Source organism: Amblyomma maculatum, chromosome 1 (assembly GCF_055883805.1).
Source record: "Amblyomma maculatum isolate TAMU_Amacu chromosome 1, ASM5588380v1, whole genome shotgun sequence".
NCBI lineage: Eukaryota > Metazoa > Arthropoda > Arachnida > Ixodida > Ixodidae > Amblyomma > Amblyomma maculatum.
In genome coordinates this window covers 378041330-378113418 of record NC_139344.1, presented here as the reverse complement: position 1 = coordinate 378113418, position 72089 = coordinate 378041330, and positions in this window count along the sequence as shown.

Below are 72089 nucleotides of genomic sequence, written 5' to 3'. Positions count from 1 at the left end.
TTACACTGCTTTTCGCGATCTTCTTCGATAGTCCGTAAATACATGTGAATCGTATTGAACCAAACAGAAAAAAGTAACATAATATTTAAGAAATCATAGCACGAATTTAATAACTGCTCACTTCAGAAGAAAAACCCTAAACCTGTCTCCAGAAGCAGTTAATTAAGGAGCATATTTGAACACTGCTTGTCATTCAATGCTGTCGTACCAGAGATTAGTAATTATTCTTAGAGAGAAAGTAATTATTCTCCGGCTTGCTTTATTGGTCGCAAGAGAAGGAGGCGCAAGGCATCACAAAGGAAGAAATTGAAGCACTACGTGAGCTTTGAACCGAAGAGAATGTTCAAGAATTAACTAAAGCGCGCATCGCAGCAGGAATATCGCCGTGGTGGCTGCCCCTAACAATACGAATGCGCCAAAAAAATGTCAAAATTACGAAACATTTACGCGCCGGAATTGCCCATTTTTCTAAACCTAAGCACTGGCACCAGGGCTTTCTTCATTTGCTCTGCCAAGAAAGTTATTTACAACAGCATTTTAAAGCTAATGAATTGCTCCTTATGAAAGTGCTCTTCACAGATGTAAATATGATTTGCTGTTTTCTTTCATTCTTTTGTATTTTCTGGATTTCATGCTGCATTCTTTTTGGTGGTATTCATTGGCCCTGTTGATATTTCATGTTGTGCAGTTATATTAAGCTTTTCCACAGACTGAATTATGTGGAAAAGGAAGATGTTTGTAACTCTTGTTTAAAACTACAATCTGAATTTTGGATGCACCGATATTGTAATTACTAACCCCTCGCTGTTGCCATGTATTGGGGCCCGAGCGCCGTCAAGTGAATTAACGTTCACTTTTTGTCTCGGGTCCCTCATTTCTTTTTGAAATGAAAATAAACTTCAAACTTCAAACTTCAAACTCTCCTCCTGTAATGTTTTGCAGTTAGGAGAGACTAGCAACCTGTACTGCTAGGCTTCGCGAAATTTTGTCACAATCTGCGACATTGTTAAGGGATGAAATGTGTCAAGCATGTTTTCTTTTTTTAGATTTTTGGATTTTGAGGTAAAAGCCCGCCAAAATATTTCAGAGAGTGAAACACCAGAGGGTGAAGACTGCCTTAATTGGCACGAAGTCCATTATTTTAAATATATTTCATTCAAGGAATTGTTAAAATCTTAATTTTCCCAGTACATCATATGAGTGTGTGTACGTTGGGGTCCCGCCGGTTTTTAGAAGAGGTGAACATCATCGCTGAAAATTGACAAGATATTACATGACACCGAATAAGTATTACAAGAATAGAAAACGCAGTTCAGGACATTATACGTCGCCATTATTGATATTAAGGAAGAAGCGAGGAATCATGAAGAGCGAAGTGGACACCGAAATGCAATCTTATATACAGAAAAACTTTATTTACCGAATAGCTGCCCAAGTTAATCAAGGGGGTGCCATTTGTAGATTGATGTGAATCATGGTAATTGAACAAATCTGATAACGTTACAGACTTTTCAGAATCACCTATGGATGTTTAGTTAACTCTTTGTAAATTTGGAATAAAACGATTCGCATAAAATGCAAGCAGCGATGGTAAAATAATGCTAACAGCGTACTACCACAGACAAATGTTCATTTCTCGACACAATACCGCAGGATGAAAGACAATAGTGAACCTAGTATTTGCCAGCAGCGTTGCAGGTCCCAAAAACAGTTCGAGCTTAGGGCACTATAAGGAAACTCTAACGAGGTGAAACCATTTCAGTCAATGGTTTGTAGGATGTTAAGCAACTTCTGCCTTGGCACATTGCTACAAAACGAATAATCAAAAGTTGTTAATTAGTCTCTACTAATTATTTAACAGTAAGGAACTAAGAGTACGACAGACTAGGTCATAAAACTCTCAGTGTCGTGAACTGAATTCGCCGAGGCGTGCAAACACCACCCATTCCTTTGCCGACTGTGTATCTTGAGCAGAGACATTCGGTGTATATTGCCCAAGAAGGACTAGACCTCGACTTTGCAGGATTGAAGATTCCGAAGTGCGATCACAATCGTCGAGGACAGTATTCTTTTCTATCCGACAGTATTTTTTTCAATCCGAAGATTTGATAAAGCTTCCAGGTTTCAACGCTCATTTTTACACAATGTATGTCCTCCCTAATATCCCCCTTTCTCAAGAAAAAAACTTCGCATAACAAAGGAAATAGGCGAGGAGGGTCGTTTTACTAAAACCGAAAGGCCATAGAAATTATCTGCACTAGATAAGCGAACTAAAACCTGCTTCTTTTTCTCCTAGTATTCGCCTTGTTCCTCTTCCCCTTTATTTTGGTCGGCTTTCCGTCTTTTGGTGTGGCATGATGGTACGTTTCACTCTTTACTCTACAATTTTGTTTCATTCTGGAAGCAATTCACGCCACTTTGACGTCAGGAACTGCTATGCCCATTGAGAAAGCTGACATATAGAGAAAAATATTTCAGTCTGGATGAATATTAGAGTTATGTATGTACTAATTCTATGTACTAATTCATATACTCAATAGTTATTGCAGAATTAGGTTTCCTTTCTTTGTGCGCATGGGTTTGCTCCATGTTGACTATTATAATTTGACGCTATGAATAATAATAAGGTTTCACCGAAAGAGGTTCCCTAATGCTAGATACCTGTTTTATTTCTCGGTGGTTTCAGCTTGTGCAGTCACAGCTTTCAGGACTGTGCAGAACGCTAGTTATCAGAAATGGAAAATTAGATGAACAGAAATACTTCTACTTCTAGTGTGCTTTTCTTAACTTTTTTCCCAAAAATGGCTTACAACATAACACGCTTGAAGCCGTTTAGTTTGGATAAACGACCACCGAGGTGACTGTTGCTCTGGTTTAATAGCTTACGCGGCTTTCTACCTGTGGTGAGATTTCTCTCATCGTATCAAAATGGGCCAACACAATACTCGTAAAAGGATCCAGGCAACAGCCGTTACAACACTGACGTAACGATGGACAATTCTTTCATTTTTTTTGCCTTGAGAGTGCCAAGGCTAATTTTTCTTCATTGCTGAGCTGAATTATAAAAGAAAGAGAAAACTGGATCGCTGACTTGCCATTTAATAAATAAAATAATTGAATTCAAAGTGATCTAAGAACCTTCCAAGAACGTACAAATAGGAAAGGTTTTCCCAATTTGTACGTTCGTGTGTGTGGTTTCCACAAATTCGAGTTCAGCAAATTGATCTGTTGCCATTGCTGCACTATGGCGCTAACGGATGTCGACAGCGACAGACACACTGAACAGTATTCGGGAAAAGACATTCAAACGCTGGCCATGTTTTTGTTTTAATATCACTTCACTAAATAACGCCTGAAAATTATAGATAAACGTTTGAAACAGTATAAGTAAGTAGTTTTTACCAAACTATTTTTGCTTATTAGTGCTCCGATTTATTAGGAGACTGTCATCTTAGTGTGACATCGAATGCAAGTTTCCATATAAAAAATAATGGACCTAATTATTCCTCAAATAACAACCTCTTCAGCATTTTACCAGCTTCACAGAATACAATTTAAAGCAATTAACGCCTCAAAAAGGGCCGGTAAATTATTACGATAACAACGCTTCACGAGAACTAGCATAAGAAATACTGTGAGTATCCTTATCCACAAACACTCCTACATCTGTGCTGTTGGGCATATCTATCGCACTGCAATGAAATCAGTAGGCCTAGTATTTGATAAAGGTATCCATGCTATGAGCCCTTCGCAACATCTCTAGAAGACCCCGTGCCGCAATATCGGCATCATCTGGTGCTTCGTTCGCAGAGCGTGTCTTCTCGCTGGTTGCCTCAATGAAGAATAGGTCAAGGTAGATAGCAACGCGTGGGTCCGGCCGCAAAGGTACCGAGGAGTGGAGACGTGTGCACAGAGGGGATGCAAGCGTAGACTCCGTGGAGTGAGAGATGAGGAGTGACGAGGAAACAAATAGCTGTAACGTGCCGGCTCACGGCCACGGCATCTGCAGCACGTCTACCGCCATTGGAAAGAGAGCCAATAATTCACCCCCCCCCCCCTCTCCAAACTTCCATCTGCCCTTCTGTCTTTCGCACCCCCCCCCCCCCCTAATCTCTACCCGCAGCACGCATTCAGTCTTTAAAGCGTCTTGGTTACCGAAAACTGGCGGAACCGCCTCGAGTCCAGGTGTCTCATCATATGGGGTACAAAATGGAGGTCACAGGCCTCCCAAGGTATCTGGCAGATAATATGGCCCATCAGGACCATCGTACGTTGGCTCCTTCACACCCAAAGCGGAGAAATAATCATTTGTGAGCAGCCCTGTTCTAGGCATCTACTTTGAAGATGAAATTGAATATCTATATTTATTTTTGTCTTATAGGCGCGACTCAAGAGGCTGGAACTATGCGAGGAAGAGGTTTCAAGTCCTCGTGGTCACAAGTGACTGCACTAACAGCACATCGGTGACTTGAAAAGTAAAAATATTTATTATGTAAAAACATAAAAAAATTGCAAAAACAACCTACACACTGCGTATAAAGCTATGCAAACAACGCAGAAATGGTTCAAAACATCGACAAAATTGGAATGCATATTGTAAGAGCGCAAGTAAACCCTTGCAGTACGATTCATAAGCTGTCCTATTTGCTTTTGCCATAAAGACATATCTTTGCAGTGGTAGTATTTGGCTTATTCCGAGCAACTACGTATGTCCTGCTTAACAGCATAAACGTCACACGGGCTGCGGCAATCCCACACTTCCGAAAGCGCCTGTGCCTAGTTGAAAACGTGTCCACTGTGGCCAGGATTCGATTCACAACCCCTAGGTTCAGCGCCTGAATGGTAAAGCTGCTATGACCCTACTGCGAGCTAATTTTAGGTGCGCATTGGCTCTGCCCTGATTTGAATTACTTAATGTTTTCATACTGTGTGACCATGAATTGAAACCGTCATGTAACATTCGCATAGAGGATGCAAACTTCCGTTTTATGTAAGAGTGCATCGTTGATAACCTGAAAAATCCGTGTAATTTATAGTGGACTAGATTATATTCTAGCTGACCATAGTGCAATTTCTTTGATAGCTCCATTCCCAGTTCCTGCCATTCTCTCTATCCACTTTCGCTCCCACCTTCCTCCCTTCTCTTACGGCGCGGTTCAGGAGTCCACAGACTTTTCGTTGACTCATGTATACTATATTCCTTTTTGTTGAATTTCGTTTTAAGCTATTTTCAATAGAATCGTTTGGTATCACGCTTCCTCTTGTACTTGATTTTGTTTTGTTTTACTACTCCCACCCCCTCTGTAATGCGAAAACTGTGAAGGTACAATAAATGAAATGAAATGAAATGAAATGAAGTGTGACAGATAGAGCGCCTTTCCTGTCCTGTGAACCAATTATTATATTGTTATTATTTCCGCACATCATACTGAAAACAAAAACGTTTTTATGTAAAACGACATTATTGTCAGTTGCAAGAAATTTTACAACCTCTCGCAATTTTACGAGGCTAGTTTTTGATACAACCAACTGATATTTTTTAATCTGCTGTAAAAAAGAATACTGTCAAAAATTTTAATTGCAAATTCCGCAGTCTGTTTTGTAATGTTGTAAGTTAAGCGTAAAATTCTCGTCTCACAGACAATCACAAAAAACGAAAAAAAAATGTGAGGGCTTACCTGAAAAAAAAAACAAAAAAAAAAAAGCAATACAGCTTCTGTGCCACCATGTTGTCCATCAATCGATGTTAGCAAACGACGGAAAACGCGGTCCCACCAAGCTCATTTGCATTCCTTCATACCGCGAGCTGCTCCCCGTCAACCGCTCCCGCCTTTGAAGTGATCTACTCTTCCCCTCGTGTTCATCTGACCCATCACACCCTCCTGGAAGGGAGTTATGCGCAGTGCTACAATGTAGCGCAGGCAAGCCTAGCGGCTCATGGAGAAGTTGAAAGGAAAGGAGACCACGATGCTCGCGCTTTGCCACGTAGTCCCGCATGCAGAACAGAGGAAGTTAACGAGAAAGATATCTGTTTTCTTTCGCTTCTTTCCTGCTTTTCATCTTTGTTCGTTTGTTCCCGCTTCACGTGAGCTGCGCTCGCACAGGAAAGCTTTTTTTAAGCTCTTTTGTCTCAAGCACGCATAGCGAAACCATTTTTCGCGCTCGCCGTTCGCTTTTCTGCACGATGCTGCGTCACGGTTTGTCGGGTCCTGATTCACTACCCTCATCTATTTTTGAATGGCGCGCTTTTCGACAAATGACAGATACTGCCGCCCGCCCGACCCTTCACAGGGTGATGTGAGGCGTACGCCATCTTGAAATCGCGTGTTTCGACATTGTTGATAGGCAAGTGCTTATTGCGGTACTTTTTTCATAATTTGTGCTTCCAACAGCTGGCTTTGGCATTGTATTTGCCGCTTTTTGTAAATGCTCTGACTTGTAGCGAGAGTAAAAAATACAGTGTTTTCGTGCATGCTTCGCTGGGCGTGAACTTGTCGAAATAGTGACTTTCTGGAGACCGAGCGCTAATTGCATCGGCTGCGTTGGACTTCTTACTTTTTGCATTCGTTTTTTTTTTTTTTCTTGCCTGTCTGATGCGTGGTGCAGGCGAAAGCACTTCATGTCGAAGCTCTGCGTGATGGTTTGCTTTTCCGCTTTGACGGTTTTAGGCAGAGCTCGCGAGCAGTTTGGAAATTTGTGTCGGCTGTTGCACTTATGCGATTTTGGTTTCCTTTTTTTTTTTTTGATTTTGTTTCTGCGGCCCCATAAGTAGGCGTACATATTTTTTTCTATGCATCGTGATGACACAAAAGGATGATCTAGTAAATGTTTTCTGTTAAATAGGAAAACAAATACCATTCAGTTATACTTCTTTTCTCATATGACAAATTATTAGTTTGTTTTAGTTTTGTGTAAGACGAAAAAACGTTGAACTGAGGAAAATGAGTCTGAGAATAAGAAAGCATGATGCATGTCTTCCGTGGCTACCATACTGCAATGCATAATGTTTTGCCTTTTTCCTCATTCCGAACTAAAGCTATAAGTACCAGACGTGGGCGCTACAGACCAAATCACAAATAAATCTGGTTCCTTTAATACATTTTCGACGTCCAAACTGAAGACATTTAGGGTAACAATCTTGCTTAATTTTATAAACAATTGCACAGGCTAATATTTGAAGTGTACTGCTATTTATTGTAGGGTTAGTAATCGCTATGTGTATAAAGACTGAAAAAATCACTTGAGACTGCAGCTGCAGGATAATTCGACATGAAAACGGCAAAGTGGCAGTTGCGCATTTGCTTCTTAACGCAGATTAAGCGTAGTTGCTTTGAAATTCCTAAACCAAAAAGCGCCTAGCACTGAACAAAACATGGCACATGAGCCTCTGCTTAGGTTTCATGTGACAATTCTATTGAATATGTAATACATAACTAGATTTGTACCTGCACATTATTTAAGCTAATAAGTGCATGAATAAAAGCCAAGAGTAGTAAATTACACTCACCGCTCGATAACTTGAGGCTTCAAAGAAGAATCCACAGGATGCGCTCCTCAGTTCTGCAAGAATTGTTTAAAAGTGCGTCATAGTCCTACCTCCAGTAGATCAGTTCAAAGCAAAAATTGCGATGTGGCATTTTTATTATTGGCCAGATCTGGAAGAGAAAAAAAAAGATGGGACATGCAAAGGAGCACGCAATAGACACATCAGAGAGTTTGTTGTCATGCAGTTTTATAAAAGAATCAAAAAGATTAACTAAACGTCCAATGCGCTTTCGCCTTAAGAACCTTACAAAATTTCAAGCACCCTTCGTGATTCTTTTTTTTTCTGTTTTTTTCTATAGCCTCAAATTCGAAAATATATATCATTAAGTTAGAATTACTGTCTTCTACAGAAAAAGGTTTAGAGGCGCGCACTCACGAGCACGATTTAACTTTTCAGAGCTTAACATCCAGAAGCGCCTCAGGCTATGAGAGACGCCGTAGTGGAGGACTGCGGCAATTTTGACCACCTGAGGTTCTTAATCGTGCACTGATAACGCACAGCGTACGGGTATCTCGCTTTTCGCCTCCGCCGAAAAGCGGCCGCGGCGGCCGGCATCCCATCCAGCATCATTGGGCACAGCATTCAAGCGCACTAAAAATGGACCAACGCGGCGGGCAAAATCTCGCACATGTGCGTGCGTGATAGTAAGAGAGAGTAAAAAAGAGAGAGAGAGAGCGTGCAAGAAGCTCATTCGTCCCGTACACCTCTGGGAACGCAACCGTAAATAGGAATCTCGCACGCACATTCAAACTCTGCACTTTACCCAAACAGTGAGCCAATGCCAAATCCCTATAATTTTTCACATTTCAAAAGAACCATGCACGATGAAGTGAGAAGAAAGAACCGGCATCAGAAAAAGACAGTTTGATTGCTTTTAGTGGTTTCATTTTTACGGATTCCTGTATTTTGAGCAGAAAACGCCTGTCTGGAAGCCCGTACACGGAACACTGACTGCAATTCGCTCGTTATGATTGGCATTGCTACCACCGAAATTTATTTTATTCTTCAGCATACCTCTTGCACTAATTCACAACTGGTAATTTTATGTTTATCGCAAATTGCTGCACTGTCTATTCCTTTAAGTTGCCTGACTCTACACGCTCTGGCCAGAACTAACCTATTTGTTTGTGAGCACCGAACGTGCAGATGGCAGCACGCCTGCAACAGTGGCACACAAGAAAAAAAGTGTGATTCGTAGACGCAGTCATGTCTAAACATTAAGAAGCAAATAGGCTCACTCCACAAAACGAGCCGCGCAGATCTGCTCATCGGCACATGGTGGCATAGACAGCCACTAGGCCAGGGGAGCCGCAGCTACACCACTCCACACCAGAAGGAAAATGCAAATAAGGGGTAGTCAGGCTGAACGAAAACCGGGTTACGTCATGAGCACACAAGCAATCCACTGCTCCTGACTCCCACCACTGCCGCCACAGCATGCCCGAGGAAGGATATCTCAACGAGTATTCAGCTCTCTTCTCTCCCACAGGGAAGTCGGCGTTTGCCATTTTATAGGCGTGCGACTCGCGGTTGCTGTTTCTTTTCGTCACCTTGTTTGGAAGGTTGTTTTTATGCGTCTCTAGCGCACAGTTTTAGGGGTTTTGTCTAATTTCTGCATCCTATTTTTTCTTGTCTCTAAATTGTTTAGGGCAATATGTGAGCTGTTCTGCAAGATCGTAAGTAAAGATTACAAGAGCGTATAATAAACCAGAAAGGAGGCGCATGATGGTTCTTTGTCCGTTCAGGTGTTTACCTTCTACCCAGCGCTTATATTGTTATTGTTATTCTTTCAGTATTGGTTCTTTTTGCAGACGAAAATGCAAAAACGAAATAGAGCCACGCTTGGCTTGCGCGAGTTGTCGGCTGTGCAAAGCACGGTGATGGACTCACACGTTTTATTTTTCCTTCGCAACTATGTTTTTTTTTGTTTTGTTCCTGCCTTTATTGTCTTCAATTTACATCTTTGCCACAGTGCTTACTCACTTCATGGGTAAACAGAGTTGTGATTTGCATTCTTCCGCGCTCAATTGACGCTTATCACTTTGATTCATTTTCGTTGACAGCAGCTTGTTTACCAGCCACAGAAATAAAAAAAAAAACTCAACAGGCTCTTTTACTTGCGCTCCTGTTTTACTTTTTTGTACAAGATGTTTACCTTACCCGAATCCTGTCAGTTGATAAACTGAGCAGCTATGCATACATTGCAGTTTTGGCCTTTGGACACGAGGCTTGCGCTGAAACCCTTTCCGTTGTGCGTGCAAATAACATGTCGAGGAAAATTGATGGAGCTACCCTCAGTATCATTTTATTGCTTGTTTCTTTCTGAGCCGAAAGTCTCTTCATTGGTGCATGCAAATGACATACTGAAAAAGAGTGACGTGTCTGTATTCACTTCTCGAGTTCCTACATTATTTTTTTCTACGCTAGGGGCGCTTCAGCGCTTTATTGATGGCTATTATATCGTACTCTATGCTTCCAACTGCGCGCGAATTCGGTCTAGCCAAATTAATAACTAGTCAACCACCTTACCCTAGCCATCAATTGAGATGGGCTAGAGGACCACAAATTCCCAAGACGAAGAACGACAGCGGTTCGTCTTTTCGCTTTTTTTTTTTTGCTTATCACAACCTTTTTTCAGGAAGATACTTCAATTCTGCGCACTACACCTCGGGGCGGTGTCATTGACATCGCACTTTCCAGGAACATCGAAAGCAATTGATTAAATTGTTTTTGGGCACGTAGCTGGTTTATTGCCGCCCAATTGGAAATAAACGGACAATAACTTTAACTGTGAGGAGACTGAAACCAGGCATATTTGGCGGGAAAAACAGACTCTGAGGTGCAATCAGAAATACGTGACTGCCTTGAACACTGGTTTTAGCTTAGAAGGAAGTGCTTTCCCAATACTCTTCACCCCATTGGCTGCCTATAGGTATGCTGCTGTTGAAAAAATACCAAACGCTTTTCTCTGTAGAGCCACAGCGGTGGTAGGACGTGTTATAATCAAGCGGAGCAGTTTTTTGTAGATGCATGCAAACTCCGAGATTTGTACACAGAGTCGTTTCTACGCAAAAAAATGATTTTGTCCACAAATTTGTGTCGTCTTTAGTTTCTCTCCATTAAGTCAAAAATAAACTGAGTGTAATTAGAAGTCGCTAAAATGTAAGGAAAATGACACGTTAAGGGTCATTTAAGGGAATATAATTTAGCCGCTAGCTCCGCATAAATTCCTGCAAACTCTTCTGATTATTGCGCACAGTTTTGAAGGTGGCGCTCCCTACCTTTGCTCTTTTACTTTTGTCATAACAAAGCAGGGTACATTAGAAGAATGTGGGCCATAAGAGAAAACCAGACACTAATGTCATCACTTTCTGAATCATGCACGCAACCCCTTTACCGCCGTTATCCTATAATGGGCGAAACCCCGCCAAAACCCCGAAGACATCTGAGCAACTCGGTCCGACCTCCTCTATTAGTGTACCCTTCTCACTCTGGCTTGGTTATATATTTTTGAGCCGCTCATTATTATTAGAGCGCCGCAGTGCTCCAAAGCACGCCTGCTGAGAAACCCAGAGAAAAGAAAACCCTGACCGACAATGTTTCCAGCGTGTCTAATCCCTCCTGCTAATCTCCTACCCTTCCCCATGTAGGTCAATCCGTTTTCGTCGAATGCTGTTGCGGGAATAGGGACGCCGAATATAGGCTCCTACTTCTGGCTGGAACACAAAATAGCCAAGCCGAGCGGCGCGCAGATAAACATCTTGCCTGCACTCTGTTGTAAACGGACCCAAGCTAGACATTGTTAACTGTGCGTAACTTTCCCTGACTCTTAGTCCATCTCTAATAATAGGAGTTATCATGTAGATGTATCACAGAACATTCATACAAGACACCTATCTTGCTTATAGGATCAGACACTTCGGCGTCAATGTAAACTAGCCTCTCTTTTCCAGCTTTCTTCATGTCGTAATGGTTTTTGGCATAAAGAGCAATACTCTTGTGCTCTTGTTCAGATGACTCACTGCGAAAAAAAAAAAAAAACATGAGGATAGACTCATTAAAAAATAAACAACGTTATTGAAACTTCCTTGCAATGTTTATAGAGTGCTCTTATTGCGTGCACGTAGTGTTGGATGAATGCACTCGATGGATCCCTAATACAAATAGCAGGCTTCGATTTACAGAGCCAACTTTATTCTGAACTTTTCTTGCGACATGAAGCTCTGCTAGCAGTATTATTTCTTGCTTCTTTTTGAAGAAGTGCGCAGCTGTGCACAGTTGGTAAAAGACAGCTGGGACATCACACTGCCTTTCAACCCTTTATACAAGAAGCGAAGCGTGAAACTTATGAAGTTAAATAAACAGAAATACCCGCCCTTCCCCCTCCCCCCCCCTCCCCCCCCCCCCCCCCCGCCGTTCAAAAAAAAAAAACAAAAAATCAAGAGAACATATTGGAACAAGAAATGAACATTAATTTCTGTTGTGTATAGAATTAAAGACTGCTCTAGAGTCGGTCGTGCTGCCAGGGCGGATTAGCATTCTTCGACTGTTATAGGATTCCAACGCGTATTCTATTGCAATGTCCTCGAGTACGTAGAAATGTTGAGGCATGTCAAATTCGCAGAATTAAGCAGGCCGGCAGTCAAGTGCTTGAGTCACCATAGCAGAAATCTATGGGAGAGATTATCGAGGGCACTGAGTCCCCAAAAACTATTTCCTTTCTTACAAAGCTTAAAAAAGAGCCACTCGAAATTAAAAGGCATAGCCTTTCTGAGGATGTAATGGGTGATGCGTAAAGTGCACCTCTACAATGAGTAAGCAGTTCTGAAGACGATATACCCCTGTTTACCAGCGCAGCCATGACCTACCCATTGGTCTTGCTTATAGGAAGTGTATCTTAGACCGATGCAATCATACTGTACCTCCTCGAAACACCAGCCGTCTAAGGCTTTTTCAGTGGTTAACGGCCTACTCGTTGTTTAGTCGTCTGGAGGTTGACATCGAACTCAACTAAGTATGCGCCTCAGCGGCGGAATAAATATAAAAATTTGTTCTCACTGTACATTTTTTTCTATCACATTTGTCTTTCATGGAACAAGCGAATAACCCGTTATAACACGTAGCATGTATGCGAGAAGTCGTTTCAACTGGTTCTAGTTCCGATTCCACACCGTCGACACCATGAAGGTCACTAGAGTAAGGAGATTTGTCACGGACGAACTTAAGCACGTTCACAGTGTCTCTTAAGGGTGTCTGAGGACATCTCGCCGAAGAATATTTAGTGTTCTTTGCCCTCAAGATAGATCTCAAAGCCACATCGCTCTCTCTGCAGAAAGCTACTGGCTGCCTGCCACATCATTTTCTCTGCCAGGCACTGCAATCGTGTCCGCTCCACCTTAAGAGTGCACTTCACTGTAGTCAATTCGCAGCCACTTGGTCATGCCCGTGGGTGCAGATAAGGTCTGGAGATCCCCCCATAAACTATAAAGAATAAAAAAAGTGCACAGTAGCATTAAGAAGCTGCTATAAAGCGGGCATGGATAGGTGTGATACAGATAAGGACGTAAAAAAGAGCACGTAATGATCTTGAAGTGGGGCTTCAAAACAGTAATTGTACTCATTATACACAATTCCAAGGCATGTATATTTCGCCCTCCACTTACAAGGGGCACATCGTGTTACTGAAAATGAAATGTTCCAATTGTTCGGGAGTAGCACACTTATTACCGTTTAACTATATCTTCGCTCTTCTGGTTGATAATCATCTTATATTTTTGTTAACGCTCTTTTTTGAAGTAGCCAGTTGAAGCACTAGTCGCAGCATTCCTTCCTCTCATGATGGCGCAGAGGCGCACACCGTATATGTATTGCCCTGGGTACCTTCCTCACTCACTGACACTACACAGACTAAAATCACGTTTTTTTTTGTTTTTTTTTGTTTTTTTTTTTTGTGGCCGTTATGCAATACATATTTTTTCAGCAAAGAGGAATTCAAATCACGTACAGTCAGGAATTAATGATTAAAGGATGCGGATTTGTGAAAAAAATTGATATTTCTTCATTGACTCACTAGTTCTTTCTTCGACATTTTTTTTTTTATTAATCAGGCCTACATGCCCCCTTCGGATTAAGTGCATTGCGTTCACCATGTTTGCCGAGTCACACAGAAATAAATATTTTTCCATGAAATCCCGTCCCACAAGCATTTGTCCCTGACGGTGCACTGTTAACAGGAAGCGAAGCTGTGCTTTCACATATGTGAGGTTGAAATTGCTTGCTTTTTATTGAGATAGTTTCATTTCTTTTTCTGCTGCGGCGACTCGCTTTTATTATATTGATGATTTATGTTAAGCGTTGCTCGCCGCTTCGGTGCACAATGATTTCGTGTATTTCCAGCTTTCAGTTTTTATTTATAACAACGAAGAACTATTTACAAATGGTTTCGTTGATATTGTTCCCAGTGCTCTGTACCAAGCACGATCGCGAATGCGGATAAGCATAACGCCACGACAGAGCTCCCTTCGGGGCCAAGAATACGAGATCAGCTTAGGAAAAGAACTGAACGTTTCCTATTTCCGACGTCGGCGAAGAGGCGCTGGGGACGACCTTTCATTTATTCCCTACCTGCCCTTCAAGCACGGCACATGAGCAACGAGTTTTGTGCGTTTCTTGAACCTAGCAGCATATCATGTGAGAAATAAAACAAAAGCAAAGAATTACGTAAGCATGTTCAAAGAACCATTCGGGGATCTGCTGATGATATTCATACGCGTACCTACATGATGTTGTGCATACCTTTGCATTTGATTTGCCAGTGTAATTGTTTGTGTTGCATTTTTTCCTTCATGCACTCACGAATGCTTCAGTGTTCGTCCGAAACTTGCAAGAATAAACGGATCACTCCGCAGTGGCATCCCAGGAAAGCTTGCGTTGTGAAGTCCGATAAATAAATCGAAAGGAAAAAAAAAAGCATCGTCAGGCGATAAACAGACACTTTAGCATATGTAAGCACGCGTGTATTCTTTACGAGTATACAAATATTCATTTCTTTGCTTTTCTTTCACATTCTCCCATCTTTTGCATCCTTCGTGCAATACGCCATTCCTCCTCTTATCCCCTTTACGCGAATGCTTGCACAGGCGTTGAGCATAGGATAGCGCCGGAAAGCAGAGCCCCACATTCTAAGACAGGAGCATCGCTCAATGTCTGGCCTCGACTGCCACAATCTGCAGCAAAATCCGATATGGATGGCATCTTCTTTTCTCTACTTTCTTCGTTGCAACGGAATCTGCAGAGCCCTTCTTCGGTTCCAGGATTTAGTGCCCGAATCGTCGGGGCGTTTCCTAGCGGTGAAAAGTGAGGAATGCATTTCGTGCGCGTGTTGTTTACTGCCTGCAGCTATGCGGAGGCGCTTTTGTGTGTCGCTTTGCTTTTTCTGCCATCTACGATACGTCGCCGGGCTCGCCGGCACTCAGCTTAAAGGGAGAAATGTGTCCAGCACGGTCGCCGCCTGCCGTAACCTACGTTTCTTAGACTGAAACATAGTGCGGTAGACTCGCTGCAGATATAGCTACTCTTAAATCCTAGTTTTTCGTCTACATCTTGCGTAATTCTAGACGCTTCTTTGCAACTCTCGCAGCGGTTGGAGATAAAAAGGAATAGATGCAATGTTTTCTGCTTTCTTACAAGTCTCCGTGTCACCTCTTTCCATAGAAGATCATACACGATGGTCAAGAAAGATTGGCGGGTGGTGTCTTTTATGTCGTTTGTTTCCTAGTGTACTTTATTTTCTTTATTTATCCCTGTCGACATCAGCCCAAAGGGTAATAAAAAAGGGCTAATTTATGTGTTTCAGAGCAATTCGATGAACCCATTTACGTATAGCAAACATATCAAACATTAACATTTTTATGGCACATGTCCTGTGCGCACTGCGTGGGCTACAGATGCTTTCTTGCACAAGATTCTTTATTCAACAGGCTGTGCAGTCAAGCAGACCGTGTCATGTTTTCGTTTTTATTATTTGCTATCTACAACTTTCCTATCTACACTAAATTTTCGTATCGAGAACTACAATTGTTTTTTTTTTTTTTTCATTCTTTGAATAGGCGCACGTTCTGTAGCTACCAGTGTCAGAAACGAGCTCTAGAAGGACCACAGGCTCCAGGACACAGATCGTTCCCGCCTGAATGTTTCTTGGAATGGGCATTACAAATATTAGAAATATTGAAGCTCTGATTAATCAGCTTGATATGAAACTCGAACACCATATTTCGTTCATTTTCTGAGGCGGCACGCATTAGCCCTCAAGAAACATCTTTTATTTCCTGTATTCACCCCCTTTCTCACCATATTTCTCCCAGTTCTAGATTCCGCTGCCAAAGAACTCTACTCGTACTATTGTTTCCCCATTATAGCCTGAGATTCAGCACTGGTGCTGGAAGAAAGCTGTTCTTACAAAGAGGTGACAAGAGATTTCTGCAGCAGGACTTTGTGGCACGTCAAATGCTTTATTCACGGTACCTCTCTCCACAGTAATGTTCCAAAGAGTGTCAGCCATATAACTGTCTGCTGACTTGAGACCACAATAGTGAGACGCTTCCAGCTGGTCCGTTCGCCATAGGAAACACTCGTATTCATGTGTTTAAACAGTAGTTCCTCAGGCTGTCTTTGTCGTCATTACACTACCCACATTGAATGGGCATTAAAGCGTATAATGGGCATTAATGTCTCACGATGGTGAGTGTTCATATAGCTCTGAGCTAAGGGTAGCTCCCCCCATATTTATTGCAGCTGCAAGCTATTTTTAACCGCCGAGTTAATATTAGATAGCTGAAGTATGGTCACAAGGGCAAGCTATCGGTACCTGGTTAGAGAGGAAATGTATGTCGCGGTTTACTTAGGAAAATGGACATTGGAAAATAAACGTTGGCGAGGAGCTATCAAAGCGCCCAAATCATACCGTTTTACAAACTTCCTTAGCATAGATATGTTGATATCTGACACAGTGAACGGCTTAACATTCGGCAGTACACTAACTGAAGCTGGTCACTCAGCGCTGCTAAACCTCACAAGAAAACGTATGAGGGGCGCTTAAGTTCCTAAACGTGTTCATGAAAGTGTTGCAGAGTAACAATAATTATGTGCCTCAATTAGCGACACTGTATAACTACGTTTTGCGGTTATGTAACCATTGCAGTGCGATTCTCGAAGTGCTCTACAAGCTCTCCGTTTAATCTTAGCTCTCGCTGAGCGAATGTGCTTTGGCAGCGTAGGAGTAGCATGTCCGGAAAGGTGGTGGTGGTGAAAACGTTTAAAAAAAAAAAAGATAGAGGTACATAGAGGTTGCTCTGGGGTCAGGCTTAGTTTCCTTCCCCTCACAAACACTAGCGTAACCGGCTCACGAAAGAAAGTTTAGAGGCTCTTTTCCTGACTCTCTGTCACCCATTTATTTTATTTTCAGTGATGTCCCCATCTGTACCGTCATGACGGCGTCATGCCTTGCCTCGATCAGTCATATTTTCATGTCATGCCAACTCAGGTTTATGCGAAAAGCGGAATCTAGCACATAATCTTGCGCGCGCCGTTATCTGGTTGTTGCCACTACTGGTTGACGCGGCAGCGCACGAATGGCAGGGTGGCCTCTACTCACAATATTTAAATTAAATGAGAATATAAGCGACGCCCGGACGTTCTATAAGTTTGCCGACGGGCAAGGTTAAAAAGCTGAAATGCAGGCTACCACTCTGTAACGGAAATATTTCAGTCTTAACTCTGACATGTAAACGAAGTATGCCGAGATCATTCAGGCCTTAATGTTGACCTCCAATGCAAGAGTGCATATACTAAAACAGGCACTGCCTCGTACAATGCACTGGATACACTGGTATGAAATAACTTATAGACGAGAGAGAGAGAGACCCTTTAAAGCAAAAGAGAGAATTTCGCCGACGTTTAGATTTAGCTGGCATGCTACTCAGAGTTGGAAGGGAAATCGGAGAGGGAAATATTGAAAAAAAATTATTAGGAGATGGTGAGTTGGGCTAATTCGCCCAAAACATAGTGGCTCATTGTCATCCTAGTGCTCCTGGCCGACAGAGGGCGAGTCATGTTCATGATGTTGATAGCGTCATGCCTCGTATGCGGGGCTCCTGCATTCCGAAAATAATTTCTCTTGATTGCGCAGGTACACATAATTACATAATCAACTTGTAAGGCCAATATACCGCTTAAATGCTAACGAAAATAATCATAACCCTTCCCATTTGTTTCTTCTTAAAAGATGGATCTGCCATGCTTTCTATAAGTATTTTGCATTATAGAATCGGCTGTCGCCATAGAATCAGAGCCCTTGCAGACTAGGACAAATAAAGAACATTTACAATAGAGCGCTCTGCAAGCCAAAGCAGAAAACTGGGCTAGTTAGTGTGTCATCATAAATAAAAAGGCACAAATAACGCAGACACAGACATAGGAGAAGACACGACAGCGCTCGTCCTATCTTCTCCTATGTCTGTGTCTGTGTTATTTGCGCTAGTCTTTTTATTTACGCTCTGCAAGCGCTGTGACTCTAAGCCTACTAACCCGGCAATATACCGCGCCCAAAAATCGGCTGGCAATTTCTGAACCAGCGGTCATAACAAAGATGGGCGGTGAGATTCTTGTTCTTCATATCACCCGTGAATCGCTATCATCATTGACCGCATATGGGGGTATTCGGGCCACTAAACAATGTTGAGTCCGAAGATGTGACAATTGTTTCGTTAATCGCGATCCAGGTGAAGTAGCATGATGTAGAGTGCTCTAAGATACATTTGCAAAATGTTAGTATATGCCAGCAGAAGTGCAACTTAGCGAGTCTCTCTTTTCGACTGAAAGGAATCGTACAGAGCCAGGAACCTGGTGAAGACTTGGTTCGTAAAGGGCTCCCAAAACAAAACAGCGCTTATTGAAAACGGAAAAAAAAAGCGGTAGGTTTTACACATTGCGATGAACTCCAGGAATGACACAGCTAACTACAGAACTCCATCGCAGAAACGCAACTTCAATGCTGCCATTGAAACTCAAACCTTCGAATATAAAAAACAATATGCATAAAACTAAAAAGCAAAAAGAAAACACTTGAAACGAAATCTGCACATCGTCTAGCCCTTTTTATCGAGCCAGTAATGACCTCATGGAATGGTTCCCGAAATCGATGGCTGCTTTTCTTCCCGAAACAAGCTAAGCTATTCCCTCCTTTTTCTCTTTTTTTCAAGCAGCCAACAAACTCGGAACCCTTATGCTTTCTGCGTCAGCGTGAACGCTTGAATTGGTTTCTCTTGGCCAAAAGTTGGTGTCGTGCTCTCGGTCACTTGGAGTGCTTGTTGCTGCAGCGGTGATATTTGATTTTCTTTTGCTTCTTTTTCCACAGCTTTTTATACCCATTGTCAGTGATCGCTGTTTGTAAGCTCTCATTCGCACTAGAGGCAGCGAAAGCAGCCGTCTCCTTTGATATGTATTTATTTAGGTATTGACTTCTTTATTCAATTATTTATTTTTACTTATTCCCCCCAGATAAAGAAGGGCATGAGATATTAAGGTTCAAAACGGCAGTCAACGTTAACCATCACTAGATGGTGCACTATTTAGTCAGATTTGTGTGCTTCCGTGAAAGCTGGTTTGCACACTTAAAATTTGACGACTGTCGCAGCTCGGATAGGAATGTCATTCCAGTCTTGCGCGGTTATCAAGAAAACAAAGGATGGATTATACTGGTAGGGACACGCTCAGCGCCGAAAGACTTCAGGTAGTTAGTTAGGACAAATGCGATGTGCGAGTGGGATTATAAAGTTTGATGCAGAAATCTTGAGAAAAACTTTCTGGAGTAATAATAAATGTGTTATTTACTAACGAAACAATGGTGTTGGCAATCCTAATAGAAATCTCAGCCGTCAAGTGCTGATACGCTAACAGTAGCCAGATGGGACGAATCTGGTGGCACCATTATCAACTGATTCAATGGCAATAATTAGATTGGCCTGGTGCGGATTCCGTATAGTGTTACCCTGAAGGCTTTTGTTGAAGAGAGGTCATCAAGAATAGCGGAAAATGATTTGGTGCTTTTTACGACGACGGTGAAAACGAATAACTGAAATCTTAAAAATATTAGGAGATGTCGGCCACATGTTACACCACTGTTGCACTTGTAAACGTGTTTTCTTTTCCCAGGCAGTAATATATATTAAATTTGTTATGGGGGCAATATAGGGTCTAACATTAGAGAAATATTCCATGGAAGGTCAGTATGCACACATCAGAAAATGTAGGGAATATAATATAATTCATTAGGAACTCCAGATTTAAAGGTGAAAACTTAGAGTGCCAATCAGCATAACCAAACTGCTGATGATCGGTTAAAGATGCAAGGATCCAACTGCCCATAGTTGCGTGAAGTAACTTATAAAATGGCTCTTGAAAGTCAAGAACAAGAGCTTCACGTGGAATGTCGTGGGCAATGTACATGTGCAAATCGTGCGAAGAAAGGATGGTCTGAGTTTCACATAAGCAACCTTTACAGAAATGATTCATGTTAGGTAGTATCTAAATTTCGCCCTCAAAGAAGTTGTCACATTTCTTATTATATAGAGACGCGCTAGTCCGACTACCAGGAAAGTACTTGCAGTTCATCTGCTGCTTTTGACCTTAACAGGCCATTTCTCCGCTCATTGGGCAAATATTCACGGAACACTTCTCAAAGAGCTCATTCATGGTACTCTTGTATAATTAACGGTCCTCTCTTGTAATATAATAAACGAAGAAAAATAACATAGCACTAACGAAACAAAGAAGCACTTGATGCTGGCCGAAATGGTGCATTTTCAGCAAGACACATGGCACAAAAAAAAAAAAGGTTCATGGACGTGAACAGTTAGAACTCATCCTATACTTTCCTACGCCCACGTTTCATTGTTTACGCCCCTCTGTCTTCCTGATTTTGCTTCGTGACGTTTGCAACAGCTGTATACTATTCTCTATTAACCTTGTGGTCAATCAGAGGCGACTGTTCATAGCTTTTTCCAAACCTGGCACCAATCCTTGTCAACTGAGCGCCACGAATTGTTTTAAAAATGGCTGTATTAACGCTCTGCTCTGCAGGAAACCAGTGGCTGTCGGCTCGACGTCGGTGTGACGTAGCCACAACAAATAACGGGACAGGGGCTGTCAACTGCAATATTTTTTTTTAATGGCAGGTTTAGATGAGAATTGAAGCTTCCACGACTTTGTAGCGAGTAGTAAGACACACTACCTTTTAGCTACGCCGGCACGTCTGTATACGTTTATGATTAACGGTAACTGTTTAGTTATTTATGTTGAGCAATCTTTAACATAACTGGATAGCTTATAGCTTTCTTTCTAATATGACAGAGGGGCAAAGTAAATTGTAATTGTTTATACGAGGGTACCTTGTACTCGAAAGAGAGCCCACAAGGGGAGCAGCGGACATGAGCCATTAATCTGGTCCCGTCATACTCATAAAGGCAGACCTTGAGCATCACTAAAATCTTCCATTACCTTCATACCGCAACATAGAAGCGCTAACAGAGCTCGAGTTCCTATTTGTGGAGTACATATAACACCACCGTTGAATTCGGGCGTCATCTGCCTAACTTTCACGCTAGCTCTATTTTCTGTCTCCTCTGAAACTGTGATTGGCCGTGTAGAATCCGGGACACGCTTTAAACGCCTACAGTGCAAAAACGTGCCCGGAGGTGGCGTTAGGGTGCGAAGTCTAGGGAGGTTGCTGAGTGATATTATTAAATTGAATAAATGAAATGATGGTATAGTTAACCGATCTAAAACAATATTTAAGATATAGGAAAAAACAAATGAGCATGATGGAAACTCTACCACCCCGTTTCAAAGGGGACGCTCCTATATTTCATCCATCCATCCATGGGCCTTCGGGCAACCATCGCCCTCGGAATAAGCATCTTACACCTACCAGGGTCAACCCGCTACCCGCGCACCAGCCACGACTCTTCAAAAGCCTCCCCCACCTCCATTGCATCCTCAAACAGGCTCCACCCAACACCCTCCCCAGACACACCTGGAAGCCTCCAGAACGCTTAGACATCTGGAGAACGCAAGTTCAACGCCACAAACGGGTCGGCTGGTTGTCGAAGTGCTATGCAGGATACCAAGTTCGGACGCATACGTGGCAAGCATAAATCGCAGCGATAAAATTTAACTGCTTCTTTTTTTTTTTTTTTTTTTTTTACAGACATCAAACGTTTACCGCACGCGCAAGTCATATACGAGGCGTAGCAAATATTCGAGTGGTCCCGCAGTTCAATTTTCAATGAGTGGAAAAATGTTTACGTACTTACGTGATATATATGTATAATCAAACTGCAAGACAATACCAAACATTTACGCTTTCTTATATAAACGGAGAAGTTTAGCGCATTTGTATGGCGCTTTAAAGCAACGATGTGAGAGACGGTTTGGTTTGTGGGGCTGAACGTCCCAATGCGACTCAGGCTATGAGAGACGTCTTGTTAAAGACGGTTTAAACATAACTCCGCTGTGAAGGAACATGTCGCCACTTTTACAGTGAATAACCTAGTTATGTACTTACATCACAGATAATTCTGTTGCGTAAAAAATTATATATGATGTCACACAACCCAAGGGAAACGAGCCGCAGAAAGGAGGGAGCAGGTCAGGACAGAGGGATCCTGTCCAATAGCTCTTATCTGCCTATACACCTACCATGGTTGTCGTAAAGTTGCCTCGGTTTAGGCTTACTACTGTTGCAGACAAACTTATTGGCAAAGCAGTTAAGCTGAAAACCGGCGGCCATTGTTGCGCAGTATGTGGTGGATTCTCTTGCTCTTTCTTCAGAGAAGCTGGACGATCAGTTGTCGACCAACGTTTTTTTTTTTTATTTATTCCGCCTCTTTGTGCTGGAACGGCGGTTCCATTGCAACGTCGCTAAAAATACCTCCACAATAGTTTTCGTAACGTCGCGTTCGCAGAGAGAATAAAATTGGGAGGTAAGTCAGAAGCGGCGGTATGATTTCCAAACACAATAAACCATCCCACCATTGCCTCTACCGAGAGACAAACGACCATATCTGTTTGACGTCGATCATCTTTGCTGCCGGTGGGTTTCTTTTTCCTTTTATTTTGCTCTGCTCTGTCATGACGCACGCTTAGTGCTCTAGATAAAACGCCTCCACATCTCTGGAGCCAGAAAGCTTTGGTTGCGAAAGCGCTACTAGGGCAGAAATCGGGATGCTTTTACGATAATTAGGGCGGGGGTTGCAATATATGGCATTCGATGGACCGCTGTGGGTTGTAATCTGTGACAGACGATATCGCGGTGTCGAAAGCTAATAAATAAAATCAGGTGTTCTTTGGCTCGCGTAGTTATTAGTCCATATAAAACGTCGGCAAGTAATAACAAGCCCGTTCTTCTTAATTGCGTACGCGCTTTCGGAATGAAAGGAAGCAATAAATATATACCAGTGACGCATTTATTTCGTAGCTGTTTTACTTATTGCGCCATTCGTTGGAATAAAGAAACAAGGCGACTTGTGACATCTGCGTACATCGCCAGACCTATTAGGCGGGCTATCGTAATGGCTTTGGTACTTGGCTAATGATTTCATACTTGCGGGGTGAATCCCAACTGGAGCTGCAGCACCGATTAGTGTAGAGTCAAACCACAAATACATTCGTGTAGTCAGCCACTAAAGGAAATTTAGTTTCCTAGGTGGTTAGAACTACCAAGGCGTCTCGCGAGGACACGTATCGTTGATTTCAAATACCACACGCCGTACAATTTGGCCCACTAAAATTAATCATAACAATAAAAACTGTGCAAATAAAGCAGTAGCATGCGAAAGTGAAAAGTAACTATATTATTACATTTTTATTGTTTTATCTTGAAACAAAGTATGGAACAAATAGTATGGTTTGATAGCGAGGCGACAGCTTTTAAGTGGTCGCAAAGCGATCCTCTTAATCCGTAGAACATCTCAACCAAGCCTTCCTTGTTGTATAATGACAGAATAAAAAAGTACCTTTTTAATTTGATTAACCAGTTTCTGAGACATGTCTTTGCCTATAGTGAAAGAAAGGGTTTCCTTTTCGAAAAGCAGTGTCCTGCACGAATCTTCGTTGTGGTGTGTGACATAGAATCTGTTTTGTAAAAGAGGAAGTAACCTCCAGTGTTCGAAGCAACAGCACGCGGACGGCGAGGCCGTAGATGGCTACTGCTCGATATCGACTCAGCTACCACTGCGCGCCGAGGCTTTGCTTTGATTAACAAGAAACTCACGGAAAGCTTCAATGCTTTGACCTAAAAAAACCGCGCCGCTTTCAGGAAGTTCTTGCTGATGTTAACCAATCATAAGTTAGGCTATTTATGAATGATGTGTCTTCAGGTAACGGCAGAGCGCCTAGCATCAATACAGCTCGAATCTGTTTCCATAAGTTTGGAAGATTAAGAGTTCGGTGAAATTGTTTTAACGCCTTGCCTCACTGCGTGTTTGAGTGAACTAAAACTACCAGTCACGACTCTTTTTATTGAGCAGCACTAGCTCCCGGAGTCATAAAGTTCGTATTGTCATGTTTTCATTATTTATTATCTTATAATACTGTGCTGCGCTTAGTTTTTCCAGCAAGCACGGTTCTTAAGCTGCAAAAAATAATTCATGCGAGAAACATAATACCGTTTGCTAAATATTTAGAATGGCGTACAGTAAGCACCAACAGCTTTCTGCGGTGACCGGTAGTCAGGTTGCTAATTTAATGTTGGGTGAGAAAACAAAAGGGGGACATTTGATTAAAATGCCGGGGAGGCAGAAAAGAACAATGGACGCATAGAAAAAACGCCCATTTCTAAGCTAAATTTACCATCATTTCCATTAAGAGTTGAGTATCTAACTCCTTGGTGGGGCTATGTAGTCGCCATTCCGAAGAACCGCTTCTCCAGATGACCGTCGCCAGCACCGCCCGGAATAATTAAGTTCTGTAGCCTAGAAGAAGGCGCTCGCGCTGTTTCCATGCGCCCGGGGAAGAAAGAGAGAATATAGGGAAACGTTTGAGTGATTGCAGAGGGCGTTTCCTACGAAACGTCGAGCTGAGGTTGGAGAATTTAACCGCCACTGGTGAAGCCACCTGTGCTGTTGACAACTCGTTGTGAAGCCGCTAGGGTAGTGCTGAAAAATGTCCGAACAACAAATGGTTGAAACAATCAACATCATAAAAAAACGATTAGACAAGCCCAGCACCTTGCTGACTTTTCTGCTTGATACTTTGGCAATTTTCTACTTGCCCTTACCCAGCAATGATGGTCAGGCTGCAAGCTAGGGTGCAGTTCTCTAATAAAGCCGGACGACAAAGACAAATTGCATCCCTGTGGAACGCTTTTATCTGTATCCTGAGTTGTTGAGTGTTTTTGCGTGTGTATCGCGAGGACGCTGTCCCTCGTCATACGACGATGGACCTGGATACTTCTGGGCATCCGACCAGACTGATGTCTGCATCCTCGAGTTCTTCGACGAGGCGTTGGAGCCTTACGAATGACTGACAGCGACGATATCATGTTGTACTGCAATGAGGATAGTAGTGAAGGCGAATTTGAGACATACCTCAGCCGGAGGACCAAAAGACGATTTTTAAGAGCCTCTTGGTCATCAGGTGAGTCATAGTGAAGACAAATGATCAAGAACAGAAGCACACGATTATCAGCCTGCCTGTGCATCGATTTTACAACATGAGGCGGCTTAACAAGCATGCTGACTCCGGGCAACTTGAGGCCCTCGTGCCTGCCGAAATTAAAGATGTTTGGGAGAACTCGCGCAAGAATGTCGTTACAGCTGACGTCCATCACGCATCTGTGCTCGAGTCACTGCGGTCCATCACTAAAATCGGCGGCATACCAGTACATACAGTTATCTCTGCTGAGGAAGGAGTCTTCTTTCGTCGTCCTCTATGACGTCGTGAAGGCTATCATGAAAGATGATCTGCCCATACTCGTGAAGCCAGAAAAAGAAGGCACCGTGATTATTCGAGTGTCACGTCTTGGAACTCTCGCTGTGTGAAGATCGTCTTCAAAGGCAACAGCCTGCAGTCACATGTGAAGGTAGGTCACTCTCATCATGCTGTATGGCCATCCATACAAAAGCCTCTAAATTGTCGAAATGTATGAAATTGGGCCATGTTAGCAGAGTCTGCAGCAACGCGAGGGTGGGCTGCCGTTGCGCCGAGCGACTTGACGTTGCGTCATGTACCGCACAGGTTTTGAGGTGTTCAAGCTGCCTCAGTCCCCATCCTGCCCCATTTCGAGATTGTCCGAGGATAAACACGAGCGTGTTGTCCTAAAGCAAGCGGTTCGAGACAATTCAACGCAGTGCGAAGCCACTAATTATTCGCAAAAGGCGTGCCCGAAGCAAGAGAAATTCCAGAAAGGTTGATCCCGACAACAGCCTCGCAAACGCGCAGCTGGCGCCTCCTCTTCACCCTCCTCCTGTTCCACCTCTTCCCAGTGTGACTCGTCCGCGCACTAGGGACAATGAAGACCAGGTAGCCAGGTGGCGTCAGGGTCGAGTTATTGGCCAGCACTTCCACCATTAAATCCTCTTGAGGTTATGAAATGGTCTTGATTTCCGCGTCAGTCGGTGAGACTGCTCGCATGCGGCTGCGTGGGTCGGGTCGTCGGCAGCTAGGCTATAATACCGCTCGGTCTGTTTGCTCAGGCCTCGAGATGCGTAGGCCCCCCCCCCCCCCCCCCCCGTAGTCGTCAGTGTGCACGTATTGACTCTCGCTTTGGCTGCCATCGCTATCGCGCCGAAGACATTCACCAGTCCAGACTTATGCTTACACCCCCCCCCCCCCTTTCTCCCCTTCCGTACACCCTGCGAAGTGTCTCGCCAAGAATTGCTGAGGTAGCCTTGGCATATTCTGCCGCCGCGTATATAGATCGCACAGAGCCTCGCTCAAACAACGATAGGGTAGACGGGCTTCAGGACAAGACTTTTCCTTCTGCTTCCGAGCAGCCGCAACGAAGACAGAAAACGCCCGAGGGAGGCAAGTTTCTTTGGGCAGCTGGGTTTAGAATGGAAAGATGAGGGAAGCGGGTGAGGACGTACAGGCTCCTGCTTGCGCACGCGAAAAACTGTCGTGCCTCTTGAGGAGTACAAGTCCGTGCTGCCTCTCTCTCGAACCTTGCCCTCATTCCTTTCGGGCAGTCTGTAAGAATAACGGGAAGCCGGAAAAGTTCTCGTTGCCATTTAGTTTATACGCGCGTCGTTTTCTTTTTCGAGGAAAGACATCGATCAAGATAGCTCGCCTTTCTTCGCCGAGAGCGGCGATGACTTTAGAGTATAAACCAGTTTCTTCACATATATGGAGGCAAATAAGATAGTTGATGTGGAGGAGCTTTTCTTGACACCCAAGTGCTGGGTCAATACACGTCGCCTTAGGCGAGACAAATATTACCCGTTGCTAAGTCGAGCGGTCGTGTCGTCAGTCCTTTAGCGCGCTCAATAGGATGTGCCATCCCTCTCTATAAAGCGATGGGTGTCTCAAAAAGTGCCCTGCCTGAGGCTATCATTCTGGAGTTGATTCAACGGAGCTTTTCGACCGCACAGGCGACCAGGTATTTTTAATTCCAAATTACGACAGTTCGTTCTCCCTTGACTTGAAATTGGCCGTTTTCCTGGAGGTAATAAGGTACGGTAGCTAGCATTTGAAAAAATGTGTATATATTCATTCTACTTTCTCTAAGCATGGAAGACAGTTTTTGTTCACCTACAGGCCAACTACTAGTCTAGTTGAGCAGAACGTTTTGCATTTTCGCATCTTTTATACGAAATTAAAAGCAGGAATCGAAACATAATATTTCTCTTAAGCTATATTCCAGAAAAGGACGCAGAAAAGCAAATATCGAACATTTACTTAACAGTTGATGGGGTGCACGGGGCAACGGCACTCAGTTTTTACATTACTTTTCGGCAGGTTAGCCTTTATGGCTTTAAAGAAAAAGAAGAACAAACCAACGCGAAAAGGACCAACATGAGGAATAAAAGGTAGCTTAATTAACTTTAGGTTGCGCTATTGAGTATTTTAAGCCGATAAGGGTAGCTGTTTAATAAGACCGCCAACAAATGCCTGGAAAGACGAATGATTCTATGAACTTCTGTTCACATTCGCAACGAGCATCTATACTTACAGCGAGCGCCAAATTATGCTAATTATGTAAGTATTTACATTTCTCGCATTTGCAAAGCTGACAGGGAATCTGATCGCAAAAAAAGCATGTGTCAGTTCTACCGTCTTTATTTTTTTATTCTCTGGATGAAGAACCTCGCGGCTCAAAGATGGAGTTGCAAAGTGTTCGTAATGAAGCATTTGTAGAACAAAAAAGAAAAGAAATGTTTCTTTTTTTCTTAGAAAAGGCAGTGGAGGTGAGGGGAGAGGAGTGGTACATCAATTTATTCTGAATAAGCGTTTTGTTTTTAATAGCGGCAAAAAACTAAACAGTGCAGTATATTCTAGTTCAAAAGCGAAAGCCGTTACTATTCCAATCTACAGGCGATATTAGATACTAAGCTTTGTGGCATTAGAAGAAAATAATGATAAAGGAAAAATAGCAAAAACAATAAACAGTGCATAAGGAGCGCCAGCGACAATGCACTGCAAAATATCTTCAAGTCATGAGAACCCGCAAACACACGCACTCGAGCCATCTTTACGAATTATTGTGACAGTGTGCTTTTGAGAAACCACGATGTATTTACGGGAGCCGATTGTTCACCTGCTGTTTCTGGCAGGGTGCATTCGTAGGGAAGCAAAGATGCCAGCAGGCATAGTCCCAATTTTTTCGCGCTTTAGAGTGAATGAGGAAACAAAAATAAAACGTAAAGACGGCCGTCAAGAGTAAGGATGAAACTTGTTCGGAGGCCAGACAGGCCGCATCTGTCACCCAAGGTTTACAAACGGAAGCGATTCGCCGCTCCGTGAATGCATGCGCATAAGAAAAATAAAACGCGCGTATGAAGTGCGTCATATTTTGTGTGGCAAAAGGAAAGCATTGGGAGGCAAATTGAGACTTTTTAATCGAATGCTTTATCTTTGCAGAAAGCGGGTACTTTCATTAGGCGGCACTCTGGGGAGATTTGTAATGCGCCGGACCAGGAACGATTGCAATATTGAGACGGAAGTCAAGAAGTAGTGGGTTCGCTGAATGGTTTTTTGAGTTACCTCAGCACTGAGACAGAGGAGGGGGGGGGGGGGAGGGAGGTATTTGGGTTTGAAACCATTTGAAATTGCCGACTAAAGGCTCCGTAATTGCTGTAAACTATCACGATGGCGATCTTAGCTGAGTGTCTGCATGTACCTTATATGCAGAGCGTCATGAATAGCTTGAGCTGTTAGAGAGGCACCATGAGGTTTTCGTGGCAATACTCGGGGCTCCACGTAATCACATATATCCTCTCTTTTCTATCGCCCTCTCTCACCATTACTGACATCACTGGACCCTATACTTTTTATAGCAGGGTTACGGCGTAAGGATGGTTAGGATACTACCTGATTAGAAGTAATATATTTGGCCACTGAACACAGGCAGCCAGAGGGAGGAGGTGGACAGAGAGGACAGCAATAAGCATGTCTATAAAATGGTCTTGAATGGTGCTCCATCAATTGGCAAAAAGCTGTTGGACTCTTGGGATGGGACGGCTTCTTGTGTAACAGTAGGCATTGCAAAATGAACTTCTTGCACACACACGCTCACTCGTTCTTCTTTCTTCTTTAGTGAGACTGTGTACACATCAAACATAGCCAACTATCATAGAGGTCAAGACTTCTGTTCACGTAAATTAATAACACAGTGTTAAAAAACTACAAAGTGTAGATACAAAGAAAGACATCAAAACACATGCGCAGACGACATACAACAGGTGAGCCAATTGCAGAACAAGCATCGGTGCATCCGACGGTTAAGACGGCAAGCTGCAATCCCAGCGCTGTTACGAATGCGGGGAGAAAAATTCAGTGCTTCGGGATTAGTCTCCCTAACATCAAATACTGTCTCAGTACAGTTGAGCCCACTTTTATCTGCGGCTCTAATAATGAGCACTCGCCTACTACGAATAAGTGTCGACAACCTTCAAATATCTATTAAGACTATGGCACTACCTCTCTGGTAAAATGAATACTGGATACCGCACCACTCTGTTATAGCGAACGACAAGACATCTTAAACTCGACCCCTCAGTCGAAAGACGCCTGCTTTCGGTTCGCGTGGAGGCACCTAAGAGCCTACCAGCTCCGGTGAGCCTCCGCTCCAGAAATCGTGTTCCCTTTTCACTCTCTCAAAAAAGAAAACATGAAAATTGAGGGCTTTAAAAAACCAATTACAAGCCGACCAGGCGCGCACTTACAAGCTATACAAGATCAGTCACCATGTGCAAGTATGCATCGCCAGGTAAATCTGTTCTGCATCTTTTGTGTTGCTGGCGCGTGCAGACAGCGTACAGACACCCTTCGGTAGTTTAGCAGAGTGCGCACCGCACCACTAAACGAAGGGTAAGCACAAGCAGTAGTCGAATGTTTTCAGGTAAAGTATGCTAATTCGAAACCGGTTTGTACTGGTATTGAACAGCTATCACTTCCATGCAAGAACATAGAAGCTGTGGCACAATGTCGCTTTTATTTATTAGATATCATTGCTCTGCTGGAGCACTTTATAAGAAAGCGACTCATAAGTTCTGCGCGAGTCTACGCGTCTATTTGATCCCCGCTGCATCTTTACAGCCGACCACCCACTAGCTGACGTGAACACCTCAATCGCTATTCGTATTATGGTGCTTTTAAAGCGACTAAACCTCAGAAAGAATATCGGCCGGAGAAACGCGCGCACGCTGGAGATTTTAGAAAGCTTATTGAGAAGGTCTCTTAAAGAAACAGGCGAGCACAACTTTTCTAAAGACTAAGGATATTTCCGCTCTAATTTCTTTATCTTAAGGTAATGGGATAAATTGCAACAATCTTTGATTGCAATAAATAAAATCAGGTTCATTGTAACTGGGCCCAACATACAGGAAACTAATGCCTTCAAGAGTTTGCTAAAGAACACTTCATATGCAACGGCGATGTCTGGGAGATGAAGTTTTGTATCTGGCTTGACTAGTGTTGAGTTTGAAACTTGGATTCTGTCTCGAGCTCGGTAGCACAGCCGCGATGGTCTCCCTTGTGCGCAGCAGTGGTTGTTGCAGTAGTGTTTTTTTTTTTTTTTTTTTGTTGTTCAACGCATTTAGCCCAATCTCAAGACGGGTATAGGACATTTCATCAGCTTTATTGAGGTTTGCCTCCACACTTCTCCGGTTATTGCTGAATCCACATATTGTGTCCACTAACAGTCACACCAAACAAGAAACATGACATTACCGACGTTCCCATCCTGTCCACATAAAAAAAAAAAAAAGAACAGTTACGGCAGATGTTTCTCTTGGAAACAATAAGAAACGCTCTTCCTATCCCCAGGATCCGTCTCTATATGCCACTTTCTCCGAAGTATCGGTTTCATATTAAGTCAAGCCACACGATAAGGTGTGGAACTTTGTTTCATACGTATTGCTTCCGTGAGCCCAATCTAACACGCCGCTGCCTTCCAAGAAGTGCACAGTGATAACCACAGATGTACTATTTTCCGACCATACTGCATACTATCTCCGAATGACGCTCGTACTTTCTGAAATGTCCGCACATGGCTGCTCTAACCTCAGCAGGGTAATGTGGGCGCCAGAACTCCTTAGCTGCCACTGCCGGAATCGTGGTCATTGTGCACGCTCGCAATTTATCAACGCCGCGTAAAGCACGCCCGCTCTCAACATAGCCGCTTTGTATTCCAAGAATAAATAAGCACTAGCAAAATTTTAACCCTGAAAATCGCGCTCACGAAACATTCTCGACCCAGGGTTGGTTCAGAGCTATCGGAGAATGCAGTGCATGCTTTTCCTCTTTGGTAAGGACAGGAGTGCGGGTAGTAAGCGTAACGCGTTATTAACTCAGTTTGTGCTAGTTAAATGACGCAGTTCTGTGAGGGCTATAACTCATGCGCAGCTATCACTTTACCTTACTGCGTCTCCTTTGCAGGGGACAAGCTCTTAGCTATTAAGCATCTCTGACTATGGCTAGCAACATTAAAATGAATGCGCCTCCTTCTGATACAAAAAAGGATTATTTCAGCCAGAATAAGTAGCAATCACTCTAAAAAGCTAGCAACAGTCATTTAAAATACAGTTACGTGTTTCCATTACAAAGAAATACTATGGACCTGTATACGTGCGAAAATATTAAACCATAGTAAATGGAGATAACCATGGCCTTCCATCCCCATATTAACATTACAGCCTTTATATATTTGCAGTTTGGAGGGACGTTAGCTTCCTGCGTGCTGTATGTGAAAACTTTAAATTGCACTTTCACGCATCGCCACCATGATTGAGCACTTGAGCAGCTTATTTGCTGTTAACTACCTACATTGCCCGTTTATCACGCTCCACCAGACTTCAAAACAAAAAAAAAAGAGGGTGCCAAGCGTCTTGCTCTCGCGTGCGGTGTAGGCCGCATTAGCTGATAAGCCGCCTTAATCACACGTACTTGATTGAAACTGTCTCATCAAGCCGGTTTATGCGCTTAAGCTATCCGTGCGAGTGATTATCTGCATGCTTTGGAAAGCCGAGCAGTAGCCCTAACCATATTATTCCAATAGTAGACAACAAATGCTTCCATTGTTTCTAGTCTACTACTTTTCTGTTCAAGAATACAACTGTCATTTACTGCAATGAGCGTTTTGATTCTGGTCCACCTGTATCTGTCGTCAAGAAAAAGGGGCTTCCGTCTACAAGTATTCATCCTTACGACCCCATTTAAAAGGCGAAAACTTATTTCAAACAAGCTGCTTGTGGTTGTAGCGGCTGCTAAACATTACAAAGAAAAGCAGAACTTTCTTTTCAGGCTGCCCAAGGGCAAAATGATTCAAACGTCTTTATTCATTATCTTTCATACATGTTTATAACATATCTGCAGCGATGGATGGTTAACTGAAGAGAGAGGCATCGAATGAATTTATTTGAGTGAGTATACTTCATTTCACGTCATTCGTGCACATCCGGTACTAACTGCGAATCCACATAAATAGAAAAAATTAAAAAGTAGCTGAGTTACAATGTTGCATGTATATGGTTATGTGTCAAAGTTTTGTTTGCTCATAATATTTCAGGACGTGCTCCTATGGCATCATGCATGCGCATATATTTAGCGTTTCCGGCTCCAAGAAACATATTTAAAAAGTGCTTCGGTTCTTTTGCTGTGTACAATTTTAGAAATTCACGTTATGCAAAACCTCAACGCTATGCTGTATTTTATGCTTTGCCTTTACTGCATTGTCATCGCAATTTGTGTAATTTAAGCTTTAAGAAACTAAAATGTCTGAAAGTGTGCTCAAATCAGCTTTTAGAAGTATGACTGAGCATGTGTCTTTGGAGCTAAGATTGTTCAAGGAAATTACCTACAATTAATATTGGTCGAACTATTCAGAGAAGTAAAATAAAAGCCAAAATTGCAACATAGAAAACGATCATGGTCTACCTCATCGTCCAGAGTTGGTGTTAGCTAGCAATGCATTGAAGGAAAGGCGTAATGCATCTCGTAGATTAGGACAGCCAACGTACGGTAGTTGCAGTCAAGGTCTTGGATTGCTGAACACGCCACTGTCTTCAGCCACTTCTGTACTGCGAGCAACGCAGCGCTCACGATACCGCTGATATAACGTCCATGACAGGCTTGGTCACGTGACAGGTCACTGCGCAAACTAACGACCACGAGCGCACTCCAGGCGCCCGCTATTACTCCATCTTCTTGGTGGATCGCAGCAAAATGTCCTCAGGGCAGAGCGTGCAGCTCCTTCCTTACGGCAAAATGAAGGCCGTCAGACCAAGCGTATCCTAGACATCATAAAGCTAGCGTTAGGCGGCAAAGCATAGTGGCCTCGCGGTTGAAGCAAACATCGTCGCAAGATGAGCGCAGCGCACCTATATGCGAGGTTATTCAAAAGGTGATAAAGCACTACGAGGCCTTCAAGCCACATCTTCATGTGCGGAATTTGAAAGCAGACGATGCTTGCTAAACTGCAGCTTGGCCCGAATGAACCCATTTTGCCTGCAAAATCTCTCCGCCTGTAAAATGCGGGCAGCTGTCTAGAAAATCTAGCACCATCACAGACACAAGTAGCTGGCACGATAAACGGTTGTGATAGTGCAAGATCGGTGTTGTGGCCGCATGCGTGTGGTAGGCAAAAAAAAAAAAAAAACGCCTCATTGCGGGCCAGCTTTAGGCGAACAGCGTAATCCCGAATTCAAAGAACAGCGGTGCGCCACGGAGGGAACAGTTTGATTGCGATAGCAATACTGCGCCAGGTTTTGATCCGTAGCGTGGTCCCGGTGGAGGCTACTCTTGACCTTGAACAGCCGAGGAGGAAGAGCAGAAGAAGACTGGTAACTTACTCTCTCGCGTCATAATCTTAAAGGATTAGCTTAAGTGTCCCCAATTATATAGCGCCCTACACTGATAGGGCGTGATAGAGCAATAATGTAGCAGGCAAAGGATGCTTCTGCCGTTGCTATCGCAAGTCAACTAGGGTGAACCAGAGTTAGGTCACAACAATTTTTTTTTTTTTTGCCGGATAGCTTGCCGAGTAATTGTAGCGTTTCTAATGCTGGTTATGGCTTTAACAAAAAATTTTGAAACCTTGAAATATGTTCAGCTTGCAACTGCATGCAATACACAATTGTATTTGGTTTGGCTTTGGGGTTTAACATCCCAAAGCCAACTCAGCTATGCGAAACCTGATATTTAACCATCCGGAGTTGTTTGACGTGAACTGGCATCGCACAGCACACGGCTGCCTTGCTTTTCGCTTCCATTGAAAAGCGCCTTCCGTGGCCGGGATTTGATCCCGCATCCGCGTGTACAGCTTTCACCACCTAGATCTTGACAAGGCCTGCACATCCCAGCAGCCTACTTTCTGACAATCGGGTGGGCGATAAACTGCCAGCAAATGAAGGTGCGAGTGCGGCTTTGAGTTGAGTCACAGGGTGTTTTCTTACCACTTAGCCGGTATGCGCAGATTCATTAGATGATCCCCTATCGCTCATCCGCTCGTCGTGACGTTCGCTCATGGGAGAGAAGGTCATTCAACGGCCTTTTTAAAATCTCGGTGGTGATGGTACAGCAGTCCAATGCCCTAACCACTACACCGCAGTGGCGAGGATATCAATTTCGTTCTATATATAATCTGGACATAAATAGGTGCTCCACGTCGCACGGCTGCAAAAAGAAAGTGCCCGCCGTGTATCTCGTATCGCCTCAGCGCCGAACTGGTTTGCCTGGAGCCCTCTTAACCCTAGACATTGCACCTCATGCTTGGAAAAGCTCATGCTTTACTTGAGCTAGACGACAATCGCACTGGAATTCATACAGTGATTTTCCTTCCAGTACGATGATTCTTTAACGGCAATCAATTTTTTCCTGCCTTTGTATGTTGGTTCCTCCTCTGGATTGTTTTGAGATCTGCCTCAAATAACAGTGAATGCGAGTGATTTTGCGGGTCATAAGCCTTGTGAAATCAATGCAGAAACGAAACACTATTAGAAAGTCCATTTTACGCGCCAGATTTTCATGCCACTTATAAATAAAAAAAAATAAAAAAGAGAGTCAAACAGAAACATTTTGCTGTTCTGTGCAAACACAAACTTTGTCAAGACGCCAAATAAGAGATGTTTCTCAGGTCAGAGGAGTAATGTCTGCAACGAAACCTTAAGAAAACGCGTTTTCTGCGTTGCACTCAGCCTATTTACCTTAATCGATGTTTCCCTTGTAAAATTTACAAAGGTGATACGAAGAATAAACAATGCGCAGAAATAATAATTTCAAAATGGAAGAAACAGAATGTTCTATGCCACGACGCAAAGCATGCCTCACTCGTCTGCTTTCTTTTCGGCCACTAATCTCGTTCTGGTGCTCTCAGCGCGCTCCGGCAGATATAATATGGAGAACAAAAAAAAAAAACGATAAAAAAAAGAAGACTGCAAGCCAAGCAGGGCACTAGGGCTACTGCAACCTTGCACTCCTAGTGGCCTTTTATCTGTATCGCCACTCCTCACAGTCGCCAAAAGAACGAGGTAGAAAGTAGCCTCCTCGGTATTTTGGTACACTCGTTTCGTTCGCCCCGGAAAGGAGCCGTAGCTTTTGTGCAGGTTGCTCTTGGAGTGCCGTGGTAGAGTTAGTGTTTGTATCTCGCTGTCTGCGGACGCACTGCTGGTGAAAGTATTCCCATTGGGTTAGCACGTACATGCATGAATAATGTTCGATGTTTTATATATCCATGGTTTCGCACGACCTTTCTTGGTAAAAGGCCTGTAACGTCGGTTTTGCTGGATTGTTTGTTTATATAGAAAACATCAGCTAAGGCAGACGCCTTTTGCCGACACAGTGCCGTTCATTCCTTCGTCTAATTTTTCGGGTGAAAGACTGGACGAATTGTAGACATACAGGCGTTTTTATACTCTCATACATTTACGTGACATTGCACTCACTAGTCCAATCAATTATTTCATTGAGTTTATGCACTGAATATGCAGAGTGCTATAAAAGCTCTCGTATGCTAAACTGGCATCATGAAGACTACAAGCGAGAAATAAGATATCTCTGTACCTTTCTTGTTTCTGATAAGTTATAGCCACCTTAAACATAAGCACAGTGCTAATATTCACCGAGGCGAATGCAGTATGGCTCCCAGCACTTCATCAGAACCATTTGGTAAGTCTTCAGTTTGGGGACATGTGTATTACCATAGTTTAATATGTTGTGTGTTTCGGTTAACACGTTTTGCAAAACTTTGTTTTTTTTTTCTTCAAAATCCCGAGAAACGTTTATTTATTCTTGCACCACTTCTGACGGAGTTTCATGCTAAACTTCTCACGTTAGCTTTAAAACAAGCAGTCGGGAGTGGCTCAAAGGAGCACCAAGCCAATTATGGCAGCTCTCTATGGTCGTAAATAATTCGACGTAACTTTAAGTCTACAACAAAACGAATGTGAAGTCGAAGAAAGTGACGCTGCCTGAGATCCAGCGGAAAGGTGGCCTCCTGGAATACTTAACGAGAGCTTTGAATATGGCGCCCTTGACGTCACAGGTAGCGTAAAATGATTATCGCATAGCTTTCGCCTTTTTTACGTTAGACTACGGTACGTGATACTCGCGATATCACTGGACGTTCCGCTCTGCTGCAGAGTGGCGATACTGAAGACGCCCAAAGATAAGTAATACGCAGCTTTAACACCAATGAAATAGGAAGATTAAACAGCTGTCATCGTATCTCAGTTGTAGAGCACTGAGTCGAAATTCTGAGGCCGTGAGTTTGGATCCCACTGGGCGGCATGTGGTTGTGTTTCATCTGAAAACTGTACACAGTTGTCTCCTCGATTGATTACCTTTCATATCCATCAACGCACACAAAACAGTGTCTATGCTTTCCATTCTGTCAGTGGCATTTGGCTACTTTCCTGTACAGGTGCGGACAGAAGTAAACGGAGCGCCTAGTCCAAGAAAAAACTCAGCGCCGCCTAGATAGGCCAGCAGAAAGCAGAAAATCGTCACTCCCATCTGACCGCCCCCTGCTGGCGCGAGCCTCCACTTGCTCCGTATGCCTTGTCACTGTCGCTGCGTCACTGTCAGATTAATGGTGATCATGGCTGGATGGTCGCGCTCTTCAAGGCGAGCGGGCAATTAAGGTGCGCGGTCTGCTGCCTTGAGACATAATAGTCTGCGGGAAGGTGCTAATTCAGCCAAATCGTTTAGAAAGCAGTATATAGGCCTGTGTGCTTTGAACACTCGCCGCCACTGAATTCTATCTCGCTGCCGACCTGCTCGAAATAAGTGAGGTGCCGCCGCAAATTGGGTTCGCTCAATTTGGGGGACCATTGGTTCATATTTGCGGGTAGCACTCTTAAATGTCGTGGGCACCACTGATCTGGCCATTGTCAATTCAGATTGGATATCAAATCTGAAGTTCGGGCCATGACAAATTTTGAGGCCCCAGTTTGCCACATTTTCGGAGTGGTCACATTAATTTCGTACTCTTCACCGAGGTTACCATAGCTAAGAATTAATATACAGATTAGTAGCTGTTGATTTACTCCCTATCGATGTTATATTTATGCGGACAACTCCTGAGGAAATATTATTTATACGTGTACTTTCCGCCCCATGGTCGTATTAATGTTTAAGCATTAACTACAGCTGTAATGAACAAAACCTGAATCTGCGTCGGCATGTCGAGGTCGGGCACATTTCGTCAGCAGCGAAATAAAAATGAATCCCGACAGCAATAAAATTTCAAAACACAAATCACGGTGGTATATGCGGGCGTAAATGTCTTTACTACAGTCTGAATGAAGCAGCTTGAATGTAGCGCCGTCCACTCAGGCTCCGCTATGAAGGCAGTGAGTGGTCCGCGCACCATAAATTCCCACTCGCCTCGAAGAGCGCGACCATCCCATCATGATTACCATTATCGCGACAGTGACAAGGCATGCGGAGCATGGGGAGGGTCGCACCGGCGAGGGTTTGAATATGTGCGCCACGATTTCTTGTTTTCGGCAGGCTCGGCTAGGCGGCGCTGACCCTCAGTTTCTTCTTGGGCTGGGCGCTCCGTTTACTTCTGTCCACACCTGTGCAAACGTCAAAATGGCGACTTTGTGATACATATTGAAAAGCAAAGAGCGCAAACGTCGAAGACAGGAGCAGACAAACCGCTGTCCTGTGGTTATTCTGCTCCTTTCTTAGACTTTTGCGCTGTTTTCCTTTGAATTCTCATTTATCCACTCTAAGGGATGTTATTTATTTCTTCCTAACGTTGCTATACAGCCATACTAGAAGAGCTTAAACAAGACAGGTACAAGGCAACAACATTTCGGCACATATATTAACCATTAGGCGGAGTGTTGTCAGGTTGGCCGTGGTAAGGCGGGAATGCTTATTTTTGAGTGCCTGCAGGAAAAGGTACAAATACATATAGCATATCAATAATAAAACCTCTCTGGAAAGCAATGCTGGTCGTGTTTGGTAGTGTTGTTTCATTCTCCTTTTCGTTTTCTTTTCGCACGGTGTCATAATAAACAAAACAAAACGTTTTCAGTGCGCAGCCCGGAAATTCGCGCACATCTGCAATAATACGCGCTTGAACATGCGCATAGTAACACACGAAGCTGCAAGGCTGTATTTGTGAGGGAAGCAATTATTGCGCTGTCCGGAGTTTTTATGTTCGGTGCAAAGTTGTAAGTTACAGCTTCCCATTTCGCCAGTTGTAACAAACATTTTTCAAGAAACACAGCATTAGCGCGTCCATAGTAAACACATTCTTTTTCTGTTTTTTGTTTTTCTTTTTCAACATGGCCTGCAAACTCGAATAAGGCCGAAAAAAAGTTTTTCAAACCACTTGTAAAAAATCAGTTCCAGATGTTCACATAACAATTTCAACGCTTGGAAGTTTGTTTCTTTGTTTTTTGTTTTGTAGAGTTTAACGTCCAAAAGCAGTTAAGGCTATGGGAGATGCCGTAGCACAGGCATCCAGAAATTTCGACCACCCGATCTTCGCTAACCTACAATGACATCATGCAGTAGACAGGTACCTTGCTTTTTGCCTCCACAGTGTAGTCGAGCGCCCTAATCACTGAACCGTCATGCGGTACTTTACTATTTAGGGTAGGTGAACTGTGCCATGGGTGGGTGTATATCTAAGCTTGAAATTTGACTATTTCATTTCTTGTGCTAGTATGTGCATTGAACGAGAGAGTAGAGCGAAGACAATCAAAACCTATATTCTCCCTGAATCTCCGCCTTCCCATTCGTTAAAGGAAAAGATCGACACTGAAAGCTTTTATTCGAGGTCTACTATAGTCCTACGAATGATGGAGTTCGTCAAGCAAAAACATATCAACCTCATTTTCCGCCTTCAACACTCTTTTTATAGACCGCTTCCTCTCTTCTCTCCATATAGCGGGACTGCCCAGAGGGAAAGAAAGCTGGAAAGGGGAAACCCATATCGTACGGTAAAGGCAGCAGGATAGCCAGATCGGCGTAAGAGGCTTTTATACACAGGATGTAGAACGTGACTGAATTCCTGAGCGGACATCGGCGGTTATTCTGCTACCCTTTCTTTCTACACAAAGCTCGTGTTCATGACCCCGACAACCTTTCTGCCTGATTCTTTTTCTCCTTCTTGTTTGTCTTCTTGGCCCTGCAATCATAGCGGCTCTCTCCTTTCGTGAGCGAATGGCGCCTCTGAAGCGCGTGCTCTGCGCGCGTGGAAATGATCGCGTGTGTATGCGGGCGGCGATCGTAAGAACAGGACTTATACCAGCAGAGGCGTGCCAGCGTTCGACGATAGTTTTGAAAGCAGACCGGACGAAGAAACTGAATGAACAAAAATTGCGGTGTTCCTCTGCAACCACCTAAGGTTTCATTTTTCATTGGTCGATAAGCAGAGAAAAATGACCGCCATTTCCTGAGTCAACCTGAAACGCCTTGCTGCACATTTCGCCGTAAAAGAGAGAATGAGGGTGAGGTAGCGAGTGCTGAACGCGAAATTCGTTTCCTGGGCCAGTTGGTGATGGAGGAAGACGTGTATGCTACAAAGCATTGGCTGTCCGAATTCGTTGACGTCAATTCGTTTATAGGAGCATGGTAATGCGTGAATTTGAAAGTTCATCAAAACGGCGTCACAATGCTTTTTTTTAAAAGCACCTAGAGGAAAGCTACCAGTGTTCGACGTCTACGTGCGTTCTCTTTGCGACGGGATAGTTCTGTTGGTTTTAACCTAGTGATTACGTTGAACGTAACTACAGATGGACGTAATGACAACGTTTCCACACAATGCTTTCTTAATATCTGTGTTCCACTTTCCACATTACCTATTTCGCCGGTGCATAGTTTGCAATAACCATATCTTCAGAACAGAAACACTGCTCGTAGGCGAGTCTTATATATCACTGCCAAAACAGCGCATACAAAAATCATGACCACTCTAGAAGACGCCATAAGCACAACAATTACCATCTCTCGTCCTCGTGTATAGATATCAGTACTTGTTTCGCGTGTGTGTCACTAGCCGGCTTGTATTACTATTTGTTTGTGTTCTTGCGCTATTGTTAACTATATAGCGTTCTGTTGACTGCATAGTGGATGCCACTCATAATTCTACCGCTTCGTTTCTGAGGAGTGCTCAACTGATGAAATTTTGATTTTAAACTCGAAGGCAAGTCGCGCCCACAGCGTGTAAAACAATATGAGCAGAACAAAAGCTATAACTCGGTCTAAAATTATACTCAATAAGTAGTTAGAAGGTTGCGTTATGAAAAACAAAACAAAGACGAAATAAATTATATCGACTTAAAAAAATAGAAACACGAAAACAAAAACTGCCAGGGAAGCTATTGAGTGGCTAAGTCCCTTTATGCCTATTCATTAAGCCATTTTTTGCTTTTGTGGCAAATGTGCGTACTTCTGACATCCAAACATGTTTTTTTTCTTGATTTTCGCTCAAATCCGTAAAAAAACTATTATTACGAAATTATAAACGCAACATCATTGCCTTCCTTTTACAACTCCGGCACGGCCGAGCCCAGTCAAAAAGTTTGCATACAACTTGGAGCTAAATGAAGGAGTCATTTTGCAAGCGGTCCAAATAAAGAGGAAGATGCGGTCGCGGCCAGAGACGATGCAAAGCCGTTAATTGAAATGAACGACGATCTGCACTGATGTGGAATTTGACCGTGACGAAACGATATCGCCTTCATTAACGAGATTGAAATAAGACAGGTGGGATAGATGGAAACAGAAGCCAGACAAGATTTCACCTCTCTCCTGTTGGGTTAAGTGGGTGGTGCGCACTGAAAACAGCGTAAATTGAACCCCGGTAGCTAACCCTCCCCCCTCCTTCTCCAAGCATTCTTTTGTCGCCAGCATTATTCTGCAGAATAAACGCGGACCAGACATGGAACGCAGATACTTATAGAGCAAAGATAAGACTATATCTGGTTGGTGTCACGTAATGGTTTGGATGATATTTTTTCCGTAGCGTGTGATGGCGAAAGCAATGGCGTCTCATGAGAAGAACTAACAAATATTTCATGCTATTCAGCTTTATTTATATTATCTTGGTCCTTTCGGCTGTATTGTGAGCGGTAAATGTAGCTTAGATTTCTGGAGATAACTCCCAGCCTTTTCTTTGATGACCTCCGCGAGGGAGGGAGGGAGGGAGGGAGGGAGGGAGGGAGGGAGGGAGGGAGGGAGGGAGGGAGGGAGGGAGGGAGGGAGGGAGGGAGGGAAGGAGGGAAATAGGGAGGTAGTGAGTGAGTGAGGGATTGAGAGCAATCCAGCCTTAAACCTCCCTGGTTGTTCAAACTTAAAATATTTCAGTCAGTGGGTGAGGGAGCGCGTCTCTGATAATTATCTCCAAATCATTTCAGCTTGTAACCTTATTTGAGATTTGGATAACCGGCACTACTGACTAATTAATTGAATAATTCGCGTTGTAACTCCAACGAAAATCCCGGCATATTTCAGTCTTCCGCTGACTGAACTCACAAAGGCGAACCGACTGCCTTGCAACCGACCCTTTAACTTTCATTTGAATTCATCGGCGTTACCTCGCCTATCCCCGGCATCTCAACCTGCCACATCACAGTGCTTTTGCTTTTGGTGTTTTCACGGGAAAGCAACTCCGAATGACGACATAGAAGCTCGGTGCTTGTTACTTTAATATCTGCATCAGTTTGTTTTATTTGTTCTCTGGTTCTGACGTCTTTAGAAGAATTCCTGTCGTCATCCTTCACTTTCTGCGCCACGTATGTGAGGGCGGTAATGACATCGAGGACGGATATGTTCTACACGGAAACGTGGGAGATAAAGCCCGAGAACTAGCTTTGAGAAAAGGCCACAAGTTAATGCGACCTGAGCAACATATTTGAACTTGAAAATTTTAAGACGGCCCTAACCCCTGGACAAAGATAAGTCCTGTTGTCGAAACGTTGGCTCGGCTTAGAAACTGTTCCCCTCAACCTTTGTTCAGTGCTCTTTCATACTGGTCACCATCTTCTTTCTCTTGTTCTAACCAGCAACCTGACACACGCATCTCAGGTTTGGATGATGTTTTTATCAGAACCACGTCAAATTTTCGCGATGCAGAAAACTCTATTATAAATTTCCCTCTGCATTTATTCCGCGAGACCTTGCCTACTCAGAAGAAGCAAACGTCCGAATAGCCGTATCAATTTGTTCATGTCTTCAGGCAAATAGTGAGTGAAATTCATCAACTGAACTGAGCACTTTGTTGCTCTTTGAGGAGTTTCCTTTCGAAGCGAGAGCTAATGGTCTTAACTCTGGCAGTAAAACATTCTGAAGCAGTACTGAGAGCTACACCACAAAGTAAAAAGCTTGAAAAAAGTGGTTTATCTTCAGAAGATATGTTCTTTGTGTGTTGGTTGCAAAATATGCCTCGGGTAACGTGTACAAAGTTAGTACTACTGTGGAAGCGAACGTCTTTTTTTTTTTGCTTCTTCAAGCGGTACCGAACACATCAGCTACGCTTTACTACCGTGAGAGAGAAATGTTCTTTTAGAAGCAAAGTTTTTCAAGTTTGCGAAATTTAGCTCCCTACTGCTAAACTTCCGTGCGCTCATGAGCGCTGAATTCACACTGAGCATTCAGCAGTGCAAAAATCACACAAATTAGGAGGAAGGTTTGTACTTTTACGATACATATGAGACCGGCCTCAAGCCCCCCTAGAGTTCAAGATCTCCAACTAAAACAGTTTTTCTTCTTTCCTTTTTTTTCGCAAATGTTTATTTTATTCCACTAGATTTCTGACCAAACCGTCAATGCTTAAGATGAGCAAATACATACAAACAAGGACGATCCCGAAAAAAAGAGCAAACATTTGAAACGAGATAGCAGCTTCTTGCTTTAGATCCCGCGAAACACGCAGAGCAAACGTTACAGCCATTGTGAGGTGATATGACCGTTATTTCCGCCCTATTCCCTTTGCTTTAGAGAGCGAAAGTCGATGGCGGCAATGACGTAGTGTAAGAGTACACCCGCTTATTTAATGACAATGGCGAAATTGCCATTGTCATTAACTTACGACTGAAATCACCCCGGGAAACACTTGGAGGCTGACGAGCCCTTCAGGCCGAGCGGGGCAAACGACCCCTGCTTTTCTCGTACTTTCTGAAACCTTTCTTTCCCGAGGCAAGAGGCAACTCGGTCTCGGGAGGATCGCTTCTTCGCAACAGTGATGGCATGTCTCCCAGTCATCGCAGTTACTTTCTGCCGAGCATGAGCTGGCAAATATAAATTTTTAGCGCCTGCTTAAGGCAGATTCTCAGAAAATTTTCGTCGCTGCTGACTTCCAAAGTTTTCTACTTTTTGCCCCATAAAAAACCTGTGCATCAAAACAGACAGATCTCTTTCGGGCGCAACGAATAGCAGCTATCCATGGCCCGAACAGTCAGTTTTCGCACTCTATTTGTTTAGAGAACGGAGCAAATTTCCGAGAAGCAAAAAAAAAAAAAAAACAAAGCTGTGCTGTCCCAGAAATGCCAGGGTTGCCACGAAAAAGTGTCTTCCCCGTAGTACAACACTTTTGTAATAAGACTGCTAATATACGTCGCAAAGCACCATGGTGCACAGAAAGCTCAAAAGTGCCTTAAGCTTGGAGAAAGCCATTCACAATTGCGCTGGCTTAGTGAGCGGCACCTAGCCTAAAAATCAAAGTGACTAGTGCTGGCGACTGCCTTTTCTGGTTTATTACCTAACACATGGAATCGCAGTTCCAGCACTCTCCAGTGCACACACGCTGCTGAGGAATACGTGACGCATACAATATCGAATACAAGTGTGCTTGGCTTTAAATGATAGTTTTTTGACACAGAGGCAGGGTGCCTGATTGTTGCCACGTGTGTTTGGAAAAATTAGAAAGAAGCTTAAGCTTCGCCTCAGAGCAGAAGCGGTAGCGAGCACATTCATTGCCTTACATCTAACGCTAGTACTTCGGCATCCCGCCTTAGCTCCAAATATCTAGTCCGGTTTCTTTTAGTATCCGACATAAGCGTGGTTTGTAGTTTAGCAACACCATCACGAAAGGAGCGATCCTCGTACGAAGCCCCCAGACCATAACACTAATCTGGTACAATTTCAGATGATGTTGCCGTAGTGCAGCCACATGTTCCATCACACAACTTCAAATTCAGTGACAGAGATGCGAGATTATTCGCCTACACCACGCTGGTTTCCTTCCCCAGCCTCCAATCATAACACGCTAATCGATAAATTATGCTACCAACCACGCCCTATCACTCAACCAACGCTACGTATATCTTAGTATAGAAAGAGAGAAAGAAGATGCCTACGTAATATGAAAGAGCCTCAGTTCGCAAGTCGAGCCAACGTTTAGACAAGTGGACCAGGCGAAGACAAGTCCACTACTCGAAATTTTGGCTCGACTTGAGAGCTGAGGCTCCCCTCTATCCTTGTTCAGTTGTCTGTCATACCTGTATCATAGACTCTCCAAACAAAGATGTCTAGCACTTTCCTGGCGCATTTTCTTACTCCTCCTTAAAACTGATGCGCAAATCACACTATAACGCGGTAGCGCCATCTCAGAAAAGATGTATGATGTCGGAGTTTCCGCGGTTTCACTTGTCCTTGAGAGCTCCCTCTCAAACTGTAGTACGGCGATTTCTTTTCAGCCAATGAAAGCAGTGCGTATCGCGTAAAATATCACACTCAGGTTCCTTTTGAACTGAAAGCTCTCCTCCTCGCTTTCAAAGTTCAAGGTCATGTTGTGTTGCACCACTGACTATGAAAACTCGCTCGATGACACGCTGCCGCGCGCTCACTCAGCATCGCGATTGCGCCTAAACACCGGTCTCGCCGTTGGCCTGATGCAAGCATAGGTTGCTGCGCAGAGCTATGAAACAACGGGTAGCCCGCACTAGTCGTTGGCCCTTCAGATATGCGCCGTATAATATTTGGACATATTTGAAAAATCGCGGAATAAACTAATGGCGTGACATTCACCTAATTAGGTGTAGGTGTCCCGTAGAAGTGAAATAAATACTGCGTCTTCCTTTCATTAAAAACTAACTTAAAACCAACTGTTATCAATATATATAAAAAAAGAAATCATAGCATGAAAAGGCGGTGTTACAAGGGTTATCGAGATAACTCGCAAGGCTAAGCTTGAGCGTTCCCTTCGTTCCTACCGTTAAATCGTGTAAACCTTGCTAAACCATGATTCATGCCGCTTTCACTGGTATCGCTAGGTTAAGCCATGCTAGGACCTACACAATGGTTTTCTGTACAAGCTAGAACTCTAAAAATCACAAGCTAAGCAGCTGTAATTAGTACCTATTTGTTGTCCCGTGGACAGTGACTGTTCTGTTAGGTGAACGAAAGAAAATGTGTTGCATTGGTATCAAAGTTGATAGAGGCTATTTGGTTTACACTAGTGTTTTAGTTTTCACAACAGGCTATACGGAAGGGTTCCTCAGCGTCAGATGAATGTATACAACAAGTTTACTTTTTTTGAGGCGAAAGGCTTTCTAGGCTAAGGTGAATACCCCGTACCTGCGAGATGTGTACGCGAGATGTGTCACGAAGATTCTGCTAGATTCGGCGACATGTGTCAGCCCGACGTGGCAATAAGTTCTGACATCAACATACTTTCCCCAGTAAGGACGTGAACATATGTTCTGACAACGAAGCCAAAAAAAGAAAGCAATAGAATTATAACTAGTACACACACACACAATATAGTGAAAGAAGAGAAGAAAGAAAGGCTTGTGCAACTATGATCTTAAGCGAAGCTAAGTGTTAACTTGCAATATCTTTTTTGCCTTACCTCTACCTGCTTAGTTTTGTTCTTTTTTTTTTTAGAATGAAGGAAGTTTTTAAGTGGAGTACCGGTGTATACAAAAGATCTACAAAACGCGGTGAGATCAGTGTCAACAGCCTCTGTTGTTCCTCCTCAAAAACATAAAAAATCTAAAGCATCGTTACTGTTAAAAGGTTTCTATGCAGGGATATCACATGCACACGTAAGCAATGGCAAATAAAACTTTCTTTCAAGATTACATCTATCTATTGTATTACACAACACAAATGTTACAAATATGAACGCAAATCCTATATGAACATACATCCTTATGCAAACTTTAGAAACCCTTTTTAAAACATGCTCTTTATTAAGGCTTGCGTACTTCTTTTTATATTTCACGTTGTAGTTTTTTTACTTCAAATTATAACAAATAAATGGCCCAACAATGCTAGCACGATTTGCAGGAACTACAGCCGTAAAATCTCTTCAGTGAAAATCCCTTTAACATAAACGTCATGTTACTATAATAGCAATAACAATCACCGAGACCCGACGTACGGAAGAGTATTTGACTAAAGGCGAACTTTAGCCTGTTTGGTGCTGGTCGCAAACGCTATGAGGTCGTAATGGCATTAACCGCGAAAATAAAGACAATAGAAGAGCTACTAATGAAAATAAAAACTTCATTTGGAACGCATAATTTATAGCGCATAACAAAAGTAACACATAAGTGCGTATTCAAAGGAACCTTTTCACTCGCTTGCAGGCATAGCGTAATCGAACCTCAAATTATTTTAGTTCATCTGGACAACATTTAGTAACTTCTCAGGGCACACTGAATTAGCTAAACAATGCCCATTTATTGATAAAGCATCGGCGAGAAATCTATGCACTCACAAAGGTTGCAGCTCAGCTAAGACTAAGTGTCGTTCAGAGACCGGAAGTGTTTTCAGGGGTTCGCGCTGACGCAGCTTCCTGTCTGCCGAAGTAGTGTTTGTCACAAGAAATCGATCTTTTGAAGCGGCTTCCTTCACGCAGTCCTATTTATGAACCTCATGCGACACTCCGCAAGATCTCTGACTTTAGCGTCCATGCTGCGTCAGAATATTTTGTACTGCAGTGCATACTTTGCCAAATTTACCGGTGTGTCGAGGACCGAGCCAAAGTTTCTTTTCAATAGGTAAAATACATGACGGAAATGTGGGTTTAAGGTCACTAATTTGAGCGGATCAAGTTTAATTCCATCGGCAGCTTCGGTCAATTCCAATTTCATTCTAAGCAGGACCCTTTCTGCGAGCTTAACTAGCCGTTTAGAGGTTATATACGCCAATCGATTCAAATTTAAAAACACTGCACACAAGCAGAATATTTAGGCTATTTTTGTTAGTCCAAAGTGGCCGCAGACGCCGAAGGCAGTGGACAAGATTAGCAAGTAGTTTCTTCCATAAGGAATTACCTGCTAAAGAAAGGGCGACAAAAATCACTGATTCTAAAATACGTGAAAGCGAGTACGCGCATTGTGAGGAAATGACCATTTCTGTCACGTGGCAAGCACTATTTCGACAAGATGGGTTCGCTTTCCATGTTTTGAAAGCATGCAGAGTCTTCTAAACCTGCGTTAGAATTCAGGAATAGCAGATATTTTTTTTATTGCATCGATCGAGCTTTCAACATTCTTAGGCGTCTCGTTCAAAAGTGTCGTGGGTTACTGGAAGGTCTCCTGATTACTAAAATGAGGGAATAAGCTGTGGCTGAAAAATCGTTGTGTTTGGAAGTCAGTGCAAAAGGATCTTTGAACGCACACTTCAGGTTGTTTTGTCTTTGTTGGAACTCGGCGCTGCTAATTCACGCCTACGCGGTTCTTTTTAGATCTTGTATCACACACTTTATTCTTCTTGTCAGTATATATGAACTGGAGGCCCAATTATGCGACAATGTAAAGCCAGTATAAACGTGTGACATAGAGCGAAATGATGTCTCGCGTGCATGGCTCTGCTTGCGTATCCTCGTTCTCGTACATGCACTCTGCTTTCCACTCAATCTCTAATACTTTAATCATTTATCTCAATCGTGCTCATTAGATTAGCATACAGACGTAAATTAAATCGATGATGCACAAGGCTACACGACATGGATATAAAACAAGCCGTATGTACGCACCTAACACGTAGGGGTAGCGTATCTGACTCGGGATCCAAAGGTGCCGTATTCGCTTCTCGTCTCACCGTCCGCAGAGGACCATTGTTGGATGGGTCATGATGTGTGCTTTCATGACGTCACACAATTACTGACCAATGAGTGCAAACCCATGTCACAGGCTAACCACCACTTGGCAAAACAACACTGGTGAGTTTTCGCTATGAGGTCTGACGCTGTTCTTTCTGCACAATTGATGCCTTGACGCTCTCCAGTCAGTGCATGCGTCCTTTCAACACAACCCTTTAGGGCCCATAAAATGTGCAGAGACGTACGAAGGCTAGCATTGTCTACAGCTTTGCATATTTTGTCTTCCTTAGTTCATATTCGCGTGAGTTTCAATACAGAGAACATGATAAAACGATTACATTTTATATAGCATTATTTGCGTGGCCAGGGGCGCCACTACCTTTATACCAAGTGGCCGGATTAGAAGTCCATCTCTAAGCGAGGAGAGTTTATTTAAACAACACTTAACTCCACCTTTTTTTTCTTTCGGCGTCACACCAATGTGCAGTCACTAAAATGTATGATAAAACGTTGAACTCTCCCGCTTCCTTAGTTTGAGTTATGGATGTATCCTGAAAAACTCCGCTGAGAGAATGGTAAACTGCGACAGGCAGTTCACTGTTAAAAAACGTCGTAAAAGTTGGTTCTTAATGCTAATTGCCATCCGCAACAAATGTTCTTGAGCATGTTCTCCGCAAGATATTCCAATAAGTACAGTGCGAGGAATGTTTCAAATTACCAAACCACTGTTCTCGCGAGGTTCCTACACGAATCAGTTGACTTGACCGGGTCCACGATACACTTACGTCGATAGCAATGCCACCCGGCAGTCCACCCCGTTAATGTTCGTGTATATCACGGTCCTCGGAGCAGCATAACAGCGCTCGCCAAATGGACTGCCCTCCCGTTGAACCGGCCAACGAATGAGTGGGTAGGGATGGCAGCTATATAATCTCATGCATCAGAGTGTACACGTCCCAGACGTGTTTGAAACAACTTTACCGCTATGAATACAGCTGAATTAGACTGTGCCTGGAAAACACGATGTATGAACGGGCTTCTGAATGCCTCGACAAGGTTATTTTTTTTGCGTTTTCTTATTTCTCCACCGCACTACTCTCGGCGCTCTTGTGCAGTCTGCCTTCCCGCGTGGTTGTCGGGTTGCAAGGAACCTGACCGACTGCTTCCTGCAGCGTGGCATAACTACAGAATGCAAAGCCGTTCAACTCGTGCTCCCTTTGTTTTTTTTTTTTATTTTCTTCATAACCCCTTTCGGCTTTATTCCCCTCACCCTCCTTTCAATCTGCTCCTCCTCTTCCTTTATCGATGGCACCGCGCTGCTAAAGCCGGCACGTTGCTTTCGCCCACATGTTTTTCCTTCTTTCCATTTCCTCCCATCAGGGCGCCAGTGGTGTAGCACGAGGGCATTCCAATCTCGGCGTTCCGGTCCCAGGGGAGTCCTACGTCGGTCAGTAGGGTTCGCAGAAGCGGCCCGCAATACTGAGCAGCGATGGTGTATCCGGGACATGGCCGACCCTGGCTTAAGTCATGGGCAGAAAACATCGTTCGGCTCATTGCACCTTGCGGTTTATTTTTCTCTTACCCCTGTGCCATATCTCTCGACGTTAACACTGAAGCTTCCTGCTATTTTAGCCGGTGTTCTTGATCGGTGGCTGTCTGTGCGCTGCAAGCGATGGGAGAAGAGCTATGACAGGTGTGCGACGCAGAGGATGTGGTCCATCACGTGCTTTCTTTTGTTGTTTGCTCTTGCGCTCACCTGGCACCCGAGGCGAGAAGAAACATCTAGCTTGCACGATTGCATTTACTTGGTCAGCGTTTGTTGGGTCCCCGTGTCATTCTGCTTGTCACTGTAGCGTGCATCACGGACCATGTGTAATCGATAAGTGTGCATGGGTTTTGTGGTTACTTCAAAAATGTCACCGGCTCGATTACCGGAGGCAGCAGGTCTTGATGCTAAAGCAAGCGAATGCCAGCCATCGCAATACCACGAGCGTCGAACAGCAGTGGTTTCCGAGCAGGATGTTGCAGCTGCTGTTTCTTTAATAAAAAACGGAGGACACAGAATGATCAGCGTTGTTTACCCCCGGTATAGGCATAGTAAAAGAGTCTTTTAAGTAACCTAAATAAGCCATAAGTTATGCACAGCAATGTAGACCCCGCCGTAGTATTAACATAACAGTTCTTATAATTTCGGACGATTACTATAGGCGCTGTATATCAAGAAAGGTTGGTCGTCTAATGCGATACAATACGAGCTTTCCGGAATTCTGCGCCCAGAGCAACACCCCTCCAATAGACATTACGTCAAGGCGTAAGTACCACGTGACGTTGGCAGTCTCGAATACGCTGCGATGCTTACCTCTGCCCGCTGCTCCAGCCCAGACAGAAAAGAGTAAGCCAGAATATATATGCGCCACAGAGTGACGTGGCCTGACGGGTGTTACATTGACAGCGACCTTCTCAAAGCATGCGTCTGTTGCCGAAGTTGGGCCAAATTTTGTAAACTCACAGCGCGAAGAGGAATCGCGTTTTAAGAATTCTGAATAATCTCTTGTTTATTGCTAACAGCTATAAATCTCCAATCATAACTAGGCTCTTCCCTGCGACAGTTATTAAAGTAAATATCCGAATTTAGTTACCAAGCTTACTTCTCAACTATATTCCTCTGTTAAGTAATGTAAACATTACTACTATTCCTAGATTCTTGAATTTGTGCTGATAACTAAAACACTTGTGGTTTTAAAAAATTAGTCGAGTTTTATATAGCACGTAGTACCAGTGAGGGCTAATACAATGGCAAATTAAAGAACCCATGAGGGGACATGTCATGATGCTAAATATTGAAATGAACAAAAAGTGTCAGCGCCTGAGCTGTGCACCTACGCTCTAGCAAATAAAAGGCTGGTGGGTGTTATTTGAACGAAACCCTCGTTTTAAGCGGACTTTTACTACACGCTAAATTAAAGGATCACAAAAAAAGACATGACCTTCGACTACAATCATTCTTATATATTATAGTGCAGCTTCAGTATGCCCAATCCGTATTGATAATTCAGTTCAAGCAATCAGAAGCTATTCAATTAAAAACGCTTCTCATTTGTTGCTCTCCAAATGCAGAACATGGATGGAGCGTAAAATGTTTGTGCCAAATGGCCAAATTTCATTCACTACAGAGAAAAAGTGCTTGTCATCGAGTAAATATATACTTACTGAAAAAAAAAATTGCGTTCTCTATTAGATAATCTTGTTTCCTCCTGCTTTAACCAAATGTTTCAAAGTTTGTGTTTTTACAAAGGAGACTGATTGCCACTTTGCCCCGTCTTTGCGGAAATTCCCTTAAACGTACTCCAAAAGGAAACAGCTTCCAAAGCAGACCTGAGAATCAAAGAACAAGAGCAAAAAACTCTAAAGAAAGCAAGTAACAGAACTGAATCGAATTGGAAGACATTCTTAACTAAATATTCATTACGTGCACTTTATTTATGGCATCACTCCGGGTTTGTGACAGGATTGTTGTCTCGCAGCCTTATATCCACTATGTATTTACGCCCAACCAAGGTTCAATATGTAACTCAAATTATTAGACCATTTTATATTCTCAACATTTGAAACGACTTTTCAGTGGCGAATAAACATGCCATACAAAGTGTCTCTCAGTCCAAAGACAGGAAACCGTCCTCTATGTCCTTATGACAGTCTGTTCAGGCGGGAATGATAAAAACGCAAGAATGAAAAAGGAGATAACATGACGGGGGAGTCTAGATGCGGGCTCTTCAAAACAAATGATCTCTCAAATTGGATAAGCCCTGTTCACCCGTCGGCGACCATTGCTTTGACAACTTCGATTTCCGATTTGAAAATTGTTGAAGAAACTCAAACTAACAAAGTTGCACAGCAGAGCGACGCCAGCGGAACAAAGTAGTTGCGTCAATGTGAGGCTGGCGCCTGGCACCCGCAAAAAAATACAGACGCCGGGAGGAACATCCTGTTGGGAGATCAGTTCAGGCAAGAAAAACAAAAGAAAAAAAGACCATACGATGATAAAAGGCTAGCGAAGCAACGTCGGTTGTTTCTTGTTCCTATTGAATAAAGTTGGCAAAACGAGGGCCGAGGCGATAGAGGGCGCTGTGCGCCATCCGTTACGGGAAAGCGCAGTTAAATCGCGAAGAACGCAGTTAGGAACGAAGAGGCAGACGTGGACACGCACGTTTCTTTTGCTTTATTCTACAAATCAGTTCCTTGGTTTTTCTCAATTCTAGTCGCACTCACAAAATATAATTCAGTGCTTCGAATACTAGAGCAGAATAAATATGTCAAACAGGGACTGATCATTACTGGTTAAATCGCATTGCTTTTCATTCAAAATGTTCTCGTTCAGATAAAAAAAAAATTAGCGGTCTTTGAGGACAAATAAAAATTTCACGCTTCGCCTCAGCACCTCGCTATCACTATTTTTAATAATTTTTGTTAGAATTATTGTGGACATGGGTGCGCTCGAAGTAAGCTAATATTTCTTGCGTGATGAGATCTACTTACTACGGCTCTGCCGCGTTGGAATGACACTATGATATTTGTGTCGTCCAATAAGATAAAAAGCAGTTTGATGACAACATGTTGTCAACACGATAAGTAATTGTGTGGTAATAAATATGTCCGTCATAGAATACAAAGTAAACGTAGCAATGAGGCCACCTTTTAGATGGCATCATTAAAATGACACGCACTGACCTTAAAGGTTCGAATATTCTGTAACCCTTCTTTTTTTTAATAGTTTCCTCCGTTCATTCACCTTTCGGAACTAACACTTCACAGTATGAAGCCATATTGACATAGATCAGATTACAATTAATAATGTCGCAGGAGAATATTTTTGTAGCCCGTGGAGCTCCTACATAGGTTAAGTAGGCAGCATTTATAACATCCTCTCGGAAGGCTATTGGAATGCCTTAGCATGGCATATTCTAGCGCGATGCTCTTTGCGGCCGGAGTAACCCCATGATGTTCATCTTCCCATACTTAAGTTCACTGTTTATTTTTTCATGGGCACTGCTTGTGCACTGCAGGGCAGCCGAAGATATGGGCAAAACTGTTCTTGAAAGCAGACCACGAAGTGATTATCGGCCTCGCGGTTGCGGAACTCCAGGTTGGCCACGTCCGTTAGGTAGAATATGACATTATTGAATATTCGGGCGTCGTCCCATTGGTTGTGAGTACTAATTCACTCCTATGAAGCCAGCCAGTCTTCCACGTCATGGTCGCCGGTTCCGCTGAATATAGGAGGTTCCCGCTGGCGCAAAGCTCCAGCGCAGAAGACGGGGGACGAGGGCCCTGTTGGACTAGGGGTGCTAGCGTCGGTCATGACTGTTGTCGGGAGTGTGCTGCTTCGAAGCTCCAGAACGGCGGGAAATCCTCACCTCCATCAAGTGAAAGGGGGTGTTTACTGTCTTTTAACAGTAATAGCCCTCTCTAAGTTGCCCAGGGAACCACACAAGAACACAGCCAGTCTAGGCCTCCACAAGCGAGCTCAAGCAGAGAAGCGGCACGTCTTCGTTCTTCTCCTCGTCTTCGTGATATCCTCGCCTAGTTCATTCTCGTCTTCGCAATATCCTCGCATAGTTAACTACAGCACAAATATAAAACAAGAGGTAGCAACGCAGAGAAGCATTTTCCTGATTGCATCTATGAATTTTTATTCAATTATCGAATAAAAATTTATAGATGCAACCAGGAAAATGCTTCTCTGCGTTGCTACCTCTTGTTTTATATTTGTGCTGTAGTAAACTATACAACAGTTTTACAGGAATGTCCTATGGTGGAATGGATTTGTAAGAAAGGAATAATTAGCGTCCACAAGTCAGTCGTACGGCGTAAAGGAAAGGTATAAAGTTTCCGATAATATTCCTACTAAAAGGAAATTCGTTCTGGACAGCCCTCCCGGGACGACCGCATGTCCGGGCAATCGCTCTACAAACTGAGCAAACGAGGACGGCTAGAATATAGGTGATAGGGCGATAGCGAAGTGATTAATAACTCGAATTTATAACGCTGTTTGGTCCAATGGTTTTAGAGGAATTTCCAATGTGGTGTAGATTTGTAATATGGGAATGATCACTCATAAGCAGCCACTTTAGCGCAGCCAATAAATATGGTATGTTATCAAAGAGCAGTAACGCTCCAAGGATACGCACGGACAATAAGAGACGCAGTACTAGGGCTATCCGAACAAATACAGTAGATCCGGCGGTTCTTTCAAATACAGTTTCTGCAAGCTTTTACTTTGCCTAGAGTACCTCCCGACCTCCTCCCTTTCCTTCTTCATTTCTGAGTCTTCGTCCTATGCAGCGCTAGAGTTTGCTTATCGAGCCTGCGCCAAAAAGCAAGATTGCTAATAGCAGCATTAATAACGAGCACAGATCGTATGACTGGTACTAAGAACAAAGCCTTACTGGGAGACCTATTATAGCCTTGCTCATCCCGCACCCAAGTACAGAATCCAAAGCTGTGAAAACAAATAAAAAAGGAGGCACGAATTCTGCTAAAACGAGGTTTTCTGACCAACATAAAATCACAAATTATATGAAAAAGTAATTAAAAAACATGTAGCACATTTTATGTATGGAAGGACTCTGATATCAGCACGGTAAAACATATACAATTCGAATAAGAGGTGCTGATTATGAGATAGCTTTACTCAAGTATTTTCGTATCCTTGCAGCCATGTAAAAATTTTTTTCTACATTTTTTTTCTGTTAGAAAAAGTTACACAAAATGATTCTTTATCTGCACTGTTGTGCTGACTGCACCTCGACTTCGTCGCCACAGGCCGTCAAACAAACCACCTCAGTTTGATGTGATTATGTGTGTCTCGACTGCATGGGAAATAATTTGTCATAAAAATTGGATTGGAACATCTTTGTTATGCCTTCACAGATGCGGCTAGAGCCCTGTGTGACCGCCATCATCTCCTAAGGAATGTCCTTGAACCATGGCATCGCAACAAACCGCACTGTGACAACGACGCGACTGGGAGCCATTAACGGCACGGAGGAACCATTAGGGCGATGCTTTCCGTAATGCAATGCACTGCGGAGCCAGTGTTAATTGTGTTTCCCAGTGCAGGTACACAACACGTGTCACAGCCGGCTCTCAAGTTGTCTCCCGTCGATTTCGAACCCGGGTACTCCGGCACAGTAGTTGATAAGAGGCCCGACTACTGTGCCGGAGTACCCGGGCTCGAACCCGACCTCGACGGCTGCGTTTCGATGGAAGCAAAACGAAGAGGCGTCCGTGTGCTGTGCGATGTAAGCGCACGTTAAAGATCCCCAGGTGGTCAAAATTACTCCGTCGCCCTCCACTACGGCTCCTCTTTCTCTCTGTCCACTTTCTCTCCCACCTTTCTTCCTTCCCATACGGCGCGGTTGAGTTGCAGCTCCTGACTATCTACCACGGCACCAACCTCTCGGTGAACATTCTCCGAGCCCGTCTCCTAGCCCTTCAGGACTCGGGGTATCGACTGGCCCTACATTGGGTTCCAGGACATACTGGAGTCCAGGGCAATGAAGAGGCGGATGCCCTCGCCAAAGCGGCGCACGACAACGGCGCCCCAGTCACTGAGGCTGTCACACCTTTTGACTTTTCAAGACCCCTCTTGAGAAGGTCGATAAGGTCATTCCATCCTGACCGCCGTATTGCCGCTGGTGAACATCTCCAACGGCTCTCTGACAAACTTTCACGGAAGGACAAATCCCTCCTCCTACGACTTCGAATGGGCTGCATGTGGACTCCGTCCCGCATGTATGCCTGTGGCCGAGCTCCCAGCCCAGCCTGTCCCTCTTGCGGCAATACTGCCACACTGGGACACCTGCTCCTCGTGTGTCCAGCCTCTGCTGGCCATCGCCAGAAACTTCTGAATGGCTATCGGAATCTTGGTCTCCCTGCTGATACGGAAGGGCAATTGCTCTTCCCAGCTCGGAACCAACTTTCTGCTCACCGGCTCCTCCTGATTTATCTGGAGGAGTCTGGCCTCAGCTCTGTTCTGTAGGCCTGCATGGGCCTATAGTGCTTCGTGCGAAATGGCGGCAACATATGCGGCGTCAGCAACCTTCCCCTCCCCAACCTTCCCCTAACTCCAACTTCCCTTTCCCCCTGGTCACCAAGAGTGATGCCACAAAGATGGCCAACATAAGACGGGACCAGTACCCCCTCCCCAAAAATAAACCATAGTCACCACCACCACCACAGAAAACAAGTGAGACAATCCCCCGTGCGTCGTCAGGTTCGGCTCTGCCGCATAATGACCTAGTTAAAGGCAGAGCACGCTTTACAGGAGAAATGGATATAAACGAGCACTAGGAACCAGGTGCTAGTTAAAACCTTTGACTTAGGAGGTATTCTAATATTTTTGAAACACTGCACAGTATAGCTTGTGAGTAATAACTGAAGCGTTCTTTTCCTTTTGTAAATTATTTTATTTTACTAAACCGCTATTTGCTTGAACACTCAAATTCGCTTTAGCGGCCTGCTTCAACAACTCTGCTGCCTTTGAAGCAATTATGAAGTATGCGGCACCATTGGCAGGAATGTTTGTTGCCTGCAAACTACACCTGCCTGGCTCATCTCAAATCACATATCAAATCGGGGCTGATCTGTTAAGATCAGTGCGATGCAGGCTTTGGGGATTTTCTTTGATGGCAAACGTTGCCCTCTCGCTGTCAAGCCATGGAAACCAAAAAAATTCCATTCCTGGTTTCTCTTTCACAATATGCCAATATTCCAAAGGCAGGCAACAGGGCCAACCAACGTCTAACGTTCACAAAGTAGAGTGATATAATGATAAAGGGAAGATGTGGGAGGACGATATTCACCTAGCAGACCAAAATACGTGGAGGAAAATAATAAAGTGCGGTCACTGGCGCACAGGAATAAACATTTCGATCGGCTAATGCTCTATGTTCATTGGAGATACATAGCTGACCTTTCCGAGTAATAATGAATTTGTTTTGTTCTTTTTTCTCTTTTTTTTTCAGAAGAGTAATGACAAGAGATATGAATGATAATGTGAAAAAAAGGGAAAAGTATTGAAAACAACGTTACCAAATGCGTTCTCTGACCCACGCAGCTGCTTCGTGCCAGGCAATATTGATGTACAGCTATTTGTGCCCCGCCTTTTCGTGCTCGCTCGTGCGTCCACACTCTTTGCATGCAGTGCACGTTTTCGCCCCTTCCCCTCTCCCTGCCCGTTCGCCCCGACCTTCTTATCATTTGCACGCGACAAGCAGAAAGGGGCACCTGTCCAAACACTCCTTTGCTGGCTGCTAATGTTCTCGGAATACCTTCATACTGCATAAGTGAGTTCTTACAGTGCAACATCGCCTTTGTTTTTCGAACACAAATGGACAACATATGGTCCCAAGCGCAGGTCTCGATCATCTATTTAAGCACTGTGATTGCAAAGACATGCCTTTTGAGACAGCGCACCTTTCTCATTCTGTCCACAGCATTTTTCACTGGCAGCAAAGGCCTCTAGCAAACGTCAGATGTGTCCGTCATATGCTACTCTACCTCCAAATACAAAAGCGAGTTCTGAAATATGAGCAGCTGTCATAAGTAAATGCAAGACCGTTATAAGCGGGTCACGATAAAACTTTCAGCAAGATTAGTTTGTACCCAGAAATGTGGTGCGACGTGCACAAACACGTGAACAGAAAAACAACACAGCCGCACACTACCAACTGTATTATGAAGCTGAACGCGCACTTACTCTTCAGCACCCAGCCACAACTTCCTCTTCTACACTCAAGTACATCTCACTCGCACACCTCTTCTGTGCCAAGCAGATGTCTTACCAACAGTAAATTTTAGCAGCACAATTACCCCAGTCCAGCACTCACATCGTCCAAGCATGATAGTCAAACCTTCAGCCACATAGACACACACCAGAAAAAACGACCACACATCTGCAGCTGCCAAATATAACGTTGACGTTCACTCCTTCTCTTCATGTAGCCCAAAGTTTCGAAACATTCTCAGTAAGACAAGTTCATCCAAAAGCACCTCTAAAAACGTTTAACGTACCCAGGCGGCGCCGTAGTGAGGGACTACGGAAATTTCAACCCAAATGAGGTTATTAACATGCGTTGTTATCACACAGTAGATGAGCGCCTTGCTTGTCCCCTCCTTCGAGAAGCAGTAACCGTGGTAAAGATTTCATCCTGGGTCCTCGGGTTCAGTAGCCCAGTGCCCTGACCGCTCATCAACCGCGAGTAGGCGAAGAGGGGCGGGAAGAGTTGGTTCCAGTAAAACGTTATATCTATCGGAAATCAGCGACATGTATGTTGAAGCATGTTTCTCGCCTGATTTTTTTTTTGTCTAACCTCAAAGCTCGGTCACACATTCGCGAATATATAAACTATGCGCTTTTTAGAAGGTAGCTTGACCCTTTATCTTTAACGACGACTTCAGATCCTATATACGACCGTATCTACAATATTTTCCACGAAGAATATATGTAAACATTTTAGACTTGCATGAAAGTCCAGAGCTTCGTAGAGGGAGGCATAATATTTTTTGAAGTTTGAAATCTTTGAAGCCCTGAAGTCACAGAAGAATCTAAACTACAAACAAAATCTATGGTCGAGGAACTTTTGACAAAGACCGTGCCTATTTCTATGCACACTAAGTTCAGTCATACTGACAGTAAGAAGTACTTTCAAAAACCCACAGCACGGAAATGTAAGAGTGCTGAACACTGCCATGTGCGCAGTTTGTTCTAGTTCGTCATGTCGACATGTAAGTGTTATAAAACAGCTCCACATGTGATTTAAAAAAGAACACTTCACTCGACACAGACGAGAAATGTCATCATTTGTCTTCCTGAAGTCATCTGTGGGCAGTGGTTTTTTTATTATTTCAGCTCAGATTATTCCGTCTTTTCTTACCTCCCCTCAACACGTGCGATTCATAAATTAGAAAAATATGGCTGTCACACTGATGCGGTGCACAATTGACCCTACAAAGATATATCCTTTGATTCACATTTTCCGTCCTATCGCAGCTCCCGATCGCTTCTAGCTCCCCGAACACGTTCACAAAATCGGTTCACTTCAACCTTTCCGCTCACCTCAGCCCCATTTACGTCAGATCATGAAAACTGAACGAACAAGACTAATAGCCGGGAAGGAATTGCATTTGCCCGAATCATTGCTAAATGAGCGGTGAGGTAGGATGAGGAGCGCATTAGCAATACTTTGTTTCCATGTGTCTTTCTGCATCCAAAGCACTGTGCGTCCTGATAACATCCAGGTAGGGAGGAGGGGATAGCCATATGCTGCGTTCTCAGCATGCTTCGGCAAGCTATCGCCTCGGGCGTCCTATCATGCTTCTCACCACAGGATTAAGCGCAGTACATTTTGAAGCGAAAAGCTTCACTAGGTTAGTCAACTCCGAGTTTTGCGAGTGCTACGTCGTTAGAAAAAGCCACAGCTGCGCATGCGCAAACCACGTGACGTCCCAGAAGAAGATGAAGAAGAAGAAGTAGAAGCAGAAGAAGAAGAGGAAGAATGCCCAGCGCTAGGTTTTCAAGCCGTCGGCGCGGCGCCATGACACCGTATGCCGGGTAAGAGGAGAAGAAGAAAAATGACAGGAGACGAGGCGTCGGGTGCTGCTGCTCAGGCCGAAGCCACAGCTGCACGGTGGAATGAAAACAAAAGGAGGCGGCGGAGGAGAGCTGTAAATTTCTGAAACGTCTATATAAGCGTGTGTTTTGAACCGACACATACCGCTTTGGTGAGCACAATCCTATCAGCTTATATTTTACCTACCTATTTATACATTACAGCACGCTTTACAAAAGTCCAAGCAGGATCTTGTCGTGTAACCTGATATGCTGCCGCATGCATTACTTTGCAGAGTAATATTGTAACGTAACGTTACACAGAAGACGCTCTGGCACTCTGGAACCGAAGAACTCTAACCAAAAGCGGGGCACCATATTGCTTCGTCGTCTTTTCCGAATCGCCCGTTCAAATCTTCGTCGTCTATGAATGGTATGTGTCAATATTGCCGCGAAACCTTCAAAACAGTATTTGTTGTTTTTTTAACAGCCGCCGGCATACAGGCTTATCACTCTGATTCTGGACCGCGTATCAGTTCCGTAATCTTTGTTTGTTAATGCTCGATGCCGCGAGTCAAACCTTTATCAGTTTTGTTGTAGCGCGAGATGCACCGAGATCTGTCTCGAAGGTTCCGGCCACTTGGGTGTCTTTCCATAATGTTCCAGCCCGTGCTGGTAGCTGTTTGCGACGTTATCTAGATTGTTCTGTGCAGCCTTTTAGTTGAGCGTTGCCGAGTGTGACGGGCATTCTTTGTTCGACGATCGACGAGCACGTTTGTTTCTATCGCCGAAGCCGAGTTGCTTAGTTCTTTTGCGGGCGCAAGTCAGCCCAAATAAAGAGTTTCTTTAGTGCAATCATCGACCCTTTATTTGTGTCGTCGCCCTCGTCACAACTACGTGACATCTGGTGGAGGTGCTGCCTTTGATCCTTCAAGCGAAGACCCAAGCCGTGTTCCTGTCGCCCTGGAAAACCATCCTACAGGTCAACGAGCCAGCCGCCGACTTCAAGGCCTACAACCCGAACACGGTCTGCTGCCTGACCCCACTCGATCTCGGAAGACATCGACGCTCACAATGGCCCAGCCTACAGCACCGGTTGTTTTCGTTCAACCCCGTGAGCCCCCCTGCTTCCATGGACGACCGGATGAAGATGCAGAAGACTGGGCGGACCTTTTCGACCGTGTGGCAGAATTCAATGGCTGGAACGACGCCACGAAACTCAGGCAAGTCTACTTCGTTCTTCAAGGACATGCCCGAGTTTGGTTCGAAAATCATGAGGCAGCTATGAAGGATTGGGACATTTTTAAGGAAGCGTTTTTGACTGCCTTTTCAAGCGTCGTCCGAAAAGAAAGAGCCCAGGACCTCCTTCTGTCAAGACTTCAACTTCCTAACGAGCCTGTGCTGGCGTACGTTGAAGAGATGAAGCGCCTCTTTCGCCGCGCTAACCCTAACATGACTGAAGCTGAGAAAGTCAAATTTTTAATGCGAGGCGTCAAAGAATCGCTTTTTGCAAATCTTGTCCGAAATCCGCCAACAACAGTGGCGGAATTTGAAACGGAAGCGTCTGCCATCGAGAATACGTTGTACACCCGGATGCGCCACTACGAGCGACCACTTCAACCAGACTACTCATGCCACTACCCCAGCGCATCTGCAAGCGGAGAGAACCTTCGGGACATCATCCGGGAGATCGTGCGAGAAGAGCTCCGCAGAATGCAGCCATCTTCGCAACAACCCCAGGTGGCGACACTCGCGGACGTCGTCCGTGAAGAAGTCCAGCAGGCGCTGGGCGTTCCTGAAGCGACGGCTGCGACTTTTCCAGCACAAGAGGCAACAGCGATGAACTACGCTGGTGCATTACGTCGCCCTCCGCCCCGACGTGATGACTTTCCGAGCCCTCGCCGCTACCGGCCTGTTCCTGAAAACCGTCCCTTGGCTCCCGCCCGCCAAGCCTACCAACGACCAACAAGCCCCAGGAAGTGCGACGCATGGAGGACAGCGAACAACCGCCCATTATGCTTCCACTGCGGTGAGGCCGGCCACATTCTGCGGCACTGCCCGTACCGACGAATCGGTCTCCGCGGATTTGCAGTCGACGCTCCACGACCACGCCCAGGTGAACGACCGCAAGAAATCGACAACTATCTGCGTAGCGGTGAGATTGCGCCACCAAGCCGTCGATTCAGGTCTCCATCGCCGTACAGGGCCCGCTTTGCGTCGCCAGGACGTAACTATGATGGTAGTGTGCGCGGAAGGTCCCCAAGCCCCCGTAGGGGAAACTAAAGGCAGCAACCTTTGGAGGTAAGGTTGCTCAACGGCGAAAAGAAGAAGATCCTCCGCCGCCGACGACCACTAACGACGACGCAACCGTTTCATCGCCGCTCCACACGACGACATCGCCGACAACACGACCAGAGTGCAAGCAGACACCGCCGCCCAGCGAAGTAACAACGGTATGCCCCGGCCATGACCTGAAGAAACGACGGAGCCGAGGTCGGACACTAAGGCCCACGTGCAATGCGAGGACGCGAACAAGTGACCTCGAAGTTGATGTCGACGGTCGCAGAGTCACTGCCCTAGTAGACACCGGAGCTGACTATTCAGTCATTAGTGGACCGTTAGCCTCTCAGCTAAGAAAAGTTACCACCGCTTGGGATGGCCCGCTGATTCGCACCGCAGGTGGCAACCTGATTACTCCATCGGGACGGTGTACTGCAAGAATAACCGTAAATGGGCGTACTTACCCCACCAGCTTTGTGGTCTTGCAGCAGTGCTCCCGCGACGTGATTTTAGGCATGGACTTCCTAAATGAAAACAGGGCTATCATCGACCTCCGATCCAAGCTCATCAAGCTCTCTGCAGACAATGCCATACCTGCTACGACGACTTCGACGCAACACGTCGCTCTAAACGTCCTCGACGGAGATTTGACCGTGCCGCCCCGATCAAGCGTCGCCGTCAGCGTAGGTAGCACAGACATTGAAACCGCTGAAGGCATCGTCGAAGGAAATATCCAATTGCTCTTGGAACGGGGTATCGGCATCGCAAGAGGCATCGCGAAATTCCGGAGAGGACAAGCTCAGGTGCTGGTAACAAACTTCACTGAAGAATACCGGCATCTAAACAAGGGCACGACCATCGCTTTTCTCGACGAATTAGCGGACCTCAAAGACGTATTCGCCCTCCACGACCAACCACTGGAAGACGCACCGGACCAATTCCGTCAGCCCACATTTGACATCAACCCAGTATTGACCCACAGCAGGAAAACCCAGATTCGCAGTCTTCTTCGAAACTACAGGGAGTGCTTCTCGTCATCATCGAAGGTACGACAAACACCACTGGCCAAGCACCGCATTATAACGGACGAACACGATCGACCTCTGCGCCAAAGCCCTTATCGTGTATCGCCGCGAGAACGGCAGGCCATTCGCGATCAAGTTGAGGAAATGCTGCGTGATGACGTAATCCAGCCATCGAACAGCCCCTGGGCGGCACCAGTCGTTTTGGTCAAGAAGAAAGACAGCACACTTCGCTTCTGCGTTGATTACCGCCGCTTGAATAGCATAACGAAGAAGGATGTCTACCCGCTTCCCCGCATCGACGACACTCTCGACCGACTCTGCAATGCAAGGTACTTCTCATCGATGGACCTGAAGAGCGGATATTGGCAAATTGAGGTCGACGAAAGAGATCGCGAGAAGACCGCATTCATCACACCGGACGGCCTTTATGAGTTCAAGGTGATGCCATTTGGCCTCTGCTCCGCACCAACCACGTTTCAACGAGTAATGGACACAGTCCTGGCAGGGTTGAAGTGGCAAATTTGTTTGGTGTATTTGGACGACGTTGTTGTCTTCTCGTCAAACTTTGAAGACCACCTAAAACGACTACAGACAGTGCTGGAAGCCATCAAGTCATCGGGACTAACGCTAAAAGCAGAGAAGTGTCACTTCGCCTACGAAGAACTCCGGTTCCTAGGTCACATCGTTAGCAAGGACGGTATTCGCCCAGACCCGGAGAAAACAGCTGCAATCGGACAATTCCCACCGCCTGCCGACAAGAAAGCTGTGCGCCGATTCCTTGGGCTGTGCGCTTATTATCGACGATTTGTCAGAAACTTTTCGCGGATCGCCGAACCGTTGACGCAGCTTACAAAGGCTGACGTACCTTTTAAATGGGAACCGCCGCAAGGAGAAGCCTTCGACGAACTCAAGCGCCGCCTGCAATGCTCTCCTGTACTTGGCCACTTTGATGAAAACGCCGAGACCGAAATTCACACCGACGCGAGCAGTGTGGGCCTAGGAGCCGTTCTCGTCCAGAAGAGTGCCGGACAGGAGAAAGTAATCGCCTACGCTAGCAGGTCACTCACAAAAGCCGAAGTCAATTACTCGACGACCGAGAAGGAGTGCCTTGCAATCATCTGGGCCACTTCTAAGTTTCGTCCATACCTATACGGCCGACCATTCAAGGTGGTAAGCGACCATCACGCGCTCTGCTGGCTGGCTAATTTGAAAGATCCTTCCGGCCGCCTTGCCAGATGGAGCCTACGACTTCAAGAATTTGACATGACTGTAATCTATAAGTCGGGCCGGAAGCATTCAGACGCAGACTGCTTATCCCGCGCTCCGGTCGATGCTCCCCCGAAGGACGATGACGACGACGCCTTTTTGGGACCGGTAAGCGCCAGCAGTTTCGCAGAACAACAGCGATCAGACCCTGAGCTGAAAGCGCTAGCCGATTACTTGGAAGGAAAGACCGCTTCCCCTCCTGGTGTGTTCAGACGACATTTATCATCCTTCACGTTAAGCAATGGCCTCCTCGTGAAGAAGAACTTCGCACCTAACAAGACCGCGCAGCTTCTCGTAGTGCCTAAAACCCTTCGGCAAGAAATTCTGCAGGCGTTTCACGATGAGCCAACAGCAGGCCACCTCGGATTTGCGCGCACGTTGCGTCGAATCCAGGAGAAGTATTACTGGCCGCGACTGCCTGCCGAAGTTGCCCACTACGTGAAGACGTGTCGTGAGTGCCAACGACGCAAGACGCCGCCGAACAGACCAGCAGGACTACTAAACCCGATTCCGCCCCCAATCCTGCCCTTTCAACAAATTGGGATGGATCTCCTCGGCCCCTTTCCATCTTCGTCTATGGGTAACAAGTGGATCATCGTGGCAACTGACTACCTTACCCGTTACGCCGAAGCAAGAGCACTACCAAATGGTACCGCGGCAGAAGTCGCCAAATTTTTTGTCGAACAAATTCTCTTGCGACACGGCGCCCCAGAAGTGCTCATCACGGACAGGGGAACGGCGTTTACGGCAGAGTTGACGCAAGCCATCCTGGAATACAGTCACACAAGCCATCGACGAACAACTGCGTACCATCCCCAGACCAATGGCCTTACGGAGCGCCTGAACAAAACGATCGCGGACATGATCGCTATGTACGTCGACGCTGAACACAAGACCTGGGACACCATCTTGCCGTACGTGATCTTCGCGTATAACACGGCAGTCCAGGAGACGACCAGAGCGACCCCGTTTAAGCTTGTGTACGGCAGGGAGCCCACGACGACGCTCGACGCAATGCTGCCGCACGTAACCAGCGAAGACAACCTTGACGTTGCCGCCTACCTGCAGCGTGCAGAGGAAGCCCGACGACTCGCACGGCTGCGTATTAAAGACCAACAGCGCACCGACAGTCGACGATACAATTTACGACGACGCCATGCAGAGTACAATCCAGGAGACCAAGTGTGGGTTTGGACACCAATTCGCCGTCGCGGATTAAGTGAAAAGTTGTTGCGTCGATACTTTGGGCCATACAAAATCCTTCGCCGCGTCGGACCACTGGACTATGAAGTCATTCCCGACGGAACGTCAGCATCACAACGGCGACGCGCACGTCCAGAAATTGTACATGTTGTACGACTGAAGCCATATTACGCGCGTTAAAGAATCTGTGGTGTTTAAACTTTGCAGTGTTCATGTTTAAGTTTCTTTGTTTTGAAACATCGAGGCGATGTTTTTTTTTAAGGGGGGAGTAATGCCGCGAAACCTTCAAAACAGTATTTGTTGTTTTTTTAACAGCCGCCGGCATACAGGCTTATCACTCTGATTCTGGACCGCGTATCAGTTCCGTAATCTTTGTTTGTTAATGCTCGATGTCGCGAGTCAAACCTTTATCAGTTTTGTTGTAGCGCGAGATGCACCGAGATCTGTCTCGAAGGTTCCGGCCACTTGGGTGTCTTTCCATAATGTTCCAGCCCGTGCTGGTAGCTGTTTGCGACGTTATCTAGATTGTTCTGTGCAGCCTTTTAGTTGAGCGTTGCCGAGTGTGACGGGCATTCTTTGTTCGACGATCGACGAGCACGTTTGTTTCTATCGCCGCCGCCGAGTTGCTTAGTTCTTTTGCGGGCGCAAGTCAGCCCAAATAAAGAGTTTCTTTAGTGCAATCATCGACCCTTTATTTGTGTCGTCGCCCTCGTCACAACTACGTGACAATATAATACTCTAGTTTAATGTATTGTATCAAGACAAAATTGCATTGAAAACTCACTTCTCAAGCATTATGGCTAGTTAACGAAAGTGAATGGCGTGCTACAGCATACGCCTGCGCAGACGACGAAACTGTAGAATAAAGTTGCAGATGACGCTCTGAGAGCAGACGACTCCGGCGTCCTCCAGCGATATATGTGTGTTTTGATTGTCTGCTGCTATGCGCTATTCTTTTATCTCACTCTATAAGGGCTGACATCAGTATAAATGTTTGTATCGTTTGAGCGGTAGTATTTACCAGAACCGACTGAAATAAAGACCTGCACAGATAGCACTGCTCAAGCATGCATAGCCTTCGCCACTAGGGAAAGAAATAGTATAATCATCTGTCCACATTGTAATACACATGCATCTGTTCTGCGCATGCGCGGCGGGTAACTGCCATGCCGTCGCACAAAGCGGAATTGCGGTATGTCCTCTGGCGAGAGAAAACATTTATAAAAGTAAACAACTTTCCACTAAAATACAAAAAAGGGAAGATTTGTGTAGTTTAACTTGCACAAAGATCTGTTTTTCAGAATTTGGTTACGGTTTATACAAATTAATTTTTGATTTGATGATGATGATGATAATGGCAGACGAACAGGTTAACTGAGCGCCCTCAACCGCAAGAGAGAGGTAACGAAAGTTGGCGCACGCGGCCCCATAGGACCCCTCTATCTGCGCAGGTCTTTATTTCAGTCGGTCTCGGTATTTACTGTATGGCAGCGAGTCCGGCTGCGTGAGAAGCTTGAAATATTTGGGAGAAGCACTGAAGAAATTGTGAGCCTTTCGGTCTATGGTGTGGTTGGTTTGAGGGGTTTAATGACCCGAAGGAACGCAGGCTATCAGAGACGGCATAGTGGAGGGCGCCAGAACATTCGACCACCTGGTGTTCTTTAACCTGCACTGACATCGCACAGCATACCGGCTCCATGCTTTTCGCCTCGGTCCATAAGCGGCCGCCGCAGCCGGGATTTGATCCCGCATCATTAGGCGTAGCTGTCGAGGGCCCTAACCACTGCACCACCGCGGCGCGGACCATTCAGTGTACATCCGCCTTCAATACGTATGCATAAAAGCATTTAGAAAGAGATGGACTTCGAAACAAAGTAGGGTACGTTGAAACAATTTGTTTCAAAGGATTCACCAACTTTTGAGTATAAACATTCTTTATTGGTGCTATCCAAATCCCCAAAAATATTTCGGTAAGTTTTCTTTATACGTATTTCGAGAGGGCATGCGCGCTCGTGCTTTGGTGAGTAAAGTAGGAGCTCAAAAGCGTATGTTGACAGCACAGCCTTAGTAAAAAATATGTGCAGTGGAAAAGCATAAATGTCCGGTGTTAAAGAAAAACAGACGCTGGTGCCAGACAGAACTTTATGGAGACAACTAGACGGTCATTTTGGCCTGCAGTAACTTGAGTACAGTTGAAGTTGGTGATTTTTTTTTTATGATTATGTTGACAGCAGGCAACATGAGGAGAATATAGCACAGTACTAGGAATTTTCTTCAGCTAAGGTCGCACTTTTGATTCGTTTGTGTGGCATAGTGGAGATAATCAGCGCGCGAAATACTCTCACTGTCTTCTGTCCATCCCACTCTGTCTCTGTCATATTTCGGGGAGCACAAAGAGGGTCAAATTTGAATTGCGGTCAATTAATCAAATAACGGACGTCTTGGTTTTCAAATGCCGTGCCTCGGAGAACAACACATCCCGCGCAAAGCTGCTAACAAAACCCAAAGAACGTGTATAGTTTATTGCATTAGAACGTGTATTGCATTAGAAGTAACACATGCTACAAAAAGGTTAGGCGGCCATCGTTCAACTGCGAAATATCGGTCAGTGCGACTGGTTTACTAAATCGTTGCAGAGGAAATTTTGTATTCCCGTAGATTGAGAAAGCACTTCATCTTTTGCAGTTTGTTCGCAATCCAGCCATACATTTATCTTGACGGGAAACTAAACCCGCTGCTATAAATAAATGCATCGTTGAAACAAAAACAGACAGGAAGAGATGTGCGCGTACTAGCGAAGAATACAAGCCCATACCATGTAATCAAGTTCACTGCACGCACTGTTATCTTTACTGTGTGACGTGACATCACCCCTGCAATATTCTGTTTACCGAGAAGGACGTGGGGGGCAGTGGGGTCACTTGCTGTTTTGGTAAAACATGGGCGCGCTGTGCCCAGTACATCGTTAAAGATCAAAGTAACCAAGAATGCAATGTTTTACCGGCCGAGCATAGATAAAATCTGTTTAACAGAAGCAAAAATGTAGAAAACAATGTTTCCCAGTTCTGGGGCAATATCTAAGAGAAAACAATACAAAAAAAAAGAAAAGACGGCGACAAAATACAGCAGCGAGGGGGCTGTACAACACCTCCGCCCTGTAGGCCAGGCTCTTCAAATCAGCGTCCGCACTCAACCGCAGCGCATACGCAGAGGCAATTACGCCTGCCACACGTGTCCAATAACTTTTTCTCCTACACAATAGATATTCTTCTATATTCTATAAGTTTTTTTAGTCAACGTATGAATCCTGGGCTGTACTCCGGCCACTTTCTTTTTTTCTTATTTTTCTGATATATTTAGCATCCAGACAACTTTCTTGTATGGTTCTCCGACGTGACACCACGTGCATTGCGCTACCAGGTATTGTTCTCGCCGCTGTCTGTAACACGAATCTAGGCCACCACCGGACCAGCCGTGTTTTACTTTTTCCAGCCTTGTGAGCTGTATAGGCGTATGCGTGCGCGGATAAGCTTGCAGGCCGTTTCTGGGTTAGCTTTTGCGATAGGTAGTGTCTTTGTTTCATGGCAATGCTCTGGTAGCAAGATTGGCGTCAAACGACTGTGCGAGTCTTTGGGCCGCAAAAAAATACCGTATCACGCCCAGCAGGAACAATTTCATTATCTGCATTCTACCCGAGAATATCAATCTATACCAAGGTGATAGTGCTGGCCATGTCATGATACAATCCCGGCTGCGGCGGCTGTTCTTCAATGGAGGCGAAACGCAAGGCGCTCTTGTACTGTGCGTGTCAGTGCACCTCAAAGACCGTAAGGTGTCGAAATTTGCAGAGTCCTCAACTGCGGCATCGGTGGAAGCCTGGTGTGCTTTGGGGGGTTATGCCCAACCAACCAGAGTGTATGATACCCCAATAATGTTGTTAATTTCTTGAAACTCAATTGCTTTTCTTCGATTTAGGTGTCGAGTAACAGCAGGACAAACCTAGATCACCATAAATCCTCTTGTTTGTATAGGATTATGTGCATAGAGGTCAACCTCACAGGCATTTTCTCACATAAAAGCACAATGACAGTAGTCGGCTCTTCTATCGCTAAGGTCGACGGAGTGACGACTGTCGCAAAAGTGTGAAATGATGTGTGTCCTAGGCATGTTTGTTTTTTTAATTGTCCAGACGGTGTCCTAACTGCGAAGGTAAACAGTTGGGCGCAGGACATTTCACCTCGCAGTATATATACGATGGAGTCGTCCCTTTCTCTCTTATTTACACTTGAACTGGAGCATCAGCAACCTTTCTTTCGAGCTCTCTCTCTCTCTCTGCCTAGGCACCATATATTGCTCCAGGTGGAAAAAAAATTGCGCAAACAGAAAGACATTTAGCTTCCCTTAGCCTGACACATGGTAAATCGCCCCCATGATATTGCCCAATATAAATTGTTCTGCGCTGCTTTGCGCTAGCGAGCAATATTTTATTATGGCACGTCATCCTTCTTGCGCCGTGTAAATAGGCTACAGAGGCTTTTCCCGGCAATCTGCTTCAAAGAGCGGAGATTAACACGCTCCTAACTTGCCCTGCACAGGCTGCCGCCAGTTTTTTTCAGCTCGTATTACGGGAGATTATTGTCCCCTTTATAACTCCTAGAATTGCACAACTGTGACCTAATGGTGTCTGCGGCAGCGGCTGCTACTAAGCTGCAATTACTTATTCTCAGTGCGCAGCATTATCCCGTCTGTCTTATTAGGGTCTAATTTATCATACAGCTTTAATATACCCCCTACCGTTCTCTGAACAAAGCAGCGCGTTGAAAAATGACCATTTTACGAAAAAGGAGTCTCTGAACACTGTTTTCTGTTCGCATGTCATTACTGCCCAGGTTGTTTCTCAAAATTCTTGTCTCGAAATCACGAAATAAACTTTTTTCTAAATTTTTTGTTTCTTCTATTAAGCAGTAAAACATAGCGGTATATTCCAGCCATTTTAGTAAACCTGCGTGGCCCCTAATGGTATATTACTATCCTTTACCTTATCAGCACGTTTGTGGTTCCTAATTTAGTCTTCTGATTTTCGTAATCATAAACAATTCACGTTTACGACTCAAAAAGCTCGGTTAGGTGTAACTCCTTCAACAATTTGCTTCACGCATTTTCTTATCAACCATACAATCAGCCTGCCTAATAAATAAGTAGGACAAGACTTTCTTAAACGGAGAGGTAAGTTTAAAGAATGATTTCTGCACTGGTGTATTTTATTTTTTTGCAAGAAACAGCAGAATTGATGGGAAGTAAGAACTGGGAGTTTTGATCAGCAAGCCGAACACAAATATATAAGAGATTCAATAACAATAAGATTTATTAAGAAAAAACGTAATGTAAGAATACAATTTAGTAGCTTAAGGAAAACAACGTAGCTATGAATTATAATATTACACAGTATTGGAAACGGCATTACCCAATCCTTTTATTTTGAACACCAAGTAATGTGCTTCAATCCTTGATATTTCATGGCAAATATGAACATTTGTATTGTTTTTTTCTGCGCAGATTCGGTGCTTAAGTTGTAATGACGGTTGTGACTGGCTCTCCTGTTTATATAATGTATGAAATAAGGTTCTCATTAAGGGTAGAGTTTCGGCCGGTTGTCGTCACGCGCGAAAGGAAATTGCCGTTAAATCTTAGGCAATGATCCTTAGCTCAGTAGTACTTGCGAGCGGGCTAGTTGGCTATGCGACTCCGACGACCTCCGGCGCTGCATGGTTATACACAAAGAGGAATATGCACACAAGTGAATTAAACCGGGACGTTAACACAGATGATGCGCTCGCTACCAACTGCTAGTTTTTGTGGTACGAAGATGAAAGCTTCACACAAAACGTGGGATTACAATATGAAGAAGTAAACAAAAGATTCAGAAAAAAATAAATG